The sequence below is a fragment of the Pinus tabuliformis genome, chromosome 4_1, assembly GCF_031772625.1.
Source record: "Pinus tabuliformis cultivar Carrire ecotype Pingquan chromosome 4_1, CPIR1, whole genome shotgun sequence".
Classification (NCBI taxonomy): Eukaryota; Viridiplantae; Streptophyta; class Pinopsida; order Pinales; family Pinaceae; genus Pinus; species Pinus tabuliformis.
In genome coordinates, this window is record NC_142303.1 from 107,139,215 (window position 1) to 107,211,303 (window position 72,089).

The 72,089-nt window shown below is 40.8% G+C and overlaps 1 pseudogene; it reads left to right on the top strand.

Annotated features, from left to right (window-relative positions):
- The first annotated feature begins 48,472 nt into the window (after positions 1 to 48,472).
- Positions 48,473 to 49,468, top strand: LOC149174446 (structural maintenance of chromosomes protein 1 pseudogene; annotated as a pseudogene).
- Positions 49,469 to 72,089: the final 22,621 nt, after the last annotated feature.

Genomic DNA, 72,089 nt, shown 5'->3' on the forward strand with positions numbered 1-72,089 from the left:
TGGATCCCATATAGTTGATGAAGAAACAAATGCCACAATGAAAAATGTCTCACCTTCTGTCCTCCCAAATTTCCATGGGTTAAAAAGTGAGGATCCTGAAACATTTTTATTTGAGTTTGAAGTTTTGTGCAGAACCTCTGATTACTTAGAATACTCTCAAAAACTTAAGTCGTTTCCTTCAACATTGAAAGGATTTGCTTTGAAGTGGTTCATGGGGTTAGTCACTTAGTCCATTAGAACATGGAATGAGATGAAGAAAGTGTTTTTGGATAGGTATTTGGATTATTGCATGCCTACCAATCACAAGGATGAAGTGTTCAAAATGATGCAAAGAGAAGATGAAAATTTAGAGGATTTAATTGACAGATTCAACTATAACTTGAAAAGCACAAAGATGGATAATTTATATGAAGATACCTTAAAATCTCTTCTATTAAAAGCCATTAGAGATGAGTTGATAGATATCCTTGACGTGATGGGGAAGGAAGATATCTCTCAACTCCCATTAAGTGGCATAGGAGAATTATGTGTTCATCTCTCAACAGGGAAATCGAAAACTGGGAAAGGTCTAAGAGATCCTTCTCTTGTTAGAGTAAATAAATCTACAAATGGATTAGTGAGTAGGGCATAAATTGGTAATATGCTTGATGAATTCAAAATAGAGTTTCTAGTGAGCCTTAGTGATCAAATAGACACCCTCAAGTTGCAAAACAAGTAGAAAACCGAGGCTGATGCTTTAGCTATTTTATGTCCCAAATGCAGAAAAAAAGAACACGCTTTAAGAGAATTCCCTTTGGATGCAAAAATCATAGAGACTTCTATGATTTGTTCAGAAAACCATGAGACCAAGGGTTGTCCTTCATTTCCAGGTCTTAAGGCTATTTTTCAAGATGAAACAATTCCAAATTCAGCAGAATCTCTTTGCTTTGTCTCTAGAAGACCTTGGCAGGGGCCCAAAAATAAGGAATTTAACAATAAAATGTATCTTCAGCCCCCACCAAATTGGAATTCTTGGGAGCAACCTTGGCCTCAACCTCAACCTCAATCTCAATCTCAACCTTGGGTTCAAGGAATACAAAATCCTTATGGAATACTTTCTCAATATTATCAATATCCTCCATTATATCAGAATTATCCTCCCCCATAAATTCCACAACAAAATCAGCAGCCACAACTTCAAAATTAGAACCCTCAAATTTCACTACCATTTTCACAACACAATCCGCAACAAAATCAAAATCCTCAACTCTTACTACCATTTCAGCAAAGACCAAATCAGCTACCTCCCCAACCATTACCAAACCCCAACAATAAAAATCCTCAGAATACTTACATGGTGGAAGGACAACAATTTCCAACTTATATGATCACTCTAGATCTCAATGATGTTCCACTAAGATCTGGTAGGATATTAGAAAAGGAAAGGCCTTCTTTAGTTATTCAGGAACAAGACAATTCTGAGGAAGATTCTCTACAACCCAATAAAATTTTTGAAGAAACATCTCTCCAAAACCAAAATGCTAAAAAATAAAAACAGAAAGAACCAGTGAACTCAACTCCTATCATTAAGCAACCAGTATCTACTTCTGCACCTCCTTTTCCTGAAAGATTACAAGTTGATAGAGGAGTAGAAAAGTAGATTATGTTGTCTAATTATGATATTCAAGATGAGTTGAAAAATGTCTATATCAAAATCCCTTTGTTACAAGCCATCAAGGAGATTCCAATCCTAGCTAAAACAATAAAGGAGTTGAGCATAAAGAAACCAAGAAGAAAAACAAAAGAAACAAAAATAATTCACCTAGTAGGAAAAATAACAGATATAATGATGGGAAAAATTGTCATACAAAAATATGTAGATCCAGGAAGTCCAATGGTGAAAACACATATCAATGGAGATGAAATTCCAAATACATTGATTGATTTAGGAGCAACTATAAACATCATGAGCAAACAAACCATGGAACAACTCAAGCTTCCTAATCTTCTTTACACACCTACATTACTGCAATTAGCAGATAGATCTATAATCAAACCAGATGGTGTGTTAGAAGATATTTCAGTGTCCTTAGATTCTTGGGAATACCTTATTGATTTTATGATTTTAACCCCCAAGAACAATCTAGGAGGACATCCACTTATATTAGGAAGACCTTGGCTGGCCACAGCTGATGCTTTCATTAGTTGTAGATCTGGTGACATGTATATTTCTGATGGGAATTCAACAAAGAAATTCACTCTATATCCTCTAGAAAGAATAATCACATAAATAGATGACAAAGATATTTCAGATATTAGTGAAGATAGCCAAGTCTTGAATACAATGGAAAATTTTGAATCATCTCCAGAATATGAACATGATCAATTACAAGAAAAATCCAATATTGAATATGTGTCATTTAGGCAAATGTATCTTTATTCTATGGAATAATTTGGTAGCTCTACAATTGAAATATTTCCAAGGAGAACATTGAACATAAACAATAACTTGGAGAAATTACAGCAAGAAAATCTAATCAAAACATTACAACAACATTCTATTGCATATGCATGGGAATATACTGACATGAAAGGAATTATTCCTAAGACTTGTATACATCACATCTACATTGAGGAAATTTGTAAACCTATCAGACAACCTCAAAGAAGGATGAATCCAAATATTAGGGAAATTGTGAAAGAAGAGCTGCAAAAACCGCTGAATGTAAACTTCATTTACCCAATTTCAAACAGCTAATGGATTTCTCCTTTAGTGATTGTGCCTAAAAATAATGGTAAATGGAGGGTGTGCATTGATTATTGAGAATTAAGTAAAGCTACCCTTAAATATCATTTTACTTTACCCTTTATAGATCAATTGTTAGATACATTAGCAGGTAAGAAGTATTGGATGGTTTTAGTGGTTATAATCAGATTCAGGTGGCACTTGAAGATCAAGATAAAACCACATTTACTTTTCCATGGGGAACCTATGCCTGCCGAGTACTTCCTTTTGGATTATGTAATGCACCTACAACATTCCAAAGAGCAGTACTAGGAATTTTTTTTGATCTAATACATGATTGTGTAGAGGCATATATGGATGACTTTACAGTCTATGGGAATACATTTGAGGAAGGTTTGGAAAATTTGGAAAAATTTCTTAAAAGATGTAAGGAAGCAAACCTTTCACTAAGCCATGAAAAATGTTTTATGATGTTTACAAAAGGGATTGTTTTAGGACATCGCATTTCAGGAGATGGAATTAAAGTTGATAAATCTAAAGTTGAAGTCATATCTAAATTATCAATTCCAAATTGCCAAAAGGATGTTAGAAGTTTTCTAGGATTTACACGATATTATAGACGATTTATAGAAAATTTCACTAAAATAACATCCCCACTCTTGAAATTACTCACCAAGGATTGTGAATTCAATTTGAATTCTGATTGCCAGTTAGCATTTGAGACATTAAAAACAAAAATTTCTGAAGCACCCACCTTGAGAGGTCCAAATTGGAAACTACCTTTTCACATTTCAACAAATGCTTCAAATACATCTCTGGGAACTGTATTAGGACAAAAATATTTGATTCCCTATGCCATCTACTATACAAGTAAGAATTTAACTCCCATTGAGTTAAATGATAGTGTAACTGAAAAGGAATTTTTAGTTGTTGTTCATGCCATCAAGAAGTTCAGACATTATATAACAGGCTATGAAACCTTTGTTCATACAGATCGCTCTGTAATTAGATACTTAATGAATAAACCTATTACTAATGGCAGAGTTACAAGATGGCTATTACTCTTGCAAGAATTCAATATTACTGTGCTAAATAGACCTGGAAAACAAAACACAGTTGTTGATTTCTTGTCCAGAATTCAAAATACCAAAGATGACACTCTGGTTGAAGATAAGTTTCCTGATGAATGTCTTTTTGCAGTGACTACTCAGACCCCTTAGTTTGCAATATTGCCAATTACTTAGTCACAGGGAAATTCCCTTCACATTAGTTTCTTAGAGAGAAAAGAAAAATCATTCAAATAGGTGCAAGATACTCATGGATCGCTAATGAATTGTATAAAACAGGTCCAGATCTCATGATCAGAATATGTGTTAGGGAAGATGAAATCCCTAAGATTCTTAAGGCATGTCATGATGGGCCGTGTGGTGGACACTTTGCTGACAAGAGGACAGCCTATAAAATCCTTTATTTAGGATATTATTGGCCATCCATCTTCAAAAATGACAAATAATATGTCAGGAGGTGTGACAGCTACCAAAGGGTAGGGAAACCTGCTTCTTCAAATGAAATTCCACTACAAATTCAGGTACTCATTCAACCTCTTGAAAAATGGGCCTTAGATTTGGTTGGACCAATTAATCCCCCATCTAAGAAAAAGAGGTATATACTAGTATGCACTGATTATGTCACTAAATGGGTAGAGGCTAAAGCATTACCTTTTGCTAGTGAAAAATCTGTAGTTAATTTTCTTTTTTAGGACAACTTCACTCGTTTTGGTGTTCCAAGAGAAATTATGATAGATCAGGGATCTAAATTTACACCTAAAATGGTGAAGAGTCTTGTGGAAGATTACAAGATCAAACATAGGAAATCTACCCCCTATCATCCACAAGCAAATGGTCAAGTTGAATCTACAAATAAGGTGATTGAAGGAATTCTCACTAAGACTGTGCATCTACATAGAAGAGATTGGGTAGAAAGGCTTCCTGAAGCCTTATGGGCTTATAGAACTACATGGAGGAACACAGTAGGACACACACGCTATGAACTTGTTTATGGGAAACAAGTCCTGTTCCCTATGGAGTTTCAAATCAAAACCTTCAAGATGGTAGTCCAATTGGGACTCGATTTACCAGAGGCACAAAAACATAGACTGGAGAAACTCAATGAGCTTGATGAAATTAGGCAAGATACAGTTCAAAGAACCAGTATAGCCCAACAGCAGAGGGCTAAATGACATGATAAATATATCAAGAAGAAGTTTTAAGCAGGAGATTGGGCACTGTTGTTCAATTCAAAATTCAAATATTTTCAAGGGAAGTTTCAGACTCATTGGCTTGGGCCATATGAGATTAAAGAAGTCTTTAATAATGGAGTAGTAAGAATAAGGACAATAGATGGAAGCAAAATACCTCTTCTTGTGAATGGTCATCGGTTCAATATATATCAGAAACCAATTTGAAGAGAGGAGTTCATTAAGATTTTCCAGAATAACTCTGAAATGAAGCTAGTGAAGAAGAATCCTTCTTCTTCACTAACTCAGCCTTTATTTTTCTTATAAAAAAATGAAAAAAAATTATAAAAAAAAAATTGTATGAGATTGAAAATCAATCATTGATTGGCATACTTATACAGAAAATACAAGGTGAAAATCAGAGATTTCAAACATCCTTCCATTTCCTTTCTATAATAAGTAGTGACAAAAAGCTACATTCATTTGCAGTTTAGATTCTGCAAATTCATAGTATCATTCAATCTCATTTTTCTTTCATTTTATTTTACAGTTCCATTTCATCTCACTATCATATTTCATTTACATTTTATTTTTATAGTTTTACTCCATTTCACTGTATTTCTCATTTTATTTTACACCTCATTCCATCTGACTGTCATAACCCATTTCCATTTCATTTTTACACTCATATTCCATAATCCATACTTTACTTTTCCTTCTTTTCACATTCTGCAGCTGATTCCATTTTGCAGCTAATCTAATTCTGCAGCTACAACTTACTTATCAGTTTTGGCACAATTTTACAGCTCACAAATAAATCATGAATGCAGGAAATTGAAGAATCAAGTTTTGGAGACCAACATGATAAAAGGTACTTATAGATCAACACCAAAGGAGTTATCAAGAAAAAGGTTAAGTTCTAAGGGTAAAATTCAAAATTTATTTGAAACAACAAGTTAAAAACATAAGTCATGTATAATATGAATAATCATATGTCTCCTTAATAAGTCATCATTTGATCTGACTGCCACTTCTATTAGGTTGTGTTATATTCTTTCCACGACTAGCCCACGTAGTTAAACAGGGGGTTAGAGGGGGGGGGGGGGGGGGGCGGAGCCCCCCATTCATTGTGCTGATTGCGTAGCAGGGGGGTCACAGGGGGTTTTAGGGGTGCAGGTAACCCCACTTTATGGGGTCCGGGGAAAATTTTGGTTTTGGAACCTATGTTAGGTTGGGCGGACCCACCTATGGTTCTGTGCATGATTTTCGCACATGTTTTTGGACGTGATGGTTTTTGGTCCATGGTATTGGACGCAATGTTTTTCAGTCCATGGTATTGGATGCTTCAGAAAGTATAAATATGTATTATAACATTGAAAGGAAAATAATGAAAAATCAAGCTGGTAGTCAAGATTTTGGGATCCAGGGGAAAATCTTTGTGTATATGTGTTTTATGTGTTATGTTCTCGCATTGTTTATTTTCTGTGTTTTAGAATTTGTATGTAGGTAATTTTTGTACGAGGTTAAAACCTACAACTTCATCATACCACATCTCTGCCACATATTCCATACTCGGTACCAAACGGTCTATAATAAATTCACCCTGCCACATCTCCGCTACACTCTCCATACTCTATACCTAAACAATCTCTAATAACCCCATCTATTGATGGTCAAAACTACAATGTGACCAACGTATCCACGACTCTCGAAACCCTCACCGTCTACTTATTCCATGCAAATCTGTAGTTCTTTTTCACCATACCCGCAGTGAATCCATTTCATAGACCAAGAGAGTAATTCTGAAGGTTAAGAAATTTTGTGAAATAGAAGCCATGGGACTCATTGTCAGGACAGAGCCAGTAGGAGCAAAATATATGGAGGGATACCCACAACTCAAGGAGATGCTACAGAAGGCTGGATGACTCAATTTCATTGAAAATTTTGATGGCTTCCACAAGGAGATCACAAAATATTTTTCTAGATCATTCGATGGTACAAAAGTGGAAATTGGAGACATTAAGTTTGCAGTAACAGAATCTTACATAGCAGAGGCTACAGAATTGCCAAGACATGCTGAGAGATGGTTCAAAAACAAGGAATTACATAGTGAATATTGGAAAGTAATCCTCAGGAACCCATGTATGGATGTCTCTGTGTTTAGAAAAGGAATTCTTATTTCATCACTTAAAAGTAAATGGAGAAGCTTGCTTTTGATATTACAGAATTTCATTACGTGTGAGGGGAGATTCAGGTGTATGTATGTCTATCATATACATTTGTTGATGAACTTTCTAGAAAATGGAGACATCAATCTCCCTTTCTTCTTGCTAAACAGTTTAAGAAGAATGGCTTCAAATGTATAGAAGAAAATAGAATTCATAGACACAACCATGTACCATCATTGGTTGGTAAAAGTATTGGTGGAGTTTCATTTGAAAAGAATAGGAGATACTAGGGAAATTTTCTTGATAAGAAACAATTTCCAAGAGGCACCAGAGTCACTTGAAGAGGGTGATTTCAGAAGGAGTAGGAGAAAGAAGACTAGTATAACCATTCAAAAAAAACCTGAGTCCTCAACACAGAAAAATGATGAAGAGCTAGTCTCTGAAAAATTCACAGAGATTAGGGAGAAAGTCAAGCAAAAAGGGAAGATGAAAAAGTAAGCTAGTGGAATTACTGGAAACAAACCTAAATCTTCATTACAACAAGCTGATGAACAATTAATCTCTGAAAATTTGACAGAGATTAGGAAACAAATCAAGAGAAAATAAAAGATAGGAAAGGAGAAGAAGGGTACAAAGGAGGAGAACATAAGTGTTGGCTTAGTGGGGCCTAACACAGGTTCAGAAGTGATTTATCCAAGCAAATCCCAAAACTACTAGCCCTTTCAGCAATAGTCCACAGAGTGCGTACTGAGGTCTCACCCGAAGTAGTATGGGAAAGTGCTAGAACTAGGTTTCCGCACCCTGGGGATGTCTAATAGGCGGCGATTAGTACACAGTCCAACCTTCACACTTACTACGCTACATGCACCAGTGGACTTCCCGTGCCCTGCGATACTATCTTCACGTAGTTCTAGCTGCAACATGACCCGTGTTATTTACCCAAGTCTTCCCTACTAGGCTATGTTAGCTAATTACTTAGATTATTTTCATATATAAGCATTCAATCAATTGCGCGTAGTAAATAAACATAGTAAAAGTAATGCATAACCTAAAAATATAGATTCAAGAACAGATGCACAATGTTAACTTCTCTTTATTAACTTTCAATCCCATTTATAGACCCAACTTCGCCCTGCACACTCAGCTGTAGGGGTCTGCGAACTCTTCTAGGCCTCTGCACACTTAGCTGCAGAGCCTCTTCCTACTACTATGACCCAGTACACTTCAGATCCAACTCTAACCCTGAACCATGCCTTTGCTATTCTATCATTCATTACCTTTCTTTACACTTAGAGCCTCGCTCTATTTATACAATCCCATGGTCCACGAACCATGGGTAGGCCGACACAACTTTACATTAAATTACAATATTTTAAGGTGGAGAGCCCTATGACTCATCCTAGACTTCGTGCTCTATGCCCACAATTCGCGAAGTCTTACAATATTTTTGACCAACACTTGGGCTTTGAGCCCCAAAAACATGTTGTGGGGGATCCCGTGGCCAACAGGCCCCCAACACAATCATCGTGACTTGTCCAAAGTCACTTTGCTAGTGCGACGATCTTGGCATGGAGCCCCTCCAACTGTGCCTGTGCTATGCGAAGGTCTGCAGTGCACTGTTCTGTCATTTGTTGGATCTTCTCTACTCTTTCGGCCGAATTCTCACTGTCAGGGACAAAACCTTGTCTTAAGGCACGCATCACCTTCATCTGTGCGAGCTTTCCTTCGATATCGATAGTGATGAGGAAGGCCTCATCAATCCAAGGTTGGACACGCGCTTTAAGTACTTCCTCTTTCTATCGCGTGGCATCCACCTGTTCCTTTAACGCCTTCGCCTGATGTAGCTTCGTCAGCCATTGGGTCAAGACAACTGTTTGTACCATTCTGTGCACACTGTCATACTGCACTTGAAGCTCCCACGCCTCTATTTCTAGGTGCTGTATGGTGGGGTCCTCGTGTAAGGAAGTGAGGATTGCGAAGGATTCTTCAAACATAGTAGTATAATTCTACACTACCTGTCTTATTTCCTCCAGCCCTTTTTGGATAGCGCCAGCACACTATTCCCAAACTTCCAGGGGCATTGATGACTATGCCTTTAATAGTAGTTTGACAATCTGAAGGTTGAGGTCCAGTTGTATCCTTGTTGCTTCCTCCTTTGCCTCACAGAATCCACTGGCCAATTTGTGAATTCGCATTCTGACTGGTAGCCACCAAAGGAGATCAGAAAGAAACACTGTCTGAGGTGGGCATACCCATGCTCAGAAAAAGTAAAGCATGTCCGCATATCAAGTACAAGCGGATCCACTAAGTATACAAGTATAAATGACTGAAAGATACATAATGGATCATCTGATCATAATGAACAAGTACATGTCTGAATATCACATATAAGACTGTCAATGATGCTAAAATATGCAACGGATCACTAATATCAAAGACTGATCCCAAAAGGTACCAACTGAACGTGATGGAATAGGATGGTACTACATTGCAAACTCAAGTGCCAGCATATAGAATGTCGCCATGACTGACTGCAACATATAAAGTGGAGTGGTATCAACTAGCAGCAACAGGAGCAACTGTCAAGCGAACCAATGAATGCTGATACAACCTGAGGTCTTCACCGACCGCCGTGGTACATTTCTACACCATGGGAATAAATGATCTGAAGTCGACCATGTGAGAAATCGTTTGATTACCAGTCATTGATGTATATTGTTAACAAACGCGAGACTACTCAACGATAATGATAATGAGCGTCAAGGTACCCAGTACAATCTAACAAGTGTGAATAGATGAGCTGGAGTCGAACACCTGTAAGAATCTATCGATCAGGAGACAATGATGGTTTCCCACTGTCGATAGTGAAGGATCTGCCACTAATGACTGCAAACCCCAAGGTACTGCCAAATGGACTCTAGATCTTTGCCCCAGAGCAATGAGTCGGAGTCGATAGGGAAAGATCCGCTAGAAGGAAGGCATTAAGGCATCCTTCATCAATCTAGCGCGAGTGTAACCCGTAGGCCAATAATGTGGAAGGAATCAGATGAAAAAGATGTAGTAACCCAACCGAAGTACATTTCTGGCGTACACAAGATGTGGCTAGCGCACGGCAGAAACCCTCTGAACCAACCAATAATGAAAGCTGACACAGAGGCGAGGTATCCACCAATAGGGTCAAATGGAAACCAAGGTACTACATGAATCCCAATGTGTGATAATGTAAGCTGACGTCGAACACAAGGGAAACCACTCAGTCAAAGACCCATGATACTGATCGATGTTGAGCACAAGGTGACCTATCAATAATGAAAATAGGGCCAGGGTGCGGCTCTAGGCCTGTCCTCAGAGCAAGATGTCGTCGTCGATAAGGACAAGACCTGCCAGCAAGAAGTCAATGGGGACCTTCTCAAACCGGCATGAGTAAAGGACCAATATAACTGATGTGATAATAGACATGACACTGACAACCAAGGATGGCCGACTGAAAAAATGAGTCAAGAGACACTGCAGAAAGGCCGACTCAGGCTAACTTCCCTTGAACAAAAGCACGACTCAATGTGACTATGTGGCAGCATATGATGACTCTGTATAAGTTCGCCATGCAGGAGGCATGAACGAACCCTCCATATGATTGGAAGAGATAACCAATCGGGGGAGAACTGACTCAATAACAAGGTTATGGCATACCTAAGTCAAACGAAATCCCACCCATGCGGAGGAGACTTTGCTTTGAGAGCTTTGTTCAAGGGTGACACGACTGACTCTAGCTGCCAACAATAAATGGAAATAATGTCCCGTTCCCGCTCTTTTTTGGAATATTTAATTTTTTTGTCTTTTTCTGTTAAGCTGGAAAAAGAATTAAAGAATGATATGGTACAGTGGAAAGAACGAGTGTCGGTGAAACAGATGATCTAGTTCCTGGGAAAGGAACGTTCCTATGCTCAATGCAGGGAGGTGAAAACTGGTCAGTGACACTCAAAGGTATGTTCCTTCCACGGGTCAAGGTGTGTCAAGCTGCAGAAGTCAAAGGTATGCAAGGTTGATTTTGCAGACGTCATGGTCAAAAGTTGGCTTAAACATGAGTCCAAGTGAAGCCGGCTCTAGGCCAAAAGGTGCAAGTGGTCAACATGCAATGCAGTAGTACAACTCAACACAAAGGAGCCTCTAGGGTATAAGGCCAGAACAAAGCAGAGAAGCTAAGAGGAATGATTCTTCAACGCATAGGTCATGGCTGGACTAAAGAGGACTCTCGAGCCTACTCAAATCAGAGCAGCATGGGCAACAAATGTCAGTGAGGTGCTAACTAGGATGCCCATGTAAAGGATGGCTCTACCATCGTGTCATGATTTAAAGAATCGGCGAGTGAAGATGGCTTACGAACCATAACATGATGGGTGATATCAGAAAACTCTCGACGATATATGTACAAATATACATAAAGTACAAAGAAGCCATTGCTTGGCCAAAACTAAGCAAAGTACTTCTTTAGGTAGAGCCCGTCAGGGGGCTCCACCAACTTACTCCTAGGGATGTTTATAGGTACGATGATCGAACCAATCAATATACTTCCTTTGGCAAATGAATGTGTTGGAGCCAAAGGGACCGTACAAACATCGCTAGTCGAACTGGAGGACTGAGATTCGACTTCATGCACAGGGGAATGAAAGTGTAAACGACGATGTAAATCTTCCAAAGGTCAATCTACAGCTGTCATTGCTTTGAATATCACTTCATCTAATGGAAAAACAATATCCAAGCAATCCGATGCAGAGGTGGAATCGAGGGTCCGAAAATGAGCCACATCACCATCTATCTCTTTCCCAGAGGAAGAATTAGAATGGTTATCTATAGAGTTATCGATAGATTTACATCTAAGCTCTACTACAGACATAAGAGATCCTATTCCACCCACCTTGTCGTCACCTGATGTGGTTACAGATGAAGGTAAGGTTCCAGGTTTCGAAGAATAAGGAGTTTGAACAAACTCTCTCTGTAAAGGATCCCTGGAGGATGAAATTATATCTATACCTCCTGTAGGAGGGGGAAGATTAAACGTACCCATCAATGAAGAGTACATCCCGACTCCTAGACTCTTAGTAGGCGGACCGGGGTTACCCACTAAACGAATGGTAGAGTCAGAGCTTGCTTGAGGATCAACTGGGCAATAGTCCAATTGATCAACCTAAATGATTTTCCCCTCATAAGGAAAGAAAATGACACGAAACAGAGTCGAAACAACGACATCCATTTCATAGACCCAGTTCCTTCCTAAGAGGAGATTATAGTCTAGGTTAGCGTCTACGACCTCTACTTCAATATTAACGACCTTTCCTCCAACACATATAGGAAAGGCCGGCATAATCCCATATGGCCTATGAGAATGACCATCAAACGCTATCAAAAGGGTAGGTGAAGGAACAACTGACGGTGATCCAATGGCCTTCCAGCATGACATAGACATGACACACGTGGAAGCTCCCTCATCTATAACCGTCCGAAAAATATTTGTTTTCTGGTAGGTATACTTTATCTGGAAAGCCATGTGATGAGGAAGTCTCTTTTTGACATTACTCATATCAAAAGTGAGAGCTAAAGAATTACTTGGATCCACTGCCCCCATTGCCAATAGCAAGGCACTTCGTTGAGCAGGACACGACTGGAGAACCTCTAAAGCGAACATAACACACGGACTCTGAGCCAGATCCTCAACAATGGAGTAATTCTGGGCTGCCCTAATATTAGGGTTGATAGTCACGCGTTTTGTGGAACCTTTCGGTACCCGAGGTATATTCTCGACAGAAGGTCGCTCAATATGAAGGGGGTTGTTAGTTTCGGGAACTGATTTACCCTTGGAAGTTTCACCTTCACCATAATCGCGTGACCGTGTGGTCACATTAGCGTGAGCACCCATCATGAAAACGTTTGATGACTTGTCCCCATCCTGGTTGCCCCCTGCGGAGGTTCCAGGGTTTGAACTCGCGCCAGCAAGAAGTTGCTGCCCTTGGGGAAATGGGTTGGTCAACACAGCTTGAGAACTAGGAGTCCCTTGCTGTCCTAACAAGCGTTGAGCGTCTTCAATCTTAGGGTAGAGATGAGTTAGATGGTCTCCACTGCACAACTTGCATGGAAACTTGACTTTCTTTTTCGACTCATTTCTACCACCACTCGCGTTGTTGCCGGATTTATTTGCATCGGGCTTCCCATCCTGGTTCTTTTTCTTAACTCGTCCTTTCTTTTTCCCATTGGAATTTTGATTTCCTTTGGGGTTATCAGATTGGACAGCATTAATTGAAGAAGTTTGGGAAGCGGGGGGATTAGACGATGTGACTTGGTTGTTAGAAGCAGTTTGCAAGGACAACTGCTGCAATTGATTCAACAAGTTCACTGTAGTTGTGTCTACTGACCCAACAATACCATCCGCGTACAGACCTGGCTTCGACTTAGCTACGTCAACCTTAGATCTAGGAGCATCTAGCAAGTACTTTTGTAGGATCCTAGACTGAGAGTAGATCAATTCTAATTGCTGGGCCCTAAAAATGGCTTGCTCCTCAGAATAGACCCTAGACATGGAGACATCCTTGGAGATCTTGGGTTGTAAAGACTTCAAAAACCACTCGAGACGGTACTCCGGAGGGATTTCAGCTTTAATGAGCCTCTTTCTCCGTCTCCATTCCTGAATATGATCAGAAATATGGGTTGCCTTATCCTGACGAAAGGTGGCCAGAAGTTCAGTTCCGGCATCATAGCGGACAGGCAACTGGAAATGATCTAAGAAAATATTGGCTAAGTCAGTGAAAGATGTAAAGCTGCCCCCTGGCAACTCTATATACCATTTGGCCGCATTACCAGGCAAAGTGCGCTGAAAGAGTCTCAACCTAATCGAGTCATCGATAAGGGAGTTAGATGAGCACCACAAATGGAATGTGGTTACATGGTTGCCTGGGTCTTCACCAGTCTTCCCTTCGAATTTTGGAATGTCCGAAGGGAGTTTGGTTGGGACTGGAGGCCAGGCTAGATTGTACTTGATTGGGTCATTTGCTAACTTAGTGAGATCTGGCAAGTTCAACGTTGCCAAAAATGGAAGCCTAGGAGGACCTTGGGGATTCCACCCAGACTGGGTAGAACTCCCAAAGTTCTGAAAAGATTGTCCTGGAATTTGGGAGGCACCAGGCTGCCCGAAGTAACCAGTAGAACCGGCTGAACCAAAAGGCAAGCCTTGTGATCCAGCAAAATTCAGAGTTTGACCAACTCGGGCCGTATAACCTCCATAACCAGTAAAGTTTCCTCCTAAAGGATTGTAAGGAGTTGATAACCCCTGATACGGATTCCAAGCCGAAGCAAGGGGAGGAATACTTTGAAACGAATTAACCGTGGAGTACGGCCTATTCCCTTTTTGGCCGATAAATGGATTCCCAGTTCCCACGCTACTAACCCCAGGGTTACTCCAACCTTGGAAAGGATTGCTACTTTGTCCTACAGAAGAAAAAGGCATGGATCCTACCGTTGGGTTGGAATGTGGTATATGACCACTTCCGAAAGGAAAACCCTGGAATGAAGCCGATCCGCCCATCATGGACGTAGCGGCACTAAATGGAACCGACGAAATACCCTGTGAGTGGGTGCCAAATGGGAAGAATCCAGTACCAAAAGCATTTGTTTGGGCATTTCCACTCGTGGACGGAATGGAGGTAGACCCAACTAAAGATGTGCTTGCAAAAGATCCAAACAAGGAAGCAGAGGAGATGGAAATGGTTCCTCCCCCTTGCACCAATGTTGGGGTTTGCATAGTCGTAGCACTTGTAGAAGCCATGCTTCCAGTAGTGGTCATCGATGGTAAGCGCGTAGTGTAACCTGGACTTGACGGTCTATGCGTCGGAGTCCCAACGTATTGCAATACGTCTGTATGACTAGATGGTAGTGGAGAATTCGGAGCCACTAACGACTCTGAGAGTTCTTCTACCTCTATGTTATTCTCCGCTTGAAAGAGAACTCGAGAAAGGACTGGAGTGTCCCTCTCTTGTTCAGAAGTGCCAGGCCTTGCTTGGCCGCTAATGCCCCCAAGAGGAGGATCAATCCCCGATGTGTCAACCGGCGTGGGGCGGAACCCACCGGTAGTATTGCCTCTGCACCTTCTAGGAGAAGGCTCTAAACTTGGTGGCGAAAGACCACGAAGTCTTCAAGACCGTCTAGGAGATCGGTCAGCCACTTTGAATTTTTGTTATGATCTAACTAAAGACTCAAAAAATTGAAAGCTAGGCCAACTAAGAGCACAGAGCACACACTATAAAGTCCCTAAAGATACAGCCAGTCAAACAACTTCCAAGTATTTCCGCTCTGGGTGATTAAGACCAGACACGAAAATACGAGAAAGTGAAATAAGGGGCCTTCCGAAGATAGTCTGGGATGATGAGGGCCCAGTCCTATCAGTGAAGGTATCAGAGGAAGTTACGCTGACCTCCTAACAATAGCCTGCGCCGGTGCAAGCCCCCAAGCTTCGCAAGGGTTCCCTCCAGTAGTACTGTCGAGAGTGATGCAACGTCAACCTCAGGTGCCACGGGATTCCCCTCTGCAGCCACCTGTGTAGTTCCCTAGGAGTAGCAACTATGGATACCAACTCGTCACAGAAGCCAGTCGAAATAGTCGTGAGGTAAGTTCGGACAAGTAGGAGAGGGGGTATCTCTCTTCCCTGTCTTCACAGACCTGTTAGCTACCTATACTAATAGGTTTCATATTTCATGATTGACTATGAAAGGACCAAATATGCTCTGCTTTGATGACTCAAAGATCACATATTCCCAAGAGAATCCAATCTGTGCTTATAGCTTGGTATGGACTTAAAATTTTGATGGATGGTCCAACAGTCTAATCTGGATCATTCCATGGTTTAAATTTGCAGTTGTAGAATAGAGAAAGAAGTCTGTCCAAACTGTTTAATCTTGGCAGACAAGTAGTTCAGGTAGAGAAGAAAAGGCTCCCAACAGCTTAATCTGGGACCTTGGAAGAAATAAGGGTAGAAGTGGATAGAAAAACAAAAGAAAAGCCAAAGAAAAGAAAAGGCAAGTAAGGGTCTGCAAATCCAAGTGCACCCTCCAAGAAGAAATAAAAAATGCTAGGCAAGTAGCTGGGTAAGTAGTTGGGGTTGCAGAAAGGTTATCTTTACCATTGCAAATGTATTAACTATGTTTACCAAAGCAAAGTCAATCAGTTGACAAGGTGTTCTTCTTCATCAAGTTGCAGCAGAAAGCATGACTAACTTCCCTTTTCCCTTTTTCATGTCATTTACTAACATTCCCTCATCACTTGAGATTCATGGAAGAATTATGGTTTCATGGTGGTTCTTAATCTTTTTAGAAGCCACATTTCTTGTCTAAAACTCTTTTCATTTTGATCTATTCCCTAAACTAAGTAAGTTTCAAATAAACTTAGTGTTTTCTCCCTCCATTCACTCCCCCCATCCATATTAACTCTAACCTTACTATATAAATCCCCTACATCACCTTTCCCCTACTAGTATTAACACCATGGTGTATAAATCCCAAATTTTGTATAAATATCCCTCCCCTTGGCATTGTAGCCATATGTTCTCTAAAAAAGGGATCAAATGACACCTGGTCATGTTGATAAGCCTAAGCCAAACCCTCTTTCCCCTTTTTTAAATCCATTTTCTCACTCTTGGCCCCCATTTACACATAAAACCTATAAAACCTTGTTTCTACCCTTACCCGCTCAAAATTGCTAAAAATACATCAAAACCCACTTGTTCCCCATTACCCAAAGTTCAAAGATCGGGCGCATAGTCACAAAAATTTCATGAAAACCCATAAGTCCAATGATCTCCACTCATGCACATATGCCGAAAATAATTATTAAATAATCCCCACCCCCACCATATCCGCTGACTATTTCGTCCTCCCAACAGCTGTCCGATTAAAAGATTGAAGATCCAACGGCTCTATTCGCAGCGGAGCTGTTCCGACGTCCGCTGTTTACCCGCCTTATTCCCCGGTCACATCAGTTCCCCGATAGCCGTCCGATCAGACCCCCCAGATCTGACGGCCATCGTTGCATCAGAGCGGATCTCCCATCCGAAAGTTATCTTCCGATGGCCGTATTTTGGGTACGTCATACGGTAGCCACGCGTCTCCACCACCGCTCATCGGAGGTACGCCTGACACATACCTCCACCGTACCATAAGCGGTGCGATATGAAACCGCTGACGGTTTCCGGTTTCCCTCATCCACCTATATTACGTCAGCTCCCCGTCACCTCACGTCACTGCCACCGATGCCGTCACGTCAACCTTGGCGCTCAACCATTGGCCGATCTATCATGCCACTTCATCATCCCCCTGGACCAATTAGAGCCCGCCACCTGGCCTGATGACGTCATGCTGACGTCATCCGACCCTGACCCCACCTATGACGTCATGCTGACGTCAGCAGAAAAGCGTGCCAGTATTACCAAAATTCCATATTTAGGCCAAAATTTCACTTTTTTTCTACTTTTGGTAAAAAGCTCTACTGTTATTTCTGCATGTGGCTCACGTCCAGACCAGCACCAGCTTACTAAAGGGATTCCGAGACCGCCAGAGCCTCCAGCACTCGCGCATTCGCCATTCTTGCCGACGAATTCACCAGGTATTCTCGATAATTATCCCAGAAGTCTGTTTTATCCGTAATTCCGAGAGTAATCTGTGAACACACCTGAAAACTCGGCTTTCACAATTAAAGTACACTGTAACCAGCACTTATACCCAGCCAGTGCATCCATTGCACTCCTATAAGGCCACATTGGACAAATTGAACTGAAATTTGTAGATAGTTCGCGCAGTCGTGAACCAGCTACCTTCAGTAACCAAATTCACCACAGAAGACACTATGCTCGGTCCTGCTACTGGTTTATTGGTTCAAAGCAGTATTTCAATTGCTGCAACCTTCCCATTCACTCTCTGTCCTCTACAATTCACATCTTTCATTGAAGAGAACCTGATTGTGTTGCTCTGCACAGCAACTCTACCCACAATCCTAGAAAAACCATGGACCCATCAGTCCCTCCTGTAGTACTAAATGTTCAGCCTCTGAATGCCCCTCAAATGAACTTAAAATGGCAAGCCTTGGCAGATATGGATTACCAAATTACAGAAGAAATGATTATGGGCAGCAAATTCCACATTCATCTGTTGAATGAGTTGAAAACCAAGCATGAAAATGGGACAGATATATTGGGTATATGGGACTCTTTCCTCCCTATTTTCAAGCTCCCTCAAGTCAACCGGTTCCCTGAACTAATCCACCTGTGTGTTGAACATTATGATGCTTCTCAGAGGGCTGTTGTTGACCCATCTGGTTCAGTGCTTTTCTATGTTACCCCTCAAGCTATCAGAGACATGCTTTGCTTCAACCCTCAGAAAAAGCTGGTCCCTTTGTCACTAGTGAACCTGATAAATCAAGGGGCCAAACTGACAGATGCTCAAATTATCAAACTCAATCAATTATACATTAACTCTGACATGGTGATGTACCCTCCAATTGGTCATGTATATCTCAATGGGCTGGGCAGAGACCTTGCAGACATGATTTCTCCCATCTTGGGATATAATTCAATTGAGCATATTGACATAACTGTGCTGGCAATGATGTTTATGTTTGCTCCTGGCAAGTCACCAATCTGCTATGACTATGCCACCTACATATCAGACAAGATTCATGAGCAATTGATAAATTTGGCGAGAGATAGGGTATTCAGATATACCTCCTACATCTATCATCTGATTTTGTACCATCAACATGACAGATTTCATTTTTCAATCAAAAGAATGGATGCCCAGGGCAATCCTAGATCAGTGGTCTATTGGTCCTCTGTCTTCCACTCTACACCTGATTCTCCATACACTTACTGTGAATTTATTGATCAGTTCATCCATCCAGCTATGACAATGCTAATGAGCTCGCCTCCTCCAAGACTCACTGATGACATGCAGAGAATTCTTCAGCTGTCTAAATCTTACAGCATTGGGGATTGGTACTTCTACCAACACCACACTATCATCAGGATATATGGGTGTGATTTGCCTCCATTCAGATTACCTAAGTATGTGCCTATGAGGCTATTTGCCCTAGAGTATTTTAGGCAATTTGGCAGAGTTGATGTGCTTCACTTTTCAGGAAAAGGCAAAAAGGCACAGTTGAAAGTGAAAAGCCAACTTGGCCATCTCATCTATAACGAGAGGGAGCAAGGATGGAGGGAAGCAGATAGAATGCTTGAGTTCCTTGGCCTCCAAACAAGTTTCCCATGGACACCCTATGACCCTAATCATTTTATAACAATGAGGAGGCTCAAATATAAGTTGTCTGCCTATGATCATCATAGTATCCCTCACATTGAAAAATATGCTAATCAAGACAAATGGAGGAGAGGGACCCTAGAAGAGCCTGTATCACAAGAAGAGCTAAATCTGAGGGCAGTAAGGAATCTAAGGAAGATGGCTGACCTTGAACTTTGTTCACAGGTGAGCTCACTTCCAAACACACAAATTGGAGCAGCTGCATCCTCCTCAACTGCCCAACAGCAAACTACAAAAGCTGTTGAAAACATATCAGAGAAGGGAAAAGAAAAGGAAATGGAGATAGAGCCACAGTAGCTAGATAAAGAACAGCGGCAAGCAGAGCAGCAAGAGCAGCAACAGCATCAACAACAGCAGGAAAGGCAGCATGAAGAAGGGCAACCTGACAGACAGCAGCCCTTGCAGCAGGAAAGAGTGGTGGATACCCCAACTTCCACTGAGCAACAGGCTCAAAACATAGTGCCTCCTAGGCCAGAAGTCACCACTGATGCCTCGGTCCTCCAAACTCCACAGAAGGAGGAATTAAGCAGAAAAAGGGATAGAGAAACCCCTCTCACTTCACCTATCAACCAGGGAGAGAAGAGACAAAGATTAAATGACTTTTCTGAAGATGATGCAGCAATAAGACAAGCATTGGGCATGGGCCCACCCAGCAGAGAAGCTTCAGCAAGTTCCTTCCAACAGGAACAAGAGAGGACTATGGGAGGGGAGGTCAGCTCCTCCAGCCAACAAAAAGAAGGACAAGTAAGCATCAAACAGCAATTTATAGACATCAAAAGGAGGAATGATCCTATCCAGATACAGCTGTACAATCACCTGCTAAATATGGCTCCTACCAATCAGCAAAGACTTATGTCTGCCTTTGATGTAGGTGAAGGCAAAATGATCATGAGTCATTTTATGCCCACAGCACTGCATCCCCAATCTGCCTCAGATTACCTCAGGACCAACCTGGAGGTCATGGCCAAAGACATACACCCGATGGACAAAATTGAACTGCATAAACAAACTGGTGAGATGGTGTATGCCTCCTTGGCAGATGAAACATTAGAAAATTACAAACTAAAGAGCAGCCTTAATGCCACAGCCTCTCAACTGGAATTGGAGAAGGCATCATCCCAGGCAAAGGACAACAGAATAAGGTCCCTGGAAGACATAATCATTGAAATTGGGCATGACCCCAAAGATATTTCAGGGATACAGGAAATCTTGAAGTTGAGGGATGCTGACATGGCTGCCATGAGGAAGAAAATCAAACTCCCAGCCACCATGCACCCTCAGACAGATAAGGTAGCCCAACAAAGGTAGGAGAAGGACACCACAGATTTGTTGATCTCCATTTATAAACAACTTCTGCATGCCCAAGAGAAATTAGGAGAGTCTGAGGCTGCACAAGCAACCCTGCAAGCAGCATTTAAACAAAGAGAAGAGGGTCAGACCTCTCAGCCTCCTCCTCAGATCATCAATCTTGAGGAAACTGCTCCTATCACTGCTCCTCCTCCTCAACAAACGGGACAGACAGCAACATCTACTTCAGCTGCACCGACAACTACAGAGCAGGCCCAAAGCCTGGATATGCAAAAGCTGAAGAATGAAATCCAAATCCTGGAAGCTCAAATGACAGAGTTAAATGAGACCAGGGATAAGTTGGCCAAGGTAAATGACAGACATGATAAATCAAAGAGAGAAGTGGCAGAAAAGGGCAGAGAAATCAAAGCCCTTAAGGACAGGATCAAAGAGCTGGAAAATGAGCTCAAATTAGATAAAATTGTGTCTGAAATCAGAGCAATGATATGGTCCAATATTGGCCAATATATTACCAATCAATGGCCATATATTGAGATAATCCATGAGTAGCTAGAGCTCATCCCAAAGGCACAAAAGGAGATCCAAAGATCAAGAGCTTCATTGAGCAATATGCCTAAAGTAGCTACTAGAATGATCAATGTAGTTAATCATAAAACAAGTTCTCAGTTAGCCACCATGGGAATTACAAACCGGGCTGATACTGTTCAACTGATCAAGAGGGTTCTTACTCTTAGAAATCTGGTATAGACATTGGAAAGAAGAACCCAGGATATGCAAATTGAGGTGAACAGGTTCATGGAAAGATTTCAGGTATTGCAGAGCAGAGGACTCCCTAGCTTACTGAACAGCGGAGGGAAATTATTCACCCATGAACAGTATGCCAAAAGGGTAAATGTTTTTTCCTCAACACAGATCAATGAGAAGGCCAGCACTTCAGAAGATACAGGGCCTATTACAGGACATATTTTCTACAGTAAGATAGAAAATCTATTTTTTATAATGAATGAAATTACACACTTGTTCGATGTGGCCCCAAACTTTTTTAAATATACAGAAGTAGAGGAGACTATGGATGCAATTCTCAGGCATCAACTCCCTACACAGGACTGGTGGACAAGTGCAATACAAAAAAATTTGTAAACAGTGAGGCATTCACCAAATTTTGTTCTTAAAATATAAATTGTTATATAAAGCATAGTCTAGCAAAAATCAGCATGCATCGTGGATTCAAGCTGAGCCAACTCAGCAGATGTATCGGCCAACAAAGTAGAGATAGAAAAATACAGCTGGCAGGGCCGAGAAAGTACAGCGCAGCAAGAAATAAAGGCGCAGTTATCAGCATTAAAGCTAAGCGTTGCAACCGACTCAATGACCTCCAAAGGTCAAAATTATTCTCTGACAGACATAAAGAGCATTTATGTTGCATTTAAAGTTGTAATAACTTCTTGTCTACTTTCTGAACGAAGTAATGAAGATATTTCTCTCAGATGACTCAATGCCTGAGATATTTTGTATAAGCATTCCTATAAAGTCCCCTTCGCATAAGATTGCAAGGGTTGTTGTTGATTTCTCCTGAAGAAGTTCTTATGCTGTAATCCTTTCAGAAGTTAATAAAGAAAGTGATGGAATTTCTCGGATCTCTGAAGTGTTGAATGCGTATTGGTGTCTATTGGAAACTGCTGGATTCCTGTGTATTACACCATGCAATAAGTCTCTGTAACCCTCGCTGTTATGTATTTTGTTTGTTAAAATCCATATGTTATCTAACTTTAAATATTTAGCAACAAGGATAAAGAATAACTTTCAGGATTTATTCAATGAATACCCTGAGTTCAATCTGCGTTGTTAATGAATGTTTTCTTCAGATGCAATCTTGATAAGTGTAATTCTTAACTGCTGCACTTTCAGAATACATCTTTCACAGTGGCCTTTGTCACAGGAATTCAAGTTTGCTCTTGTGCAGCGTGTTTCACTTTCACCTCACCAGCTTAATAGAAAATTCTTAATTGCTTTCTGTTGGTTGACATACATCACCATTTAAACTAAATTTGTTTGTCTGAAATACAATATTGGCCCTGCAGTTTGAGCACCATCAGTCCTTCATTTCTAAGCATTTCAGAACTCCATACTCCATTGCCCAATGATATTTTACTCTCTAAACACTATATCATAAGACCTGAAAAAAATCCTTCAACCAAGATATAAACCAAAAACTGAGCATAATAGCTAGCCTAAAACACCATCATAACAGAGACAAATCATAAAGAGAGAGCCCTCTCTGATTACAGTTTGGCTAGAAACTGTGATCCAAAGATTGGTTAGTGGTTACCCCGACCGTATTCCCTTGGGAGTCATAGGGAACAACCTGGGTGTTAACATAATTGGCGACTCCACTGGGGAGTGCTTGAGGTTTTTTTTTAATTACTGTATATCTTCCATAAGCTACTATCAAGCCTGAAATAAGTCAAGAGGCCTTAATCTGTTTCTGTATAACATTGACAGTTTAGGGAAGAGCTGTTTCGGGAATCTTCATCTTAGCTCTGAGAATATATAGCCATTCCAAAATCTTCATCCAGTCCTTTCAGATATAAAGAAAGAAAATCTCTTACAAAATCCTAAAAAACAGTTAGAAGCTGGCTCCTAAGAAAAATCCACGGCACACTAGGGCAAATCCTGACCCTAATCCACCCATCATTGTTGATAATCCAAATACCATCCCTAGAAACATTAGGAGACAACAAAGGCAGGAGCAACCTGCTGATTTGACCTCAGAGTCAGATCATCCCAGCCTCATCCCTACTCCATGCAAGGTCCTTTTCCGGTCTACCCCTAGTTCCCCTAGTTCACCATCCACATCTCAAAGTCCTCCTCTCATATCCTCATCCACTGTTCATATCCCCTTGACCAACACTCTAGGTTCACCCCTACTTCTCACCCCTATGATACCCACTGTTCCTATTATCCCAGCTGCCCCTGTCAATCCTCTAAATCCTGTAAATATGGCTAACAGGTATGCACCTCTGCAAATACCAGCCAATGCTGCAGCTTTACCCCAAGACTATCAAACCAAAATCTCATATTTTGATTCCAATGGCCCTCTGACAGCTGTTCAACATGCTAAGAAGATGCAAGACCACTTTGAGACCTATGAAATAGATGATGACAGTGTCAGAATGAGGATGTTTGTTCAAAGCCTAACTGGGGATGTAAGAACTTGGTTTAGATCCCTGAATGCAAACTCCATTACAACTCCTGATGAACTGTATCAAGCCTTTACTACTAGATGGGAAAAGAAGAAAGATCCTCTGCACATACTAGGGGAATATGACACTATCAAAAGAGGTCCCCAAGAGACTGTTTTGGAGTATTGTGCAAGATTTAACAATGTATATAACGCAATTCCACAAAATCTAAGACCTCCTCCTAACCTAGCTTTGTACAAATTCCCTGATGGTTTTGACCCTGACATGGCCTATCAGTTGAAAGAAAGAGATCCTCAATCTCTTGCAGAGGCCCAAAGGGTTGCGGTCACAGTGGAAGCCAACCTGATTGCCAAAAGAAACAGGGCAAGGTTGGAAAAGAGAACTGCCTTCAAAGAAGAACCCACTGCCTTTGATCAGAAGCTGGATGCAATACTCAGTGGCATGAAAAGATTGGGTGATAGAGTAGAATCAGTTGAAAGAAAATCATCATGGGAACCACCTCAAAACAACCCTCCTAGGAATCCAAATTTTAGGAGAACTCAAAACCCAGGCATGGGTAAAACCGGTGCTAATCAGGACATAAGACCCCCTTTCCAAGAAAATTATGCGGAAACTTCCACATCAGCAGAACCCAATGAGGATCCTGAGATCAACTTGATGGGTCTAGATGGTGAGAGTCAAGTGTTCTTAACACAAGAAGATCATGAGGATGATGAAATCAAACTGTTCCAAACTAAATCAGGTGAATCCTTTGACTTTAAGCAAGGCTATGACACTGCTGTTTATGAAGTCCATAAACAATACAAGCTGAGGAGCAGAACTGTGAATGTTAACCAGCCAGAAAAGAAGAAGGATAATCAGCAGCCTGAAAAAGTTGTAGTCACAGCACCTGATGACAAAACAAAGTTACATGCAGAAGAAGTAATGGTTGAGGAGATCACTGAACCACCCTCCTCAAAACAGCAGCATATGGTTACTCCCCCTTCTCATCCTTATCCAACCATTCCTCCCCAAAAGATGAGTGAAAAGGATAAATCCCAAAGTCAAGACAAAAATCAAGAAGAAGATTTAATGAACAAGGAAAGGACAGTTATCTATAACCCCAAGACCCAATCTGAAAAATCCTTTGACCTGGAGACTGAAATGAGTAAATTAAAGATAGTTGTTCCTCTCTTGGAACTAGCCAAGCATGACATCTATAAGCTACAGATCAAGAAATCCCTTCAAATCACTAACAGCAAAGATGATGTCAATGTGTTGGATGACACTCCAGAATTATTGTTTGGCCCAGAAGTGGATGGAAAAACAATAGTCACAGGGGTACTACCTTTTTATGTCAGCTTACATATTCATGACAAAATACTACACAATGCAATGTTTGACTCAGGCGCTTCTCACAACCTCATGCCAAAAGCAGTCATGGAAAGATTGAATTTGGACATAACAAGACCATACAAAGACCTGTTTTCTTTTGACTCCAGCCAAGTCAAATGTCTAGGTCTCATAAAAGACTTATGTGTGTCCCTGGTTCAATACCCAAACAAGACAATCCTAATGGATGTGGTAGTTGCTGATATCCCACCTAAGTATGGGATGCTGTTATCAAGATCATGGGGAGCTAAACTCCAAGGGTCCTTGCAATTAGACATGTCATATGCCACCATCTCTGTCTTTGGGCAACCAAAAAGACTATACAGAGAAACACTAATGAAATACATGGTCAGCAGTGAAGAAAAGCCTCAAAACTTTCCCATATATGTTGTCCATTCAGACATAGACTCATACATTCTCTTCAATGACACCACAATGCACTCAGAGGATGGGGATGAAACCAAGATATTCATACAAGAGAAAGACTTAAGGGAAAGTTTCACCACCCATGAAACAACAGTCAAACAAACACTAGATACTACTGCTGTCCTAAATCTCAAGCATGCCCAAACATATGATGAAACTGTCCTAAAAGACAAGCTAGATGGAAAACCACAACTGCTACTCACATTGCCAGCTCATGAGCAGATCATTAAGTCTCCTTCCCAACAGAATATTCTATGGTTCCTTGAATTTGATGGCTCAGTCAACAAGTTAGGGGCAGGAGCTGGAATTTGGATACACAATGAAGAAAATGGTCATGCAGAGGGCAGAGCTTATAGATTGAATTTCAGATGTACTAACAACATGGCAGAATATGAAGCTCTTTTACTAGGCCTCAAGTTAGTAAAATTCTTACAAGCTGCCAGGGTTTCAATCATGGGTGATTCAGATTTAGTTATTCAACAAGTGAAAGGGAACTTTGTCACCAATGACAAAAGACTAAGGACTTATAGAGCTGCTGTTGCTGAGGTGCTAAACGTTTTCTCTGAATCCCAAATCACTAAAATTCCTAGAATGCACAATTTGCATGCTCACAGTTTAGCCACCTTTGCAAGTACCTGCAAGCTGCCTTTTGAGCCCCATCACTGTTTCACAGCTGAGGTGAAACATAGACCCTCCATTCCAAACAATGTTAATGATTGGCAAGTATTTGAGGATGACAAGCAAATAAATCATTTTTTAACTCTGCAGCAAGAATTTGTAGGATTAAATATTGACATGGAGACAGCAAGTCAATCACAAATACTTGAGACAGCAAGTCCATCACAAATACAGTTTCAAAGGATTATTCACCCAATATCACCCAGAACAGCAAAACAAATGTTAAATCCAACTATTTTCAACAAGGACAGCATTCAGCAAATTCAATCAATCAATTATGAGGAAGTGGCCAATGCTGAAACTGAAATCATAGAACTGAAAGACAATTTTTTACCAACAGGCCTAACTCCCCTAGAGGACATCTTTGATTCAAATGATATTCCCAGAAAACCAAAAATGTAGCCCTTAAATGCAGCCATCGAAGAATATAACATAGGTACAATTGACAAACCCAAAATAATCAAATTGTCTGCATCTTTGCCTCCTGATCAAAAGCCTAAATACATTGACCTTTTTAAAGAGTTCCAGAATGTCTTTGCATGGAGTTATGAGGACCTAAAGTCCTATGACACCTCTGTTATCCAGCATACTATCCCTCTCAAGCCTGATCAAAAACCCTTTAAACAAAAACTGAGGAGAATCAATCCTATGCTTCTCCCAGCAATGGAACAAGAGGTACAAAAAATGTTCAAAGCAGGCATCATAACACCAATCTGATTCTCTGAATGGATCTCCAATTTAGTCCCTACAAGAAAGAAGACTGGTGAGATTAGGCTGTGTGTGGACTTAAGGAATCTGAACCAAGTATCCTTAAAAGACCACTACCCCTTACCCAAGATGGATCACATTCTTCAAAGAGTGGTAGGGGCCTCAAGGATCTCATTACTGGATGGGTTCTCAGGCTTCAATCAAATCCTGGTGCACCCTGATGATTAAGACAAAACAGCATTCACTACCCCATGGGGAACTTTCAAATATGTAAAGATGCCTTTTGGATTGAAAAATGCAGGGGCAACGTTTCAAAGAGCAATGGATATTGCTTTTGCTAAGGAAATTCATGACTTCTTAGTCATTTACTTAGATGATCTCACACCTTTTTCAAAATCTGACCAAGAACATCTCAAACATTTAAGACAGATCTTCCTAAAGTGCAGAAAATATGGAATTTCCTTGAATCCCAAAAAGTCTCTATTTGGTTTGGAAGAAGGTAAACTGTTAGGACACATCATCTCAAAGGATGGCATAAGAATTGACCCAGATAGGATACAAGCTATCCTACAAATGCCTCACCCAAGAAATGTCAAAGAATTACAAGGATTCTTGGGAAAAATCAATTTCTTAAGAAGGTTTATCCCAAACTTGGCAGAACTAATCAGATTATTAAATAACATGCTGAAAAAGGACTCAAAAGTGAAGTGGACTGTTGAAGCCAATCAAGCATTTGAAAGTATAAAATTGGCCCTTACCCAAACCCCAGTCTTGACCAATCCTCAGTTTGACAGAGAGTTTATTATTTTCTCTTTCGCCTCCCAGCATACTATTGCTGCTGTTTTATTACAAAAAGATGACCAAGGTAATGAGAAGCCAATTGCTTTCTTTAGCAGAGCTCTTAGAGATGCACCTTTAAAGTATCAAATCATGGAAAAGCAAGCTTATGCTTTGGTCAAAGCAATCAAGGACTTTAGGATTTATATCCTTTATTCCCATGTCATAACATATGTGCCAAGTCCTATTGTTAAAGACATTCTCACCCAAGAAAATTTAGAGGGCAGAAGAGGAAAATGGATTGCTAACATACTAGAATTTGACATTGAAATAAAACCTACAAAGCTAATAAAAGGGCTAGGTCTGGCCAAATTAATGACAGAAGCAAATTTCCAAGCCCTAGACATCAATCAGCTGGACAATGAAACAGAGCTGGCGACTCCAAAGATCAATGTAGCCTTTGAAAAATCCCCTTGGTATTATGATATCTGTTATGTGTTACAAAACCTGTGTGCTCCCCCAAGACTGTCCAAAACTAAGTGTAGGTTCTTAAAAATGAAAACATCAAGGTTTTGTGTAATGGATGGTAATTTGCTTTGGAAAAACCATGAAGGTATATTGCTGCACTGTTTAATGGAAAATGAAACTAACAATATCATGCGAGAGTTTCATGCAGGAGACTGTGGTGGACATTTGTACTGGAAATCCACTGTGGACAGAATACTGAGGGCTGGTTATTACTGGCCTACTATGTTCTCTGATATCAAGAAATTCACAACCTCATGTCACAAATGCCAAGTGTTTGAGGGCAAAAGACAGTTGCTGCCACTCCCCTTAAGACCCATTGCAACGGAGAGACCTTTTCAACAATGGGGCTTGGATTTCATTGGGGAAATTCATCCCTCATCTTCAGGCCAACATAGATGGATTCTAACAGCCACAGATTACTTCACTAAGTGGATTGAAGCTGCCCCATGTAGACAAGCAAATGATTCAATAATCATTCAGTTCTTGGAGAACAACATACTGGCTAGATTTGGCTGTCCTGACAAAATAGTAACAGACAATGCTGCTGCTTTCAGATCCAAGAAAATGGTGAACTTTTGCCATAAATTTCATATTACTTTGGGCCATTCTACTGCATACTATCCCCAAGGAAATGGCCTTGCTGAATCATCAAACAAAAACCTGGTGGACATCATAAAGAAGGTGTTGGAAGAAAATAAAAGGAATTGGCATAAGAAACTAGTCAATGCCTTATGGGCAGATAGACTAACAACCAAAAGATCAATTGGGACCAGCCCATATGAGTTGGTTTATGGACTAGAAGCCAAATTCCCCTCATCCTTAGGAGTGCCTGTTATGAAGCTTCTTCAAGAAAGCCAAGCTGAACCAAATGATATGCAAAGAAGGATAAATCAAATCATATGTCTGCAGCAAACCAGAGATCAAGTTTTCAGCAGAGCTCAAGTATTACAAGAAAAACTAAAGAAGGCCTTTGACAGAAGAACCAAAGCAGAAAATTTTAATGTTGGTGACAAAGTCCTCAAGTGGGATGCAAGGAGAGAAGACAAAGGAAAACATGGAAAATTTGACTCCCTTTGGAGAGGACCATTTGCTGTCCAAGCAGTACAAGGTAATAATACCTATTTCCTTAAAAGTCTAACTGAAGCTGACTTGGATGAAGGTCCTGTCAATGGCAGGATGCTGAAGCACTATTTTGACTATTTCCCATGAGTGCAACCTGAGGTTCCCTTGTATATATGCAGATGTACATATTATTTTCTGTTTAGATTGTAAAAATGCAGTTTTCCAAGTTTATTGACTGACCAGCAAAAGGTAAATAGAATCAGAGGTCTACCAAGAAGAGAAGCACACAATTTGGACACTTCAAAGCAGCAAACTACAAGATGGACAAGAGTAAACAAGGAGCAAGGCAATCTGACCTGCTGTTCTTGGTCTTTCAAATGAAACACCATCCCCATGTGGAGCCACTGTTAGCTACCTATACTAATAGGTTTCATATTTCATGATTGACTATGAAAGGACCAAATATGCTCTGCTTTGATGACTCAAAGATCACATATTCCCAAGAGAATCCAATCTGTGCTTATAGCTTGGTATGGACTTAAAATTTTGATGGATGGTCCAACAGTCTAATCTGGATCATTCCATGGTTTAAATTTGCAGTTGTAGAATAGAGAAAGAAGTCTGTCCAAACTGTTTAATCTTGGCAGACAAGTAGTTCAGGTAGAGAAGAAAAGGCTCCCAACAACTTAATCTGGGACCTTGGAAGAAATAAGGGTAGAAGTGGATAGAAAAACAAAAGAAAAGCCAAAGAAAAGAAAAGGCAAGTAAGGGTCTGCAAATCCAAGTGCACCCTCCAAGAAGAAATAAAAAATGCTAGGCAAGTAGCTGGGTAAGTAGTTGGGGTTGCAGAAAGGTTATCTTTACCATTGCAAATGTATTAACTATGTTTACCAAAGCAAAGTCAATCAGTTAACAAGGTGTTCTTCTTCATCAAGTTGCAGCAGAAAGCATGACTAACTTCCCTTTTCCCTTTTTTTCTTCCATGTCATTTACTAACATTCCCTCATCACTTGAGATTCATGGAAGAATTATGGTTTCATGGTGGTTCTTAATCTTTTTAGAAGCCACATTTCTTGTCTAAAACTCTCTTCATTTTGATCTATTCCCTAAACTAAGTAAGTTTCAAATAAACTTAGTGTTTTCTCCCTCCATTCACTCCCCCCATCCATATTAACTCTAACCTTACTATATAAATCCCCTACATCACCTTTCCCCTACTAGTATTAACACCATGGTGTATAAATCCCAAATTTTGTATAAATATCCCTCCCCTTGGCATTGTAGCCATATGTTCTCTAAAAAAGGGATCAAATGACACCTGGTCATGTTGATAAGCCTAAGCCAAACCCTCTTTCCCCTTTTTTAAATCCATTTTCTCACTCTTGGCCCCCATTTACACATAAAACCTATAAAACCTTGTTTCTACCCTTACCTGCTCAAAATTGCTAAAAATACATCAAAACCCACTTGTTCCCCATTACCCAAAGTTCAAAGATCGGGCGCATAGTCACAAAAATTTCATGAAAACCCATAAGTCCAATGATCTCTGCTCATGCACATATGCCGAAAATAATCATTAAATAATCCCCGCCCCCACCATATCCGCTGACTATTTCGTCCTCCCGACAGCCGTCCGATTAAAAGATTGAAGATCCAACGGCTCTATTCGCAGCGGAGCTGTTCCAACGTCCGTTGTTTACCCGCCTTATTCCCCGGTCACATCAGTTCCCCGATAGCCGTCCGATCAGACCCCCCAGATCTGACGGCCATCGTTGCATCGGAGCGGATCTCCCATCCGAAAGTTATCTTCCGATGGCCGTATTTTGGGTACGTCATACGGTAGCCACGCGTCTCCACCACCGCTCATCGGAGGTACGCCTGACACATACCTCCACCGTACCGTAAGTGGTGCGATATGAAACCGCTGACGGTTTCCGGTTTCCCTCATCCCACCTATATTACGTCAGCTCCCCTTCACCTCACGTCACTGCCACCGATGCCGTCACGTCAACCTTGGCACTCAACCATTGGCCGATCTGTCATGCCACTTCATCATCCCCCTGGACCAATCAGAGCCCACCACCTATGACGTCATGCTGATGTCAGCAGAAAAGCGCGCCAGTATTACCAAAATTCCATATTTAGGCCAAAATTTCATGTTTTTTCTACTTTTGGTAAAAAGCTCTACTGTTATTTCTACATGTGGCTCACGTCCAGACCAGCACCAGCTTGCTAAAGGGATTCCGAGACCGCCAGAGCCTCCAGCACTCGCGCATTCGCCATTCTTGCCGACGAATTCACCAGGTATTCTCGATAATTATCCCAGAAGTCTGTTTTATCCGTAATTCCAAGAGTAATCTGTGAACACACCTGAAAACTCAGCTTTCACCATTAAAGTACACTGTAACCAGCACTTATACCCAGCCAGTGCATCCATTGCACTCCTATAAGGCCACATTGGACAAATTGAACTGAAATTTGTAGATAGTTCGCGCAGTCGTGAACCAGCTACCTTCAGTAACCAAATTCACCACAGAAGACACTCTGCTCGGTCCTGCTACTGGTTTATTGGTTCAAAGCAGTATTTCAATTGCTGCAACCTTCCCATTCACTCTCTGTCCTCTACAATTCACATCTTTCATTGAAGAGAACCTGATTGTGTTGCTCTGCACAGCAACTCTACCCACAATCCTAGAAAAACCATGGACCCATCAGTCCCTCCTGTAGTACTAAATGTTCAGCCTCTGAATTCCCCTCAAATGAACTTAAAATGGCAAGCCTTGGCAGATATGGATTACCAAATTACAGAAGAAATGATTATGGGCAGCAAATTCCACATTCATCTGTTGAATGAGTTGAAAACCAAGCATGAAAATGGGACAGATATATTGGTTATATGGGACTCTTTCCTCCCTATTTTCAAGCTCCCTCAGGTCAACCAGTTCCCTGAACTAATCCACCTATGTGCTGAACATTATGATGCTTCTCAGAGGGCTGTTGTTGACCCATCTGGTTCAGTGCTTTTCTATGTTACCCCTCAAGCTATCAGAGACATGCTTTGCTTCAACCCTCAGAAAAAGCTGGTCCCTTTGTCACTAGTGAACATGATAAATCAAGGGGCCAAACTGACAGATGCTCAAATTATCAAACTCAATCAATTATACATTAACTCTGACATGGTGATGTACCCTCCAATTGGTCATGTATATCTCAATGGGCTGGGCAGAGACCTTGCAGACATGATTTCTCCCATCTTGGGATATAATTCAATTGAGCATATTGACATAACTGTGCTGGCAATGATGTTTATGTTTGCTCCTGGCAAGTCACCAATCTGCTATGACTATGCCACCTACATATCAGACAAGATTCATGAGCAATTGATAAATTTGGCGAGAGATAGGGTATTCAGATATACCTCCTACATCTATCATCTGATTTTGTACCATCAACATGACAGATTTCATTTTTCAATCAAAAGAATGGATGCCCAGGGCAATCCTAGATCAGTGGTCTATTGGTCCTCTGTCTTCCACTCTACACCTGATTCTCCATACACTTACTGTGAATTTATTGATCAGTTCATCCATCCAGCTATGACAATGCTAATGAGCTCGCCTCCTCCAAGACTCACTGATGACATGCAGAGAATTCTTCAGCTATCTAAATCTTACAGCATTGGGGATTGGTACTTCTACCAACACCACACTGTCATCAGGATATATGGGTGTGATTTGCCTCCATTCAGATTACCTAGGTATGTGCCTATGAGGCTATTTGCCCTAGAGTATTTTAGGCAATTTGGCAGAGTTGATGTGCTTCACTTTTCAGGAAAAGGCAAAAAGGCATAGTTGAAAGTGAAAAGCCAACTTGGCCATCTCATCTATAACGAGAGGGAGCAAGGATGGAGGGAAGCAGATAGAATGCTTGAGTTCCTTGGCCTCCAAACAAGTTTCCCATGGACACCCTATGAACCTAATCATTTTATAACAATGAGGAGGCTCAAATATAAGTTGTCTGCCTATGATCATCATAGTATCCCTCACATTGAAAAATACGCTAATCAAGACAAATGGAGGAGAGGGACCCTAGAAGAGCCTGTATCACAAGAAGAGCTAAATCTGAGGGCAGTAAGGAATCTAAGGAAGATGGCTGACCTTGAACTTTGTTCACAGGTGAGCTCACTTCCAAGCACACAAATTGGAGCAGCTGCATCCTCCTCAACTGCCCAACAGCAAACTACAAAAGCTGTTGAAAACATATCAGAGAAGGGAAAAGAAAAGGAAATGGAGATAGAGCCACAGCAGCTAGATAAAGAACAGCGGCAAGCAGAGCAGCAAGAGCAGTAACAGCATCAACAACAGCAGGAAAGGCAGCATGAAGAAGGGCAACCTGACAGACAGCAGCCCTTGCAGCAGGAAAGAGTGGTGGATACCCCAACTTCCACTGAGCAACAGGCTCAAAACATAGTGCCTCCTAGGCCAGAAGTCACCACTGATGCCTCGGTCCTCCAAACTCCACAGAAGGAGGACTTAAGCAGAAAAATGGATAGAGAAACCCCTCTCACTTCATCTATCAACCAGGGAGAGAAGAGACAAAGATTAAATGACTTTTCTGAAGATGATGCAGCAATAAGACAAGCATTGGGCATGGGCCCACCCAGCAGAGAAGCTTCAGCAAGTTCCTTCCAACAGGAACAAGAGAGGACTATGGGAGGGGAGGTCAGCTCCTCCAGCCAACAAAATGAAGGACAAGTAAGCATCAAACAGCAATTTATAGACATCAAAAGGAGGAATGATCCTATCAAGATACAGGTGTACAATCACCTGCTAAATATGGCTCCTACCAATCAGCAAAGACTTATGTCTGCCTTTGATGTAGGTGAAGGCAAAATGATCATGAGTCATTTTATGCCCACAGCACTGCATCCCCAATCTGCCTCAGATTACCTCAGGACCAACCTGGAGGTCATGGCCAAAGACATACACCCGATGGACAAAATTGAACTGCATAAACAGACTGGTGAGATGGTGTATGTCTCCTTGGCAGATGAAACATTAGAAAATTACAAACTAAAGAGCAGCCTTAATGCCACAGCCTCTCAACTGGAATTGGAGAAGGCATCATCCCAAGCAAAGGACAACAGAATAAGGTCCTTGGAAGACATAATCATTGAAATTGGGCATGACCCCAAAGATATTTCAGGGATACAGGAAATCTTGAAGTTGAGGGATGCTGACATGGCTGCCATGAGGAAGAAAATCAAACTCCCATCCACCATGCACCCTCAGACAGATAAGGTAGCCCAACAAAGGCAGGAGAAGGACACCACAGATTTGTTGATCTCCATTTATAAACAACTTCTGCATGCCCAAGAGAAATTAGGAGAGTCTGAGGCTGCACAAGCAGCCCTGCAAGCAGCATTTAAACAAAGAGAAGAGGGTCAGACCTCTCAGCCTCCTCCTCAGATCATCAATCTTGAGGAAACTGCTCCTATCACTGCTCCTCCTCCTCAACAAACGGAACAGATAGCAACATCTACTTCAGCTGCACCGACAACTACAGAGCAGGCCCAAAGCCTGGATATGCAAAAGCTGAAGAATGAAATCCAAATCCTGGAAGCTCAAATGACAGAGTTAAATGAGACCAGGGATAAGTTGGCCAAGGTAAATGACAGACATGATAAATCAAAGAGAGAAGTGGCAGAAAAGGGCAGGGAAATCAAAGCCCTTAAGGACAGGATCAAAGAGCTGGAAAATGAGCTCAAATTAGATAAAATTGTGTCTGAAATCAGAGCAATGATATGGTCCAATATTGGCCAATCTATTACCAATCAATGGCCATATATTGAGACAATCCATGAGCAGCTAGAGCTCATCCCAAAGGCACAAAAGGAGATCCAAAGATCAAGAGCTTCATTGAGCAATATGCCTGAAGTAGCCACTAGAATGATCAATGTACTTAATCATAAAACAAGTTCTCAGTTAGCCACCATGGGAATTACAAACCGGACTGATACTGTTCAACTGATCAAGAGGGTTCTTACTCTTAGAAATCTAGTACAGACATTGGAAAGAAGAACCCAGGATATGCAAACTGAGGTGAACAGGTTCATGGAAATATTTCAGGTATTGCAGAGCAAAGGACTCCCTAGCTTACTGAACAGCGGAGGGAAATTATTCACCCATGAACAGTATGCCAAAAGGGTAAATGTTTTTGCCTCAACACAGATCAATGAGAAGGCCAGCACTTCAGAAGATACAGGGCCTATTACAGGACAGATTTTCTACAGTAAGATAGAAAATCTATTTTTTATAATGAATGAAATTACGCACTTGTTCGATGTGGCCCCAAACTTTTTTAAATATACAGAAGCAGAGGAGACTATGGATGCAATTCTCAGGCATCAACTCCCTACACAGGACTGGTGGACAAGTGCAATACAAAAAAATTTGTAAACAGTGAGGCATTCACCAAATTTTGTTCTTAAAATATAAATTGTTATATAAAGCATAGTCTAGCAAAAATCAGCATGCATCGTGGATTCAAGCTGAGCCAACTCAGTAGATGTATCGGCCAACAAAGCAGAGATAGAAAACTACAGCTGGCAGGTCCGAGAAAGTACAGCGCAGCAAGAAATAAAGGCGCAATTATCAGCATTAAAGCTAAGCGTTGCAACCGACTCAATGACCTCCAAAGGTCAAAATTATCCTCTGACAGACATAAAGAGCATTTATGCTGCATTTAAAGTTGTAATAACTTCTTGTCTACTTTCTGAACGAAGTAATGAAGATATTTCTCTCAGATGACTCAATGCCTGAGATATTTTGTATAAGCATTCCTATAAAGTCCCCTTCGCATAAGATTGCAAGGGTTGTTGTTGATTTCTCCTGAAGAAGTTCTTATGTTGTAATCCTTTCAGAAGTTAATAAAGAAAGTGATGGAATTTCTCGGATCTCTGAAGTGTTGAATGCGTACTGGTGTCTGTTGGAAACTGCTGGATTCCTGTGTATTACACCATGCAATAAGTCTCTGTAACTCCACATATTTTTGTTTTTTGATGAAGAGCAATTTCTATAGGGTTCAGAGGTACTTCTAATAGAACAAATTTTTCTTTTCTTTTCGTTAATTCACCCTTCACACTCACAAAAGCTAACAAAACTATATATGCCTAAAAAAGGGGATGCAAATCTATCCTAATGTAACAACTATATGTGGATGCAAGATTTAAAACTACTCTAAAAACCAAAAATGAAAGTTGCTTGCTTATCAAACTTTATCTTGCCACTTACAATGCCTAGATGGAATATGAGATGCTACCATTCATTTCGTCTAAACACTAAAAACAAGTTCTAAGACAAACATAAAGCACTTTCACTTCACTAAAAGGAAACCAAATGAAAAGCAAGTTCAAGAAAGAAAAACTAAGATTTTCAAAAGATTTTCTTCAAAGCTACAAACAAAAAAGTCTTTTCAAAAAAGAAATGCTCTCAACAACACTGAAACTTGTGATTGAAGAATAGGCAATTAAACACTTTTGCGAATCGACACCACACAATGGATGAAAACTCAACAAAAATAATTGTGTTTGCAATCTCTATTAACAATCAAAAGCAGCAATGAAAGCTTTGGCAATAAAAACCAAAAAGACAAATTCCAAGAAAGTGTCAATCAACAACTTTCATGAAACAAAGAAGTGGATGGTCACAAAAAGCGATTTTGTCAAGCAAACAAAAAGTCACCAAAAGCAAGATTAACACAAAAATTGTGATCAATCTTCCTACCCTGATGAAATAGAGCAGCCAAGATTCCTAGAAAGAAATCTTGAGTGCTTTAGCAAAAAATGATGACGCTTGCAATCAACAAAAACAACAAGACCAATACTCCTTATAATAAGAGAGAATTCAGAACAAGATGCTCGCTGTAAAACAAATAACTGATACTGGAAAATTACTATTTCAGACTGACTCAAACCACCAGACAAACCTTCAGAGACTAAAAAGATTTATAAATCTTGAAAATTACAATATATACGTGACTGTACTGAATTACAGATTGCGTGTATACACGACTGTATCTGAGGAAACCTGCGTATATGCGGGTTCACTCAAAGAAACAAGCGTATATACGCCTCTGTATCTAAGAAAAACAGCGTATATGAAAAGCTTCAAGAAAAAAAAAAAAAAAAAATTGAAGAAACAGGCAAAGCTTAAAGTTCAAGAACAGACCAGATAGTAACAGCAAGCAGACAAGGTAGCTGAGCCCTGATTGGCTTGAAAAACACCCAAACTAGGAACAACAAGAGTGTTGTCCCCAGTGGAGTCGCCAATTCTGATAGAGGGAAAAGTTCCCCTAGGGCTTTTTGGGTTGAAACCCTAGCAGACTGAAAGTTATCTATTCAAAGAAACATGCATTCACACAGCCATTATGCTATTATAAGCAAATTCTATGATAAGGGTACGTACCTTTGGTCCTACGTCTGAGAAGGCCCTTAGGGTCCAAACCCTTCTTGGAGTTCCCTTCTTCTCTTTTGTCCTGCAAAACAAACAATTCAAAGAACACAATAGTACATGGACAAGAACTTATAAAGAAACCATCTTTATGTTATAAAGAAAGGTAGCTAGTTATGAAATCCAAACAACCATTTACATATGAATTCTAAACATGAATATCATTAACATAAAGAAGATTCATTTCGGGAACCAAGACATGTGTTTCTTTTATTATAGACAAATAAAGTACATAAAAAGGAATGTTTTCACTTGAGTCACCTTCAGCGAGCTCCAAGCAAAGCTTCCTTCCGGATCTGTTCCAGCCTCAAGCCTCTAACAAACTCCTTCCATGACTCTCTCCATGATGTCATAAATGGTGGATGAACATCAACACACAAGAAAACAAAGGTTTCCTGTACAAAATGGGGGAAGTGCAGAAGGCACAAGGGACTTCAGACCTGGTCAAGGGAAGAATCTCAGAATAATAACCTTTCTCTCTCTTCTCTCCTCCCTTAGGCCTTCCCTTTGAGGTCTTCTTATACCATCTCCAAAGTAGTTTTTTAGTTAGGAGTTGGTTGGGAACAGTTGGGCCACGGGCACTAACAGGTGATCATCAGGTAAAACTCGTGATCTCCGCCCGAAAATAAGGAGTTTTATATTTTTTTAAGTGTTTTAATACATACACGCGGGTTGGCTATACACATACCCGCGTATACACGCATTTATGTCGCGTATAAGGGATAAAACATTGTTTTTTAAATTTTAGGACCAGGTCTGGAAGGAGGGGTTGCCCTAGGCCATGAGTACAACATCACAAACCATAAGAGTGAGATTTGGAGCTATAACAACAATTCTATAAGCATCATCCACCGCCTGTGCCAGTCCTTGAGTCTGCGCAATGAGTTCATCACACTACAGGCTGAGTTGTTCCATATTGATCTTTTGTTCGCTCAAGACTTGTAGTGCATGGCCTTCTCTGGCACGGAGCTCGGCTATGACCCCATCCTATAACTAGTACAAGGTTTCTCATGGAAGGGAAACTAAGTTTAAGCTCAACCCCTTAATCCTTTCTACCACAGCTCGGTCAACTTTGTTTGCTACCACTAACGCACCCTCGGAGAGCATGAAATTGTTGGTCACGTGGGCGCGCAACATCTGTTCCACCTCTGATGTACCTGCTATGACAGATGGGGCCATCATTCCTGTTGGAGGGGGTTGCACCTGTAGTCCCTGTAACTATGTTTGTACTGCCCACAACACAGTGTTCTGCTCCACCATCACCTCTTGGAGCGCATCCTTAGTGACATTACGAACTGTTTAACCAAGGTCAAAAACATCACTTTCTATAAGCGTGATTGGGTCAATGGATGTCTTGGATGCCTTCATCTTCTTTCTGGGGACTGGTTTCTCAGGGATGCGCAACCGTTTCAACTATTGTGAGGTAATTTCCGGAACCGTAGACTCTTCATCCAGGTCGATGTCCTCAGTCCCCTACCCTGTGGACATTTCATGGCCCCCCTTAGCCTCTTTTATTGGCATTGTTGTTGTTTTTGTCATTTGCATCGTTGTTGCTGCATCGTCCGTTTTCTGATGTGTGGTTGCTTCTTGTTACACTAAAAAATGTCACCATGACTATTTACAATTAGTATGGCTCCATCTACTGTCATACTATCCTCCTTGCCAAGTCTCATGCCTCTGCTCTTCATGTCAAACTCCAAGAAAGAGAGAAAAGTCATTTAAAGTCAATTATCTTTGGGTACGCAGTTTCTCTTAGCCTTACCTGCGGGTACGCTACCCAAGTTCACAATACCTGCGTACTTGTACGCTCTGTATGTAAAGGGGTGGGTTCGTACCCCTGTAAAGGTCAAAAGGCGCGAGTTTCATCTTAAAAAAGTTACTTGTGGTCAAATCTAGAGCATTCTAGAAGATGGTTTGACGTGTATTGAGCGCCTCCAGATGGTTCATGCACCCCAAAGAAAGAGGAACTTATCCCATGAAGAGGGGAGCTATCCCATTGAAAGAGGGGCTTATCCCATTCATGGTGGACCTAATTAACTTCCTCCAAAGCACTATAAATACAGGCATTGGGCCAGAGGGAGGGGAGGTTGAAAGCTGAACATTCCTAAGGGTAGATGCTGCTAGAATTAGGACTTCCTTGTAGAAGCTTGTGAGGAGAGATTCCCATCCTTTCTTGTTTCATTTGGAAGTGGGTGAGCTGATCAAAGTAAAGGAGAACTCCTGTTGGACCCTGGGAGGGACCTGCACAACACCAAGGCTCAAGTTGTAATGGTTTCTTTTGTTTCCTATTAATACAAATAAGTCCATTCTTCTCACCAATTTGTTGTTTATGAGTTGTTTCATATACTCCTTGGTCTGTATGTTAAATATGTTTTATTTTATGAGATATTCAGGTGCTATTTAATCGTTTGATTGTTAGTGAATGCAGGTTTCGAAGAGAAGGAGGAGCTCATCCGGATCGACGAGGCTAGACTACTACAACAGCGTTGGGTTACAGGTAGGATCTAAACACTTGATTTCTTATATTGTAAATGCATATTTAGAGAAGGATTGCTCTTAATTGTCTTGTTTGTCACTAGAAAGCCTTAAGCTTCTAGGGAGGTTGGTTTTGTCTGCAAAATCGACTCTTTCCGCCTGACAAAATGGCGACTCCGCTGGGGAACTCCATGAATGTGTTTGAGTTCTTTTTGATTTGATATTTTGATCTGAGAAAAGTCAATTGCTTTCTGGTTTTTGGATGTCTGACTATGTATTTGGGTGGAATAGCTTAGGGTTAAGTTAGATTTTCATTTTTCTTAGTTTTTCCAGCAGTACGCAGCCTCTGAGTTAGGCACAGTGCGTACCTGTACGCACTGCGGCTTTGTGCACAGAGCGTACCCGCACCTGTGCAAACAGGTCACCTGCGTACCCCTGTCAAATTTGAGAAAATTTCAATTTTTTCCTTTTTGCCTCTTAGATTTTGTTTTTAATTTGTTTTTACTGCCCAGATCCATTGGTTACCTGTCAGAGATCTTCATCTGAACTTGTTCCGTTAGCGTCGATGGTTTTAGTGGAATTCATAGAAGTTTCACCCTAGGGTTGATTTTTGCATTGGTCTTGTAGTGACTTTGGCTTTAGAAATTGTAAAAACCTTGGATCTCCCTGGTCTTTTCAGTCTTCTTAGAGGTCAGACCTTTCATAAAATCCACCTTTGTGAGAAACCTACCTTTGTGTTGTCTCTTTGCGAATTTCGAGAAAGTTTGTTGATTAAAGCTTTGAATTTCATTCTTGAGAAAAAGAACAAAAATATTTCGATTTTGTTTTTGATTAGTTTATGATTCTGCATGAACTGATCCTTGCTTGCATTTTGACTGAGTAAAACATCCGGGAATTATATTTTGTAGGCTTTTTCCTCATTTCTTTTGCTTTTAGGTAAATTTCCTTTAAATTTGCTTTTAGGTAAACTTGATTTGATTTTCTTAGATTTGTTAAAGTTGATTTTTGATAAGTAGCTTTATATGCTTTTGTTAATATAGGAAAAATACAAAAATTCTTTTGGAAAAAGTTTGCTTTGGTAGTGTTTGAAGTCTTTGAAAGAGAAAGGAATTTTCGTGAAATAATTAGTGGTCATGTGTTGTATGCTTTGGAAAAGATAAAGAGATTGTTTCTTTGATTGTCTTTGCCAAGAAAGTTGTTTTCTATAAATTTTGCATTCTCCAACTCTCTTAGCTAGGAGATTCATTGAAAAAGGAAAAGTAGTGTAAATCATCTTAGGTGCATCTTTTTAGTGGTTGCGAGTCGAGTCTACACACCACCAGTTTCATCTCCACTACCTTTTGTCCTAAAGAAAAGCCATAAAATTAACGCTTAAAGTAAAATTAACTTAGTAACTTTTTATTTACTAGGGCTCTAAAACACCAATATAGATCAGGCTAGTGTCTTGGAGGAGAGTAATAAACTCTCCAAGACAGCAAAACCAAACAAGTAGCTTATCTTGTGATAGGATAAATCCAGTTGTTTCATTTATGCTCTGGGAAAGCTCCTCTTAAAGGAGAAGCACGAGACCGTGTCCGAACCAGTGAGGGGATCAATCCTCCTTCATTGGGAAAGACGCCAGATACGCACGTACTACAAATGGTAAACCTCGGATTATTGTCGAGGAGCCTGGGGTCACTTGTCGGTAAACCTTGGATTATTGTCAAGGAGCCGACAAGGGGATTGAACTTGTTACTCTACCCTTGCGTGCTATCGGGTTGTAGACTGTTCCCCCAGGTATATTTGTTGTTGTTGGTAACCTTAGTGACCATTATCTTTAGGATTCTATCGAGGTGACGGTGGAGGGAAGATCCCACTGTACCTGGAGCAGACGTCGGCTAGACTCACTTGGATTTTCCAAGGGGTTCACTTCACTCGAGATGGTTAAAGTGGAGGAACTTGTGCCGGTCTATTCATTAAGCAGGTTGTCGGGGTAACTGTTCCACCCGCCACTTCTGTACTGAATCCGGCGATGTTGGGCTTCATCACCAACTAGCGTTTTCAGTCCGGAAGGTTACTGTTTGTGCTTGGTTTGACACCCTAGTTTCTTTAGGCGTGTGATTCAAATTTGTTTGGTTCTTTAGAGACTTTAGGCAGTTTGCTTTGAGATTTTACTTTGTTTGCGTGTGCAGTAGTTAAAAGTTTTTAACTGTGGCTGAATTACCGAGACAGTCCCCTGGAACTCGGGGCAAGTCTCCTGAAGTTGTAACCGTGGCTGATTTGTTGAGGAGGTCTTGTAGACTTCGAGGCCAACCTCCTAAAGAGGTTCCAGGTCATTACGAAGGTTTGAAAGTCCTTGTAACTCCTAGTAGCAGTAAAGTAGGATCACCTGAAGAAGGAGAGTCTTCGTTGGTAGTTCATCCGGATTACCAAAGTCTAGAAACAGGCTACAATCCTGAAGCTGTTACAGTTTCCGAGCTTGCTGGTAGTTTTTCATCTACTAGTGATATAGGCGAAGAACCTGAAATATCTGAACCTGTTACTCCGACTTCTAGTGCTCCAGATTCACCTAGGGTAGAAAGAGTCATCACCGAAAATCTTCCTTCTGGTTTGATAGCTATTGAAGAACTTGCTCCAGAAGAAGATATAGGTGTCCCTATCCCTGAACATCAACCTACTATTGATCTAAGGGAGTGTGAATCCATTTTTTACAGTCCTCCTAGAAGTACTACTTTGTATCTTTCGTTAACTAATTATTTAGACAACTCAGGGTCAAGTTTTTCTCCACCTTGTACTCCTTATCTACCTGGAGGTATTTATACTCCTGTAAATATGTCTGGTCAGTCGTCCATGTTTACTCAATCGCCTGAATCATTTTTGTACGGCGGTCCTTCTGTTCCTACTGGGTATCAGTCACTTTCTGGTACTTTTGCGGGAGCATCTCCTCAACCCATTGAACATGGGTTATTAACTGGAAACAATGGTAATAAACCGTTGAGCGTAGGAGACATTTACATGATGTCAGGTTAAAATCCTAGTTCTCAACCTCAAGGTGCGCAGTTACCGCCTGGGGGGCAGCCTCAAGTAACGCCTGGGGGGCAACCTCAAGGACAGTATATACCTGTGGTACAATACATTCCTCAAGGTCAACCCCAGCCTCAATATGTACCCCAAGGTCAACCCCAGTATCAATACGCGCCTCAAGGGTATCAACCCCAAGGTCAGTACTCGAGTCAAGGTCAACCCCAGTATCAGTACGCGCCTCAAGGGTATCAACCCCAAGGTCAGTACTCGAGTCAAGGTCAACCCCAGTATCAGTATGCGCCTCAAGGGTATCAACCCCAAGGTCAGTACTCGAGTAAAGGTTATCTACCACCTCAAGGTCAATCTTATGTTCAAAATATAGGAAATGTACCTTTAAATTATCAATCCTACCCTCAACCTGGTTACGGATCTCAGTATCCTCAACCTGTTACGGGTCAATACCCCGGAATGATAGTGTGGGATCCATCACAAGTTCAACAGGTGTTGCAGCCAAGTATACAGTTGTCACCTCAAACTGGACAACCCTTAGTTTCTGGTTCACCCCAGCAACCAGTCCAGTCAAATATTCAAACTTCTGTAACTTCGGTAGTTACTCAGTCGCCCATTGCTCCTAGTACTCCATCTCAAACGACTGCTGCAACTACCGCAACATCTGTTCATTCTACCACACTTACTTCTGGAGTATCGACAGCTCCGGTTTTCGCTGTCTCTGCAACCACTCCTCAGACATCTTTACCATTGTCCGGATCTACGATTCAAACCACGGTTCAGATACCTGTAGGGCAACCTGGTTTAAGTACTGTTGTCACAAGTCAACCACAATTCACTTATCAACAGTACCAGGGACAGTACCAATTCGGTCCAGCTGTCCAACAACCAGTTTACCAGTATCAACCGTATCCTGGGTACACTTATCAACAACCGCAACAACCCCAGTACGGTCCGGTTAATCCTGGTTTTCCAGGAGGATACAATATCCTGAACGCGATTCCTATTCCTAGTTATCCTGGATATCCTCCTCCTGGAACTGGTCTTGTGACCCAGAGTTTTAGGGATCCTAATCGAAAATTACCGTTTATCGCAACTTTGGATTTACCCGACTTGTCGCGCGTAACGAACGACCCAATAAATTATCTTCCGTTTTGGCCGCCAATGCCAAATAAGTTGCCCAGTGACATACCCAAGTTCGAAGGTAAGTCTGGAGAGGACCCGTCGAATCATGTGATGACTTACCACCTCTGGTGTTATCACTGTAAAACTTCCTTAAAAATTTTGGACAACTTACATGGTTTCTCAATTCTTGTATCAATCATGGTCAAGTCATGGTCAAGTCATTTTTATGTTTTAAAGTCTAAGTCATAGGGTTAGAGTCTCATGTCCATTTTCAAATAAAGTTTGATAGCCTCATTCCATGTCCTAGAAGCCTCACCATGTGTTTAGAAGACATATCTCACATAATTTCGGAGAAATTTTGAAACTAGCTACGAATCCACGTTTTCGTAGCGCAGACAGTGTAAAAATCCTGTTTTGCGCTACGAAATCATTGTTTTCGCAGCGCGCTGCGAAACCCCTGTAGCAGCCTGTTTCAGCAGAAAAAACTATTTTACTAGGCAACTTCCAGAAGCTTTCCAGAGCAGCGGAGAACTCAATTTTTCAAACTGAAAGAGGTTTTTCTTCCTAACATGTTGAATTAAAAAAACCTCTTTCAGTTTCTTCAATTCCATTCTGAGGTGGGAGAAATGTGTGGTTAAAGTTGCGCTACGAAACTGTTGTAGGTGCAGTTTTTCATCTCCTGTTTGACAACTGTTTTTCAAAGAGTTATTCTGGGCAGCTGGAGTAGTGTTTCAAAAAACAAAACGAGGTTTTTGTTGAGCACGGATTTTTTCACAAAAACCTCCTTCAGTTTTTCCAAATACATTTGTTACGAGAAGTTATGACCTCTGTCCCAAGACCTATTTTTCAGCCAGAACAGAGCAAGGGACAGTTTCCTGTTTGACACGTGTTTTTCAAGGACAGATTCTGAACATCTGGAGGAATGTTTTAAAAAACCAAGAGAGGTTTTTGTTCTAGACATCATGGGATACAAAAACCTCCTTCATTTTCATAAAATGTGCCATGGATGAAGAGATAAAGGCTCTGCAATTTTCAAGGATCTAAACCTAAAAACAGGGAAACATGTTCCCTAATTTCTAGGGTTTGTCATCAGCAGTTGGGTGACCACGTGGGAGGCTTCATCAAATTCGACTTCATGGAGTGTTAGGTGTCAAATAATGCTTTAAATTTCTAGATAAGGTTGTTGTAATCATAATAAGGAGTTACATTCCTAGTTGTATTAGGTCACTAGCACTCCTAGTTAACAGCTAGTTCTAATTAATGGTTTGTTTTATGGTTAGAATAGGTGTCACTGATGGCAAATTCGAATTCTCTTGATGAGGGATGATGGAATCCTAATTGTAAATGCTTTATATAGAGCAATAGGTCGAATTAGCAAAGGGTTGGAGACTTTTTGGCTCAACTGCTGCTCTATGTGCAGACTGTGTATATTTTTAACCTAATGCAGAATTTCTACTTAGACAACTCAAGATTCATGAAGAGTTCTTGTATTTTCTTGTTTTGATGGCATCTTCCAATACTTACACTGTAGTGAGGTTTACTTATGATACTCAGAATTCATCAATGATGCTCTGACTTCCTTCATAGATAAACTAACTGTGTTTCACTGTTTTATATTTGCATTTCTGCACTTGAACTCTATAATGCCTTGACTTCCATGCTAGGTAGAATGTTTTGGCTTCACTACTCAGGATTCAAAGAGGGTTTTTAATGTCCTATTGTCTCATGGCTTTCCTCTTTCACTTACTTGCAGTGGTATGAATACATGTTACTTAGAACTCATCAACGATGCTCTAACTTCCTTCATGTATTTATAAACTGTGTTTCCTTGCATTGTATCTTTGTTTTGTTGATGTATAAAAACTCTCTATGCCCTGACTTCATGTTAAGCTGATCTTGCTGTGGTACTGAACATACTTTGACTCCATAGCCCAATGGTAGCCAACCTTCATCTTTCAACCTATAAACATATACAATCACAAACCATAGAGTTAGCCATCTATCTTATTCTTTAATCAAAATCATTAACCCTTTGAGAGAGCCCTCTCAGGCTGAGGAGGCTAAGCCTCAGCTAAAAGATTGGTTTGAAATAGTTACACTGAGATAGTCTGATCAGCAGCCTATCAGGGTCCTATTTTGGTGATAACATTTTGGTGGGTCTGCCGGGAGCCTGAAGATTACTCATTCCCGTAATTATGAAGCTCAACTTCTGAAGGTAGCAGGAGCTCAGAAGGTTTTCAAGGCTGCAATCTACCTTGCCGACTCCATTGTTGAAGAATTCGAAATTCATAGATTCATGGTGATTCCACTGGAGTTATGAAGGACCTAGATGCTACCATTCTTATTTCAAGGTATGCATGCATAGATTTTTCAGAAATTCATGGTTTCCCAAATCATTTTCCCAAGGATGCATATTTTCTAAGGAATGGTCCAAAATTCAATGGAGAAGATTTGAGTTTAACCTTGAAGCATATATCAGATTTTTGTGAATTTTCGGTGCTTCTTAGAGTTAAACATGAGGATGTTTGCATTATGTTATTCTATGATTCACTTCAAGGGAAATGTAAACAATGGATTGAAAGCTTTCCTATCAAATCTATTAAATCAGTTCAAGACTTATGGCTTATGTTTTTGGAGGAATGGATAGATAGGTCAGAGGCGGTGGCAAACTCTCCTTCAGTTCAAGGTTTCAAACAATGGAATAATGAGCATAGTAATGGAGAAACAGATGAAAATTTTTCTTTGTCCTTGTCCTCGTATCTAAAGTCATTTGACTGCAAGGCAGAGGATAAGATGAAATTTTTGGATGAATTTGCCAAAGACATTGAGAAAGACATTGAAGGTTTAGAAGGTCAAATTCAGGCATATAATATTCATAATCATGATCATTATTTTCAGCAGCTTTCTATGGCAGAACATAAGGAGAGAGTATTGCTTCCTTTCTCTTTCACGATTGAGGAAGAGTACACTGCTGTTGAAGATCAGTTTGCACAGCCGGAAAGTTTCAAGAAAAATCTAGCTGATCATGTATTCTGGGATCCTATAGCTGACTACATGGAAGAGTTTTACTCTCCAGTGTTTCAGTTTTCCTATAAAGATCAGAGACAATTTCAGTGGCAGCGGTCATCACGATATCATATTGGCTCTGAACTCCGATGCAGTCAAAGAAATCAAACATCAGATAAGACAAATGATTGGCTACATTGGAAATTTCACATTGATTGAGCTGAAAGAAGTTTGAATTGTTAGGGTAGGTAGGTAGGAAAAGGCAAATAAGCTCAAGGTTGACTGAGCATGTTTTTTTTAGTAGATGTAGATTTCTTTCTCCTACAGTGATCATCAAGCTTAAGCCCGAGGTGAAGGCCCCAGAAGCTTGAAGGGGATGATTGTCGAGCAAATTTCAGTTTGTCATAAATGGATAAAGCACTGGACCTGCGAGTTCTTAGTGTACTACAGGAGCACACTATCCCAAGTGGAGCCACTGTTATCACTGAAAATTCTAATGCCAAAATTTCAAAACCGCTCACAAAGCTCTTTAGGTTATTTCGTAGCTCATGTAATAATTTTTAAGTGTTTCCGCAGCGCATAAATCCTTTTTGTAGTTTCGCAGCGCAACATGTTTTAGGCTGCGCTACAAAATTGGGGATTTGTTCGAATCCATAGCAGCTGTCATGCAAAATAGCTCTGGGGTGGATGCACTTTACAGGAGGCATGCTCTCAAGTTCCTGCGTGTATGCTTGTCATCAGTTCTAAATCTTACGAAGACTGCTTTGAAGGGCCTAAGAAGGACTACAATCAAGACTAAATATCTGTCAAGAGATACATATGTGGTCATATGAGAGGAATTTGAGGTATCCTTGAAGATCTTATAGAGGAGCTTATTTACAGAGAACGCGAGGCTTGAAGAAAAACCCTTGCTCTCCCGTCACTTCCCAGCCAAAAAAGATGCCTTCAGTTGTGTCGAGCGGACGAATACACCGGCTGGAACTGGAGAATTTTAAGTCTTATAAGGGGCACCAGGTGATAGGGCCATTCAAGAACTTTACGGCCATAATTGGACCAAACGGGGCTGGAAAGTCCAACCTCATGGACGCCATCAGTTTCGTTCTAGGGGTTCGTTCCATGCAGCTCAGAGGAGCGCAGCTGAGGGATCTCATTTACGCCTACGACGACAAAGAGAAAGAGCAGAAGGGAAGGAAGGCCTTCGTTAAGCTTGTTTACTTGAACGCCAGCGGCGAGGAGCTTCATTTCACGCGCACAGTCGTCGGCTTTGGCGGCAGCGACTACAAAATTAATAATGAGACGGTCACATGAGACGAATATAACAACAAGATGAAGTCCCTTGGAATTCTCGTTAAGGCTCGCAATTTTCTTGTCTTCCAGGGTGATGTTGAATCTATTGCTTCAAAGAATCCAAAAGAGCTTACTGCACTTTTTGAGCACATATCTGGCTCTGAAGAATTTAAGAAAGACTATGAAGATCTCGAAGATCAGAAGGCAAGAGCTGAGGAGAAATCAGCTTTCACATATCAGAGAAAAAGAACTGTAGTTACTGAAAGGAAACAGAAGAAAGAACAAAAAGAAGAAGCAGAGAAACATCTCCGTTTGCAGGAACAACTGAAATCTTTGAAAACCGAGTATCTTCTGTGGCAAATTTTTAACATTGAGAAGGATATAGAGAGAAATGAAAGAGAGCTGGAAGTGGAAGAAATAAAAATGACAAGAAACATCATTCCAAGCGAAGCTACAATAGCGAAAGTGATCGTTCAAGATTGTGGTCTTCATCATATGAGAATAGAATGTTGGTAGATGTTTGAGCTTTAAGGAACTCTATGTTAGTGCTTGATAAAACTATTGGTTGGAAAGCTCCTATGTTCAATATGAGGATGGAAGAGGATGATGTTCTGCTCAATATGCCTGCCAAGCATTCCTGTGGGAAAGGGCACAGTGATTTTTTTTTAATAAGAGGGTCGTCAGATGCAGAATTTCCATCTCAAGGTTTCAAATGTGTCGGTATCTTTGGGCACGCTCTCCAGAATAAACACATTACATATGCTGAAGCTGTATGAAAAGCATTCGGGTGGATCTTTGTCCTTCCGAAAGATATTCTGATCACAGGCTGTTTAGGTTATTTTATTATTTTGAAGATGAATCTCTTTTGCTCGATGTGGTCTGAAATGCCAATGAAAGATGCTTTATTTTAGATCTTAGCTATGTATAGAACGTCAATGGACTATGTTGCTGTCAACAGATCCGTGATTTCTTAATTCACATAATGTTGTTTATAAGTCTTGTTTCGGGATCATGTGTGTTATGTGGTCATTGGATTATTTTCACTCATCTTTGGAAAAGAAATGTCAAGGGAGTTAAGTTGATGGATAATCTTACCACAACCTCTACTCGAGAAACTCATTCACCGAGGGTCACTGCAGATAAGGATGCAGAGAGAATTTCTGAAAATTTTATTCAAGTGGAACAAAAGGACTTGTCAGTCAATGGTGAAAGTAGACCAGAAGTCCATGCATTTAAGGATGAGAATGATGATGTAGCTAGTGAGGTAGACAATTATATGGATGCTCTTACTACCATGGAATCAGAAATGGAAACAGATTCGGATGGCAGAGCCAAACATGAGTTTGATTCAGATTTCAATTCAGCACATAAGGAAGCAGGTATTGAAACAACAGGACAGTTACATGAGAAGGATGGTCAGTGTTCGGACCTTGCTGATGCTGAAGCTACACACTGGCAATCATTTAGCTATGAAAGGAAGACTGTGTTTTTTAAATTAAACAGCAGTTTCGTAGCGCGCTACGAAACTGCTGTAGGTGTTGTTTTTTGAACGAAGACAAACAGTTTGATGGGAGGATCAGAAAATTGTCAAAGGAAACACCTAAGGAACATTAAGGAGACCACATGAAGCTAGCATAGCCATTCAAATGATGACAGGTGTGCCTCTTTTGTAAAGTGAAGTGTTTTTGTCTCGAGTTAAAGTTTTCATCATAAAGGCACTTTATTTTCGGTTATTAGGGTTTGGAAGGAGGTGCATACGAGGAATATTGTTTTGGCTTGTACACCTGCCCATCAACGAAGCCTCCAACACATCTGAAATATGGTGATGCTCATCAGTTTTGGGGTATTAAAGAGCTGGGGACATGCTGCTACATTTTCGAAGAGTGGTGGAAGACAAGGACCGGAAAAACAGGGGTTTTATCCTAATGATTAATGAACCATCAACGCATTCAGTATCCAAAGCTAGCTTGTTCATTGCATCCTCTTCTCAGCTATCTCGGCCAAACTGAAAGGAGACAGGTGTCAAAGAGCAAAGAAGGATCATGCTACGAGGAAGATATAATTAGAGATATAGTTTAATTAGGACTCTTTGTAATTCCAATTCAGCACTTAATGTATTTAATGAGTTAGTTAATAGTAGATAGGGGTAATTAGTAGCAGTCATTGAGCTCCCCTCATGCTGGAGGAGGAAGCTCAAAGTAGTTAAGGATATGTTTCTATATATAGATCAAACTTGGATGTAATGAGGGTTGGATATTTGAGAAACAGAGTGTTATTTTGGCTTGTGTACAAACTCATTTTCAGTAATACAAATGACTGCTTTTCTTCTCAGGATTCATACAGTGTTTCAAATGCTCAAGATATATGTGGTTTTGTTTTATCCTTTATGTTTTACAGCGTTATAGATACACAATCACTCAGAATTCACTTTGCTGCTCTGATTTCCTGTGTGTATTTGTAAGTTGAGGTTTCTATGAGAGGTGTTTTGAGTATTTAAACATTACATGCCCTGACTTCTATGAATGAGTAGTGTTATAGTTTACTGAAGGATGATTAACTCCATAAGCCCAATGGAAGTCTTTGTAATGTCTGTCCAGCCAACATATGTGTTAAATTTACTTTGCAAGAGTTAGCCATCTCATCAATAGCTAAAATCAATAACCCTTTGAGAGAGCCCTCTCAGGCTAAGGAGGCTAAGCCTTAGTCAAAAGTCTGGTTTGAAATAGTTACACAGAGTCTAACTGATCAGCAGCCTTTCAGTGCTTGATTTTGTGATAACAACTTCAACCATTGTGCTAGGAACAAGGAGGCCAATACAAAAACCATTTTTCTAAATACTCACATAAGTCATTGAGGTTAATATGCCCACATAGCATTGATATCAAGGAAAATCAACAATTGTCAAATCAAATCATTGGCCATCAGGTCAAGTCCAAATTTGTTATTATAGAGAGAAATATAGTCCAAAACATATCTCAATCATCAACTCAAAGTTCTAATTCATTGTCAAGCATCATGTCAAAGCTCCAAACACGGCTCACCTATATCCATTAGCCAAACCATGCCAAATTATTGTAGCATAAACCTCAAACATAATGACATATCTATATGTATGTCCCAGTCACCTGCGAACACAAGTTCAATCTTCATGTTCATATTATGGAAAACATTCAATATTTTCGTACTTTCAGATCTTACTATTATCTACATCACATATATAGTACTAACATCTTCCAGGTGAACATCATATTTGATGCACAATACTTCATTTTTCTGTGATCAGCTTCAGAAATTAGTTTGCAGCGGCAGAATATGTTAGAGACACCTTGATTCATAGTTTAGTCAGATTCAAAAAACTTCATATGATGGTGAACTGTAGTCAAACCCCTCAATTATTCCTTTAGGTTAGCATGGGAGCATCTTAGCTTCCTTGAAACTTCCTTGGCCTTAGCATGTGTGCGTCCAGGGACGAAATATACCAATTTTGTGCCTCTGTCTAGAACAGAAACCCTAATTTTGTGTGAGATTCAGATATGTGACTTGTTGCAGTTCACTCATGTCAGATGCACATAAATCATACTTCAATAGTACAAAATGAAAATAGTAATATGAGTAAGAATCTTGAGAAGAGATCCTCCCTCTGATTGGGAATCTACTTCGTTCATCTTCATTCATGTCACCAACATGTCTCTACTAGTGTCATTCAACAACAAATTTGTTAGATCATAAAAATATATTTATCATGGTCATTAACATCATGTCATCAATCTTTCATCATAGGGTTAGACTTGAAAAATTAGGGTCGCAAACAGATGTGACATCATATCTCAAATATTATGAACACAATAACACTTTCTATGATCCGTATTTAAACAAGAATGCAACAACTTATAGATATAACCATAAATACAAAGATGCAGTAGAAATAACACTTCATTTCATTAATATCCAATACTGAAATATGCTTACAAACAGAATGGGAATAAGACTAGGTCGGGTGATGGTAGCTTATCTTTTAGAAGAGATGTGGCAGATACATGCCTCTGAAATGCAATACAATGAGGCTCAAGGGCATTTTTATTATTGAACAATAAGAGAAAACCCTGAACAACCAAAACCCTAACCCGAGGAGATGTAACACTAAGAGTTTATGGGCCCCGTTGGGGTGAGTTGGTCAGCCAACTTCCCGGGGTCGCGACTTGGCCATATTATCTGCATTTGACGCACATGATAACCCGTTGGAAAGATATCTCTGAGGACTACAAAAAAAAAGATGATTTTAGATACAAAATTGTTGGTGATAGATTGCCAATAAAACATCGTTTAGGGCCTCAAAACAGCTCTGAAAGTTTAGGATAAACTGTGATACAATTAAGGAAACTGAAAACTAAAAGGAAAAATGGTGGGGCTCCAATTGGAATTGGTAGGTGGCCACCAATATCCACCTGGATCATTCCTCCCCCGTTAGGAAGAAATGGTCCCCATTGCATTGAGTTCCTCCATGAAATGAGGAAACTTCTGTTGAACTTGGTCCTTGGTGAGCCACTTGCCCTGGTGAAGGAGTTGGCCTGCTTTGACAACTCAATACAGTTGGATCTTCTACTAGCGAGTGTTCTTGTTCTGTGTGTCCATGATCTGATCAGTTGTCGCTTTCTCCATGCAATCTAGATTTAACTCTATAGGTGTGAGTTGTTCTGCAATATCTGATGTGTCTTGCAATGGTGGGAAGTATGATCGAAGGCAGTCCACATTGAACACTAGGTGTAGGAAAAGGAATGGGGAATGTTGAGCTCAAATGCATTGTCGCCCACAACCTTAGTAATGGTGTAAGGACCATATCGGAGTGGTCTAAGTTTACGATAGGCTCCGATAAGGCATTCCTTCTACAAATGCAACTAGACTTTGTCGCCCACCCGAAACGTGTGTGGCACCCGATGTTGATCATGTCGCTGCTTGTACTTGGCATTTGATTTCTCTAGAATGTCATGGACTTGCTGGCAGATACGTTGGATGTGCTCAATGAAGTTGTTTACCTTGTCGACTTCCGACTAGACATGAGCTGAATCTGCTTGAGTAGCAGCAAATGGTATGTCCACATCAATGGGACATAGTGGTTGGAATCCAAGCCCACCTGAAAACGGTTGTGGCCAGTCAAGCTATGGAGAGCCTAGTTATTTTTTTTGTTGGACATAAGGAAGGCTCTCATCCCATGTGCGTGGATACTTTGGGTTGTACATGTGCAGAATGTGTATGATAATCATGTTGATGACCTATGTCTGGCCATCAATTTGGGGAAAGCTATGGACTTAGTGAGCTTGGTGTCTAGCACTGACTAGAAACTGGACCAAAGTGTACTGAGTAACCTATAGTCCTAATCTGATATGATAGACTATGGGATCCCAAAGTGTACCCACACTTGTTCAAAGAAGAGTTTAGCAGTGGCTTCTGTTGCGATGTTCTTCTTGTAGGATGCCAAAATGACCATCTTCGAGAATTTGTCAATGACCAAAAAAACACAGTTGTTGCCATGCTTAGTAGAAGGAAGGCCCAACATGTAATCCATGGAGATGGATTTCCAAGGTTGGCTAGGGGTAGGCAGCAAAGTATAGAGGCCTTGCTTCTTGATGGTTGATTTGGAAATGGCACAGGAAGTGTAGGATCTGATGTACTTCCCAACATCCTATCAAAGATTCAGCAAATAGAAATGCTTCTACAGTACTGCCACTTTTTTCTCGACCCAAAAATACCCAGCAGCCCAACTATAGTACACTTCCCAAATCTTGGTTCACTTGCTTGAAGGAACACAAAGGCATCCCAAGTGGCATAATAGGGCATCCTGGAGGTGAAAATCTGGAACTTTCTAACCCTCCAAGAGCCTCTGGTATGTGTGGCAGAACTCTGGGTTGCTTTTGTAAAGAAGTGGCCAATCAGAAGTCTCGTGCCCATAAGATTTGAGGATGGTGGTTAATGCCATGATCAGTGGTCAGCTGAGGTAGTCTGCAACATTATTGGTGCTACCCTTCTTATACTTGATATTAAAATGGAACTGCTAGAGGTATGTGGACTACTTTTGATGGTGATCATTTTGAAACTTCCCTTACATCTGTATGAGCTGTAGGGGTCGGTGGTCTATGTGGATGATCGTTTCCTTCCCTAAAATGTAATGCTTCCATTGTCGGAAATCCTGCACAATGGAATACATTTCTTTGTCATAAGTGGGATACTTTCGAACTGTGTCTGACAGTGTCTCACTATGATATGCCACTGGATGACCCTGTTGAGTAAGGAATGCCCAAATAGCATAGTTAGAGGCATCTGTATCGATCTCAAATGGTTATTGCAAGTCTAGTAAAGTGAGCACTGGTGCAGAACAAAGGTAATGTTTCAACTCTGTGAATGCCTTCTATTGAGATTCAGACCAAAAGAATTTATCCTTCGCTCCTCCCTTGGTGACTTGACTCAAGGGCCAAGTGATATGAGAGAATCCCAACATGAACTTGCATAGAAATTGGCAAGACCCAGAAAGCTACGGAGCTTTGTCAGAGTGGTTGGGGCTTGTTAGAGCATAGATCGACCTCAGGTTGAAGGGAGGCAATCCTAGGATAACCACAAACCACGCTTAACCAGGTAGCTAGCCCTACCAAGTCGGGAGAGGGCTCTCTCCTTGTCAATCTCAGTGAGGATGGTTGAAATTATGTCTTGAGATGACTGAAATGAATGTTGATTTTAGGCTAGGTATAGTAGATTAGGGTTTATGGTTTGATTTTTAGGTTTTGATTGTTGGATCAATTGGAGAAGGCAAATTGGGTCCAGGAAATCAACTCGGGGATACAGTCATGTTCTGTGGGGTGAGGTAGACAAGGGTTGTATGTACTAGAAATGGATTGAGATGGTAGATTAAGATAGCTGAGGAGTTGAGGAGGGCATAAAGAAACTATGGATCCTCTTCAAATAGTTGAAAACATTGAAAACCAAATGCATTCCCAAGACAAAGAACAACATTGTATTTTGTCCATTCACCTTGATTCATTTAGTTTTAGAAGAGAAAGATGGATTTGGATACATATAAAACATAAGAAAAACTCATTACAAAGAAGAAACAATACATAAACTCACTGCCATAAAAATCCCACAAAAATAGTTGTGAAACCTGGTTTTATTCCTTGCCAAACTATTGATACAAATGTTCAATGAGTGCCACCACTTCCACCAAAATCCAACATTTACAAATGAATCAAAAAGTACATGATATAGGCAAGGAAACTACTCAATCTAGCTATCATGGGTCGAAACCATTATAACAGGAGTAGTTTCAACCATATCTAAACTAGGAACACAAAAGTAGGCAGTGGAACAGCTTGCCTCTAAAACTTAGGAAACCAATTCATTCAGTTCAAAACCACCTTTGACTTGATGTATCTACCCTATGAGCTGTTTTTCATCCGTATTTACATCAAATTCATCATTTACCATGCATACATTTACCAAGGAATGAAGAAAAAATAGTTTCCCAAGAAAACTAGGAAAAAACTGGAAATTAAGGCAAAACTGGAAAAATCAGTTTAATGCGCAGCGCCAAAATTTTAATGTGTAGTGCCACTTTAGGGACAATTTTGGAGGCCTTTCCAGTGTCAAAATCAGGTGCAAGTTGGCTTGTTGGAAATCCCTACCTGTCTAGTTTCTGAAACAATTTTATTTTCCTGATTTGGAGCTCATTTGTCCCTCCAAAAGTTGATTCTCCCAAAACTGCTTCCGGTGTGGCAAAAAAGTGGCAGAGAGGGCACTTTTTGGGTGTTTTTTGCCCTTTTGGTGACCAAGACCTTGTCCAAAATTTCTCAATATTTTTAAGTTGACTTATTTTTCCATGCTGATTCCAAATATGTAAGACTTCTTGCGAAAGTATGTCCCCATCAAAATCGTAGCCCCAGTGGCGCTACACGCCTATTGGAAAAACCTGTTTTTCCAATTCAAAAATTCAAAAATGACAAAAATTGCTCAAAATTTCTTGAAATTTGGCATGAGGGATCCTTGTTAGGTTCTTTGTTGGGCCAATGATGCTTCAACCAATATTTTGAGTTTATCTTGCTCTTTCTTGGTCCTCAAAACTTTTCTTAGCTTGGCTTTTAGCCTCTTTGTCCTTGCATTGCAAATCTTGTTTCGAGTTAGGTAGTGGTAAGCCATGTGGCGAAGCATCTTTTTCTCTTTGTTTTCCTTCTCAAGCAACCTCTCCAAGTGCATATTCACCTTCTCCAACAAATATTCCCGGTGATTCTCTTGTTCAATGGATGTCAACTTTCCTTTTGCCCTCTTGAACCTTTGCGGATTTTCTTTGATGATTTGTAGCTCCATGATTTCTTGTTTGTCAGTAAGTTGCTTGTTTTCTTGCTCAAGGTATTTAATGATCCATTTAGCTCTCTCAAGGTTAACTGATAAGGCTTGTATTTCAGCCTCCTTCTCTTTGATGATCATGTCCTTGATTCTTGAGCCTTGAGAGCCCAAATAAGTAACATCCTCCTCAACCAAAGTAAACTCTCTATCTTGCCCTTCAGGAAGGCTCTCCTCATGCATCTTTTGTTTCCCTTTTACTCTAATTTTTTACTGTTGGCCAACCTGTATAGCTGGAGAAGAAGGAAAATACCCTTCCACCCCTGGTGGGGATAGCATTTTCCTATAATCTGGTGAAGAAGGCGAGACCCCTTCCACTCTTGGTGGAGATAGTACTCTCCTAGCAGTAGCAAAAAGGCTCCTGGTGCCTCTCTCATAAGTAACAAATACTGGCACACCTGTAGTCTCGGTCTCATGGACACCTGATTGTTCTGATGGTCCTCCTTCCTCCTAAGGCATTGATGAAACCTGAGGGCCTTTGAACATCTCATGGGCAATAAAGGTCTCCCATGGTACATTCAGCAAGTTTAACTGGTGCAACACAACAATCTTAATCAATGGAAAGTGATAAATGCTGCTGAGTTACTGAGGAAAAGGTTTTCTTTGAACATAATGGGCCATCTTCTCAATGTTCCTGTATATAAAGTAAGGGAGGTTCATCATCCTCACCGTAGTAAAGTGCATCAACAACCTGATATGATATGCATACAAGTGGGAAAACCTTCCTTCACAGGTGAAATATTTAATGATAAGCTTCATAAGAGGAGCAAAACTATTCTCCAAGTATTTGAAAGGAAATAATCTGCTGATTTGGCTGTGATATCTAGCCTTAATGTAAGGCTCATAATGTTCTCTGTCCACATACTGCCCTTTATTCCATTTCTCACCTACATTAGGGATGCATGTTGCTTCTGAGATGGTGGTAGGTGAAAAGGTGAAGGAGACACCAGCAAGATTCACTTGGCCATTATGTATATGGGTGACAAACAACCAAGCAAGCTCATGATGAAACTTTACCCTCTCCACCATTTCACAAAACTCATAGCAAGATTGATGTCTAAAACTAGATATAGCAAGAGGAAAAGCAAGAAATTATGTGAGACTGATAGGTTCCTCCCAGATGTGCTTTCCCCCTTTGTGTGGTTTTCTTGACACATGTGCTTCTCTGGAAGTGTCACTGAAAGTTTCCTCCTCCTTCTCATAATCGATGTATCCCTCCATGGATTTTTGATAATGCTACAGGTGATGTAAGATGAAGGATGAAAATGATAACAAGATGAGTATGAAGAAATTTTAAAATATAGGGTAAGGGATATGTATGGGGAATGTGACTGCTTGAGGGAATGTTGGCGTTTTAGGGAATGAGGGGAATGAGGGAAATGAGGGGAATGGGTAGGTTTTAGAATGTGGAAGAGGGATTTGGTAATGAAGTGGGTGTAATGAGATGTATTTGGGAGTTTAGTATTTAGGGAATAGTGTAATAGGGCTAGGGTTTTGTAAATGCAAGTAGGGTTTTTAGGGAGTGAACTTTGATGATTATGGGATACGGAATAGGATTTTGAAAACTCACTGTGAATGGAGTATGAGAAAATAGCAACAACCTTTGATAACTTATGAGAGGTTGTTTAGTAATTATTTAGGGTTTGGTTTTGACAATTTGTTAGGGTTTGTTCTAAAGGAAACCAAACACAATCCTAGAAACTAAACATTACTCCTCAAAGCAAGGAAGAATGATGTACTTACTTGGAACAAGCATCAAAAAGTTTTTAAGGAAGTTTGAAGGTGATTTGAGGCAATTTTGGGCTTCTCCAACAGGTGCGTAGAGCTCACTAACAGGTGCACAGTGCCAGTTTAATGCATAGCTCCAGACCAAATTAACACTGTGAAACTGCAATAGGTGTGCAGCGTCAAGGAAATAATGCGCAGTGCCAATAACTCTTTGCCAAATTTCCTCTGTTTTCCTCCCTTGGCTCAAAATTGCATTTTCAATTCTCCTTAGCTCTTCAATAAACAAGGAATGAATAAAATATATGAATTGGCCCTTTATACTTTTCCTCTTTTGATTTTTCATAAACCAAAACCCACTTTTCTATAGTTTTTTCACTTTTGAAAAATACTCCGTTTTTCTGAATTTTGGACTTTCTTGACTTCTTGCAGGTGGACTTACTCTCTTCATGGACCTTTTGTAGTGGCAAGAGCTGACATTGTTACCAGGTTACTAGGAGCACTTATGAAGAATTATTACATATAGGAACTATAAAATTACATAATTTACATGAAATGAAACCATGAAGTACAAATGCTCTATTTCACCTCAAAACAGAGTTTTGAGGTAAAAGAGCTTTATTTCAGCATATCAGAAGTAAACTCATGACTATATGAACCTTTTTATCCTCCTCATGTGCTTTCTGACCCTTTTATTCAATCTTGGATGACCATGATGACAAACCCTAAGACCTAGTGAAACTAAACCCTAAAACTGGTTTTTATAAATGAAATGAACTGAAATGACTATAAATGACTGAAAAGAGGTTTGAACAAGCTAGCAAGTATATGAAATGAGGGAAACTAAAATGAAACCACTACCATTAGTTGATCCATGACCTAATGGAATGCAACTGATTGAATGAGACACCTAACATGCATGCGAGAAAGAGCAATTTTGATCGTTGATGGCAGTGTGAAGATACTGACTCTAACAGGGCTGGCCAATCCTGAATGACTTGGATCTTGGTTGGATCCACATGCACCCCTTGTTCATCAATAATGTATCCTAGGTACTGAACCTGGGTCATGCCAAAAGTGCATTTCTCCAAATTAGCAAACAGCTAGTGTTGTCGCAGTGTTTGGAGAACCTGCCGGATGTGGTGGAGGTGCTCTTCCCAACTCTGGATGAAGATCAGGATGTCATCCAAGTATACCACTACAAATGAGTTGGTGAATGGTTGCAATATTTTTTCTATCAGCCTCATGAAGGTTGCAGGAGAATTTTTCAAACCAAAAGGCATAACCAACCATTAGAAAAGGCCCTCCTTGGCTTTGAAGGCAGTCTTCCACACATTGGAGGGTTCTACTGGGACCTGGTCATAGCCGGACTTCAAGTCGATCTTGCTGAAATATGTTGCCCCCTTCAGTTGGTCTAGAAGCCCATCAATCCACAGGATTGGGTACCTATTCCAAACAATTATCTTGTTCAGCACCCAATAGTCAATACAGAGTCTCCAAGTCCCATCCTTCTTCTGTACCAACATGATCAAGCTCGCATTGGGTGATGAACTCGGATGGATGTGACCTTTCTGTAGCATCTCCTAAATCTGCCTCTTAATTTCATCATTCTCCAGAATCAAGCATCGATAGATTCGTCCATTGGGAAGCGATGCACCTAGGGTCAGATCGATGGAGTGCTTGACCTGACAGTGCAGAGGCGCCCTTGTGGGGGAGATGAAGATTTCCTCGTACTCCTCCATGACCTTTTCCATCTTTTGTTGCCGTGTGGAGGGCCCTGTCTAGAGGTCATGGCCACTGTCTTCTTCTTTCCTTGAAGGTGTATCATCAGGAAAACAAATTTCCCAGTTTTGGAAATGAGCTTACTGCATTGTTTTTCAGTAACCAAAGAGATGGCAGTAGGCAGTGCTACCTCTGGTATCATGTACAACTTATTTCCCAAAGTAACAATAACAACTCGAGGCCTTAACTCATACATAGCATGTCACTTCCATAAGTATGGTTGGCCTAATAATACATCAAGGGGACCAATGTCACATAATACCTCATCTGTGAAGGGCTTCATGTTGTATGGAAGGCGGCACTGCTGGCTCACGTGAAGATCCCATCCTTGGTGAAGCCACCCGATGGTGTATGTGTTACAGGGAAAAGTGTCTATTTAGAACTGCTCTATCCCACTAAGGTGTGACAGCTGCCTTAGAAACAAACAGAGAAAAACTACTTTTGTTTTTCCTTTATGAATTATAGATAGAGAGGAACAGAAAGACCAACCTCTGTCTTGCGCTAATCCTTCGATTCGATCCCTCTCTTCTTTGATAGTCCTCAGCTACCTGCTCCCTTGCACGCCCAGCTTCACAAAGTACCTGTAAGATCACAGAAGCATAGCACTATACAAAGACATGGATCTATAATCATAAACAATCTAGGATCAGATGTAAATTGACCATACAAATGTAACAAGCATCAATGATACAAAAGCATGGAGGAAAACTCAAATAGCTTTTATTGATAAACAAGAAAAGATCCAGGAGGAGTTACAACCAGTTGTTCCGACCCAGCATCAACCTCCCAGCAAAGAAGCCCCTCTTCACCTCAAACAAAGCTTAGATCACCCAACAATCTGATGTTTGTCTCTAGAAACCAACAGCAATTCCTTACAATATGCAAAATTCCAGCCTCCAGGATCTCTGGGATGAGGGATCCATATATAGATATCTGTAAGGGGGATGAGTCAGCTTGTGATTTGATTAGTGTCTTCTCTCTAATAGTTCTTGCTTCCACTTGGAGACTGATGGCCTCTTACTCATCCTTGGTCGAATTCAGTGAGGCAAGTGTCACAGGAGAAGATTCTGGAAGCTTCCATTGCCTCTCCACCTCGCGGAATGACACTGCCATTTGTCATTTCTCACCCATCGCACCCCACAGAAGGGACATTTGAAAAGCAACGCACCCTCACAGTGTATTTAGGTGAGATGCAACGCACTTAGCCAGTGGAGTAGCTGCAATGATCCTGTTTTGACCAATTCTGAGCAGTTTTTCATGGAGAACTTCTGGGAGAAGCTGTAATCTGTTGACCTTGTTCCTTTAGGGGTTAGAACAACACTTTTAGGGACTTAGGAGCCCTTGGTTTATGGACATTTCATGCTTGGGGTTGTAAGGCCCAAAAATGTCTATAACAGTTTCGCCCTAAAGTATGAGGCCGTTAACCTTTTGGTGTCGAGTGAAATGCTTTATTATGAGGATCCGAAGTTCTTTCAATGCTGGGAGGAGACCTGTAATAAGATACAATACAATACATTATCTTCACACTATTTTCATGATCTAGCTGAGGCGGGCATTCCCATGCTCAGCTTTATAAATTCATTTTCATGTGCATAGGACAGACAATCGTCTGAGTGTAGACTGATGATTTTGATAGAGCCATCATCCTTTTGAGTGGATGATTATCTGTGCAGCAATGATGTACATTTAATGCCTTTATTTCCCTGAATATATATCGCAGCCCAGATGGATGAAACTAGATCCGGGGTCTTCAATCTCGTCCGATCTTTACTCGAAGTACAAGTCGATCCACGTGAGAAATGTTCTGAAGTCGAACATGGAAAGACATCGCTTGATTACCAGTCAATGATGTAAATTGTTAACAAGCGCGAGAGGAATCACCGATAATGATAATGACCCTCAAGGTACTGCAGTACAATTCACATGGTGTGAATAAAGGACTTGGCGTCGAGCACCACGCAAAATCTTTCGGTCGAAGGCCATTGATGTAAACCTGTCACCGGAAGTGAGAAACTTGCCATTGAGGCATGCAAGCTTCAAAGTACTGAATGGGGTGTTCATAGATCAACTTCTTGGATAATGAGTTGATGTCGACAAGAAGTGATCCGTCACAGGAGGGCCTTAATGAATCCCACATCAATGACATGGAATGGAGCAAATGATTTTAATGGAGGTGAAAACGATCTGGTGATATAAGGTTCAGGGTGGTGGTCATGAAAGAATGGAGTATAATGTATGGTAGTGGGTGAGACACAGGTGAATCCACTGAATGACTTCTCTTGAACATATCGGCGACACTGATGTGATGGATTGGTAGCATTAACCCCAAATGTGGATGGTATGGCGTGACCATGGTGATGTGACCGGTGAATGAAACAACCCAACCTGACTCGGACACGGAGTGGAAGTGTCATGTTCAAGAGCGACTTGCTACCAACAAAGTTTCTTTAAGTTTTCTTCCCAATTTTCCCTAGTCATTGCTGACCAGTACCTCTTTATTTTTGTCAAGCTTGAGGAGGATAACATATGCTTGTTCTATAATTTGCCCTTCGGGCAAACCCATCGCTATGTTTTAACGAGCCTAGTGATAGTGAAACTCGTTCTCGTCTATAGACAAGTTTGTCGCTATTAATATTTTTAACGAGTTTAACGACAAAGATAACTCGGTCCTTTTCAATTTTAGAGAGTCTGAAAAGGAACGTAAAGGTAACTCCAAAATTCCTTTTTCGTCATCTAATCCCTTGAGTCTGAAAAAGTATAAAACAATACAGAAGGGATGAATTTTCGATACTTTTAACGAGCCAAACAAAACAAGCGCTCGATCTTTTTGTGTAATAATCCCTCAAGTCCAAAAAGATTAAAATCTAGAGGAGGGATAGCACTTCCTGTCCCTTTAACGAGCTGGAGAGGCCAATGGCTCGGCAATCTTTTCATATTTTACGAGTCAGTTGAAAAGAGCTTAAAGGAGACTCGTCTTTTGAGGAACGAGTGATAAAATGGGTAGCAGCTGATTCCAGGTAAGGTTTGGAATTTTCCAATCACGGCAGTGTCACAAGGATGGCTAGTGAAATCACTCTTTGCAGTTGTTCCTCAAAATGGGTAAACAATCAAATGGAGGTGAATGATCGGCCAATGAAAAGTGGAGGTGACGGTGCAAACACAACCAAGGCTTTAACGGCTGAAGTACTACATTCACGATGGTTATTTACCGGGGAATAGTTCATTTTTTAACAAGCTTAAACGCGGGTGGAAACATTTGCTCATGTCTTATGTTTATTTTTAACGAGCTTGAACTATGTGCTAAAACTACTCGATTGAATGGTCCCATTTTGATTTTACCATAAATAGCTTTGTTCTCTCAAAGATTGTACTGTATTTTCAACTGCTTCATCAAACTAGTCAGAAATGAACAATATATGCTTGAAAACGAGTTAGAACACTAATATTTTACTTTGAACTACGTAAAAAGTAATGAAAAAGTGTTTTTACCTCTCATTTTACCATTTCATTTGAACTTTGGTTTGTTGGAGCTTTGGAGGTGCTTCCCCCCCTTGATTTTCATCAGCTGATTTCAGGAGATTCTATGGACGATTCTCAGTGCCGTCTAGACTAGGTAGGAGCTAAACCTGAGCTCTTTCATTTCATGGTTTCCATTTTGCATTTTGAGCTTGATTCCTAGTTTTTCTAAGCCCCTGGGGTTTGAAAAACTCGTTCTGCCTTCAGCGCACCCTCTGTGTATCGAAAGGTGCGTTGAATGTTGGCCAGTCTGAAGGGCATCTGACATGCAACGCACCCAGAGCACTGCTATAGGTGCGATGGGCGCAGAGAAGGAATTCTGTGCACAATTTTTGATGGAAATTTTGCCTGTTTCTTACCAAAATCAGGATCTAACTCTTCTCTTGTTTTTTTTTTCAGAGATCTTTGGAGTAAGATGACTATTACATGGAGAGAACGTGAGCATGAAGAAGAGGACATGCTTTCCCTACATGATCCAGTTACAGTAAACGCACTGCGGAACTGTGGCTTGCTGAAGTTTTTCCGCATTTCTAACATGAGACAACAGATCAACTTACTGCAGTATTTGCTCGATGCTTGGGATCCTACCAACCAAGTTTTCCAGATCAGGGGAAAATCTATCCCCTTGACTATAGTAGACATCTATTTCTTAACTGGCTTGTCGAGGTGGGGTGCCCCCATCTCTTTATCAGGTTCAGCCCGAGGAGGTGACTCGGTGAGAGATTATGTTCACCGGTACTGCAGAGAAGGATCTCAGCCGAGTAAAGACGGCAAGATCATCATCCGTGATGTCACTGACAGGTCCCTCAGGACTATTCTGTTTACTTTTGGTAGGATGGCCGGTGGTGCGGCTCTTCATGTAGCCAACTGATCTTATATGCAATATCCCTTGGAATGCCTCCAACCGAAGGTGTTCAACTGGTGCGACACGGTACTTCTTGTGATGAAAGAACAGCTGACCAAGGTAAAGAGCGGGAGGTTGAAGAACTTTGGGTATGGTTCTATTTTGACTGCCTTTGCCTTGGAGAAGATACCACTGATGCCGTCGCAGTATATTGCACTCGATTTACCTTCTCCTACTGAACCATGTATGTAGAGATGGGTCGACCATATGTCTAGGCATGCTGGTCAGTCTCAGATTTCATTTTCTGATACCTTCTTCAGGTGGTTTGATCGTCAGGAGATGGTTTATTCCGAGTATCCATATGCTGGCATGGACTTCCGGGGTGATCCAGATTTAGTACTGCCGGATGGCGAAGAGTGGGGCACCATTGGTAAAATCTTTGACCATATTCATGTTTATCGTTTTTCATTTATAATGTTCTTGTGCTTTATTCTATCAAGACTTTAATCAAACTCATGTGTACATGCAGATGTTGGTCCTGTTCGTCCAGTAGCTCGCCTGAGGGTACCAGCTGTCGCCCCAGCAGGAGAGGCTATCGGAAGGGCTATCCTTCGTGACCTTGATGTGGCCGAGACTCTCGCAGCATTACAGGAGCAGGTTGAGGGCCTCACTCTTGGTATTCCAGATGTGAGGACTAACGAGCTACCTTTGAGGCTACAGCGGCATACTACTGGTGTGCCAAGACGATGGACTCGTCTCTTACGCATGATCGCACAGGCTGTGGCTTGCTATCATGAGCATCATTAGACTAGGGTGCCCCCTAGAATTTTGAGCTTTTGGGTCACTTGACCGATTTTGTCTTGGTTACAGAACATTATGTGTAAACCATAAACAGTTATATATATGTTTTGATTTTCGGAGTTTTATTTTGGTTAAGTTACATGATCCAAATGCAAACATTGATGATATGTTTCTCTTTATAAATGTTGCAAATGTCTATCTAACACATAATTTGCTAATGAGTCAGTTAATGTGTTTAAGTTTCTGGAAATATGTTGATATTGAATAAAATCAAATTGTCTTTCCAAAATCTTAACCCTTAGGAACATGCGATAAATAGCTGGGTTTCAGACGGAATATATACCCGTGAGTTGTAGTATTACGAGTTGTGAGTCTAGCCTGACAATTAGTCGGCGTATACCATGTGTGATGGCATCAGAGAGAAGTTCTATCAACGCGCTATATTCAGCGATGTTATTTGTTGATCGACCAATACATACCCCTCTGAAACTTACTAACTCGCCGCTTGGATCAAAAATAGCCCAGGCTGCGGAAGATAGGTTCCGCGAACTACGACTCGCTTCGTCGGCATATCCAACACATGACTCCAATAGGTTTGACATCTGCAACAAATGTAAAAAGTGGATTACTTGACCAAAATAAACACTTTAGCGAAAACAAAAACATAACAAAAGCATATAGGTTACCATTACACATAGTAACGCTTGAGGCACAACCCATTACGAGGTTGCGCCAATGGAATTCCGTCATAATCCATTAACTCGTAGGCTCCTTTTGCTAACACTCGTTTAACAATATAGGGGCCCATCCATAAAGACTAAAATTTACCTGCTCCCAATTTATCGGATTCTTGGTCGTAAAGCAAGACCAAGTCACCTTCTGAGAAGACACGGGGTTTGACATTTTTGTCGAACTGCGCTTTGACTCATTTCTTATGGGCTTCGTTAGCCAAAGCGGCATCACGACGGGTTTCATCCAGTTGGATTAATTCCAAGAAACGAGCTTCTTCTTCTGAAGTTCCGGGGAGGAGATCAATTGCGAGTTTGAGAGACGAGATCTCGCACTGGATTGGTAAGACTGCTTCCAAGCCATATACCAGTTGGAAAGGTGTAAACCCGGTTGCATTCCTTACCGATGTTCGGTAAGCCCACAAAGCTGAGTACAGGATTAGGTGCCATCTTCTTTTGTGAACTCCAATCATCCTTTGCAGCATGCGCTTTAGGACCTTGTTGATTGCTTCAACTTTTCCGTTGGCTTGCGGATAATATGGAGTAGAGCTGTCGTGAGACAACCTTAGTTTGGCAGCTAATTTGACCATCATGTGATTGCGAAAATATGATCCATGATCCGTGACTATAGCCTGTGGTACGCCGAATCTGGTGACTACATGATTGAAAAAAAAGAGGGCAGCTGTTTCACCAGTGTTATCTAATGTAGGCATCACCTCGGCCCATTTGGTAAAATAGTCAACTGCGACTATGATATACCCATGCCCCCCGGTCGAGGTGGGGTTACATGTCATGAAATCGATGCCCCATTTGGTGAATGGCCCAACTGCAACTATTGGTTGCAGAGGTGCGAGTGGTCTTCTGGTTTTACTATCAAAAATTTGACAAGCATGGCAACTTCTGACTGCGGTTATGCAATCTTTGAACATTGTTGGCTAGAAGTATCCTGCTCGTAAGATTTTTTGCGTTGTAGCATATCCAGATTGATGCCCCCCACACGCGCCTAAATGACAATCATTCAGGACTTTTTCGGCCTCCTCATGGGTGAGGCACCTTCTCAGAACTGTATCGATACCGCGATGGTAAAGTGTATCACCGACGATCATGTAGTCTTTTGCTTGGTACCGAATACGTTTTTGTTCGAAGCGGGAGGTGTTTGGCCTATGTTTTTGGGTTTGGAGATAAATGATTATATCTCCATACCACTCATTGCTTGAAGATATCAGAAACAAACTTTCGTCCATGATTGTTTCTTTGGATGTTTCATCGTTGGACGACGATGGGAGATCGCATAATAATTCTGCGAAAACTAGAGCCTTCTTTGACTTGGATTTTACAAATTCCAGATCAAACTCTTGTAGGATTGCTATCCATTTTGAATATTTTCCCCCAGCAACTGTCGCGACAATATATAAGTCATGGGGTTGCAATCTGACAGAATGGTAGTTTTCCGAAAGAGGACATAGTGTCGAAATCTCTGTATCGCTTGAACAGCTGCAAGTGCTAGCTTTTCATCGTAAGAATATTTGCTTTCTGTATCATTTAATTTTTTACTTAAATAATATATAGGATGTTCAATTCCATCGACTTCTTGAACTAAAACCATTGCGATGGTTGTATCCGCTGCAGCCAAATACAAGTTAAAATCTTTTTGATAATCAGGAGCGTACATTAATGATGCTTTCATTAGGGATTCTTTTAAAGCATCAAAGGAAGCTTGCGCGACCTGATCCCAGACAAAGGGCACTTCCTTTTTCAAAAGAAGTGTATAACCTTTAGCAAGTTCGGCGTAATTTGGAATGAACCTCCTCAGAAAGTTCTCTTTCCCTTGGAGTTTCTGAATCTGAAGAAAATTCAAAGGTGGAGGAAAATTTATGATTGCCTGGACCTTACATGGGTCGAGACAAATCCCATCCTTCGAGACTACAAAGCCAAGCAAACGACCAGAAATGACGCAAAATACACATTTGTGTGGATTGAGTCGTATCTTGTAGTGTCGGTAACGTAGAAATATCGCTCTTAAATGCTGCGGGTGATCAGTCCGTTTTCGCGAATGAGCTGGAAGGTCATCGAGGTATGGTTGAACGATGTTTTTGATATCATGGAAGGCATAATTCATTGCCCTCTGAAACGTCGCCCCTGCGTTCTTCAAACCAAAGGGTAATTTTCGATATGTGAATGTGCCCCACAGACAAATAAATGTAGTCTTTGACTGGTCCTGTGGACGGATATTTATTTGATTATACCTGGAGAATCCATCCATGAACGAAAAGACTTCACATCTGGCGCATTCATCAATTATTTGGTCAATGAAGGGTTTAGGGTAGTTGTCTTTTGGACAAGCCTGATTTACATCCCTATAATCGACGCACACTCTAATTGTTCCTTGTTTTTTCATAACAGGGACAATATTCGATACCCAATTGGTTAGAGGAACCGGGTAGATGAAACCAGCATGGAGAAGTTTTTCAACTTCTGCCTTAATGGCAGCGGCTTTCTTGGGGTGCACCTGCCTTAGCCATTGTCGTACTGGTTTGACATCTGGATACATCTTAATTTCGTGTTCAACGATACTCGAGTCAATGCCTGGCATTTCACTGTATGACCAAGCAAAGACATCTCTGAATTCACGAAAAAGAGCGTTATATATTTCCAGTTCTGAAGGAGAACAACATTTGCCAACATAAATATTCTCTACAACATCTGTTTTGGTCGAGATATTTATAGCGATTGTCTCTTCAATGTTGGATAAGTTTCGCTCGGAATCCACCATGTTTACAGTATTTGATAGGAATTCAAAAAATGAAGGAAGATAAAGGTCATCTTGAGTATCTTCTCCACAATCCGGAAGAAGGGAATGATGGTGGGAATCATTCCATGGTGCCCCTTCAATTACCATTGATTGGACAATTCCTTCGTCGGTGACATGCACTCGCGACCAAGGATCTGAAGGGGTACCATATTCTCTAGACCTATCTATCCAAATGCTTGATGAGCGTTGATTTGGGTTTGCCTCCCATGCTAGGAACATTGATTGCTACAATATTTCTGTTGGGCTTAGGGGCAAAATCATTGTATGATCCATGTCGATATCGTTTTCTGAGATCTTTTTAGAAGATATCATATTGCAGGTTCCTATCAATGCTACTTCCGCCAGGTTGATTGGAGGTGGAAGTGCGAAAGTTCCCATTAGTATAGGATCTTTTAATAGGCCTACTCCGATATTTTGAAGCGAATGGGGGCTTCCATGGATCATGGGAATGCTTCTTGTAACTTGAGAACCATTGGGGAGGAAGTTTTGTTGATCGACGATTGTAATCCCTCCTTGAAAGGGAAATGCAATCTTCCTAAAATAGGTCGACACAACAGCAGCCATAGCATATATCCATGGTCTTCCTAGTAGGATGTTGTAATCAAGATTTCCATCGATTACTTCAACATCTATTTCTAACGTTTTCCCTCCTAGTTCAACTTTCAAGTTACTTAGAATACCATATGGGGTATATGTCCTTCCGTCAAATGCTTTTAATGTCGTCGAAGATCGCGACAAGGTTGGAGATCCTAAAGTTTTCCAGCAACTCATCGACATAATGCATGTAGATGCCCCCTCATCAATAATTGTTTGATGAACAGTTTTGTTGAGGGCTTTCACTTGAACAAGGAAAGCTAGTTGAGCTAGTAATTGAGGATCGTATCCTTTATGATTGAAGGATACAAGATTGGAATCCTTTGGGTCTATCCCACCAATGGCTGATAATAAAGCCTGCCTTTGGGATGGGCAATTCTGTAGTACTTCAAGAGTCGACATAGCGGATGGAGATTGGGCCAAATCTTCCACTATATTATAATGCTGTGTCGCTCTAGCGCGAGGATTAAATGTCGACTTGTGTACTACTCCCTTTGGCAGTTTTATCGTCAATTCAGGAATGGTAGGTGGCACAACTTCTATCGAAGTTGTTGTCGAACTACTAGGTTGATCTTTATCCTTGTTGTTCGACAGTTGTGGATTCCCATAATCTTTGTTCCTTGTCGATATCAAAGCATCATTTCGCTGTTTTGAAATCGACAACATTAGCACTTGAGACGGGGAAGCATTTTCACTTTCAACCAGATTTGTTCCTGGATTTGGAAACGGATCAGTTAACACTGCGGAGGTTTTTGAATTCTTGAAGAATTTCTTAACCTCAGCTCTGTGTGGACAATTTGCGGTCCAATGATCCTCATCGCATATAAGGCATGGATTTTTTGGTTTCCTATCTCCAGGAGGGTTTGAAGAGGATTTTTCAGGTGATGATTCCTCCTGTTTCTTCTTCTTCCCTTTGCCTTTCTTCTTGCTCCCTGGTTGTTTGGTTTCTTTGCCTTTATCTGTCGATACAACATTTACTTCCGAAGCAAGAAGTTCATCTTTTGCATTTTGACCTGAAATCTTACAGGCCTTTTTGGATGTAGCCTTTGTCGATTTCGTGTCTGTTGTGCCAATCACGCCATCACCGGCATGAGAGTCATTGTTTGATTTAGGAGGAGGAGGAATTGAGAATTCCGGTCTAGGGGCGTCAGGTATTTTATCGTAGAGCGTGCCGGACTGAGTGTAAATCAAGTCCAGATATTGAGCACGAGTGATAACTTGATCTTCTGTTACGACTCCCCCCTTTTCCACATCTTCCGTGATGGAAGGCAGTAATGACTTGATAAACCATTCAGCTAAGAGTTGATCGGGGACATATGTTTTTACCATTCTACGACGACGTCGCCACTCATGTATATGATCAGATATGTGAGTGGCCGTTGTCTGTTTGAAGTTGGTAAGAAGTTCTGTTCCCGTTTTGTACCTTATTGGTAACTGAAAATGGGTTAAAAACGTTGTGGCTAAGGTGCCAAAGTTGTCGAACGAAGCTCTAGGCAATTCGATGTACCATTTTGCCGCTGGACCCGTTAACGTCCTCTGAAAGAGGCGAAGTCTTACCGAATCATCATTTAGGGTGTTTGATGAACACCATAGATGAAAGGTCATCACATGATTTGACGGATCTTCACCCGGATTTCCATTAAATTTAGGAATATCTGATGGAAGTTTATGTGGAATCGCTGGCCACCAAGGGGCGTAAGCGATTGGATCGTTTGTTAACCGATTTAAATCAGGTAACCTTAAAGTTGCCACAAAGGGTAACTTTTGATTTAGGTTAGGTGAAGCATACCCAGGATAAGATGGGATTGCCTGAGCAGTTGGTCTTTGCATACCGGCATAATGCATTTGATGCTGGTAACTTTGGTAAGGTTGGTGGGCATTACCATTGTAAAATGGTTGATTTTGACCGTTTTGAATGTACGACTATCCACTATTAGCAAATATTTGTGG